Source organism: Pelobates fuscus, chromosome 7 (genome assembly GCF_036172605.1).
Source record: "Pelobates fuscus isolate aPelFus1 chromosome 7, aPelFus1.pri, whole genome shotgun sequence".
NCBI classification, from domain to species: Eukaryota; Metazoa; Chordata; class Amphibia; order Anura; family Pelobatidae; genus Pelobates; species Pelobates fuscus.
In genome coordinates, this window is record NC_086323.1 from 65726104 (window position 1) to 65798192 (window position 72089).

Below are 72089 nucleotides of genomic sequence, written 5' to 3' on the forward strand. Positions count from 1 at the left end.
GCAGTCATTAAATATTAATGTTGTACACAGATAAAGTGAGAAGTGAGCATCAGACAAAAAAAAACAGAAGAAACAAAAATCTATATTTAATGCAATATATAATTTATCCATCGTAATTACACAACGTAATTCCCAAAAATTGTATATCTCTGAAAGGCTAGGCATACAAAATAATTGTGTTTATTGTTGAAAAGAAATTAAAATGAGAAAATATACTGTATAGTACTGTATAATGTACCTTTCCCTTGTCAGTTACTGTTTTATTTACGTAGTTGTACAAAAATGTATTTAAGAAACAATCAGAGGGCTAATTCTTAATTCTGCTCAGTTAATAACACCTCCCACTGCCTACTGCCATATGACTACACTCTGTTATTAGCTGTGGACTCACTGCCTGTATACTAATATCAGCAACAGTATTGCTATCAGCATCCTGACATGGGACTACAACGCATCTTAAAGGAAAAGTTCAAATAAATAATGGACTAAATACAGTTGAACGATGTGTATTAACAGGGAGTGATTGCACAGTAAATAAATGGACATTCCAAACACCATAACCAGTACTATTTATTGTTTATGTCAACTGCTGTATATTATCAACTGTTTGACAATATATGAAGATGGGAGGACCCAAACACTCTTGGTATCATAACCACTACCATGACCCATAGCTATTAAGGTGCTTAGAATGCACCTTGTACTGTCTGATATTCGTGAACATGAAATCATCAAGAAAAAGACTTATGCTTGTATTTAAAAAAAAAGAAAAGATAAATGAGAGTTACTTGTCTGACTCATGGTAGCAGAAGGTACTTAAATTTACAGGTCCAGCGTAATAATTTTCCTGGCATAAAGCCTTCAAAGTAGTGATAATATTAGATTCACAGGCCAGTTTATTTTATTTATATATTTATTACTGGTATTTATAAAGTGCCAAAAGATTCCGCAGTGCTGTACAATTAGTGAAGAACACATGATATACACAGACAAATACAAAAGGTAGAGAGGGCCCTGCCCGTAAGCTGAGATCTAGCCATTTAAGCTCTTTTCAGTTCTACATTAATCAAAGGAAAAGCCATCGTTACTTTGCCAACAGTGAGATTTCACACGCATCATCAATTTGAGATGCTTAATACCACTTTTTCCTCAGCACCCATTCTTGTCCATCCTGATCCTTCACGACTCTTACTTTTGGATGCTTCATAAATAGGTGTTGGTGCAGTCTTATCTCACTAAACCTTTTCACCTCTGTGGCTTTGTTTCTAGGAAGTTAACAGACAGAGAAAAACGATACGAGATAGGCAAATATAAAATTACTTGCCATTGTCTTACCTTTGAAGGAGTGAAGATATTTACTAGAGGGTCCACCAATTCCAGGTAACCAACCACATGGATCTCACTTACATCGGAGAGGCTAAAACACTTACCTCTTATCAAGCAAGATGGTCATTGTTCTTTTCACATTTCTACTATGTCTTGACATATAGACCTAGGACACAAAATATAAATGCCTTGTCATGGCAACATGAACCTCTCAAACCTTTTAAATGTTATCCCATTCCCAAGATAGGATTATAAATTCTACCAATATTTTGTCTGATTTCCAATTAGAAATCTTTGAAGCACAGAGCCAAGCTCCTATTCAGAAACCATCTGACTGTTTGTTCTGGTGTATACATAATGGTGCATCACAAGGCAATATTGGTGGTCCTCTTTTAGAACAAATATGAGAGGATAAGTGTAGGCTTGTGATATTTGTGTGCAAGCAAAAACACCTAGAACATTTTGCCATGCAGGTTATTACAGTCATTGCCTATGCATGAATTGCTGTGGTCCAGTCTTTAAATTGATTTTATGGTTGACTTTCCTCCTTACAGTAGGTTCACTATTATCTTGATGATTGTTGATCAGTTTTTTAAAAGGGTCCATTCTGTCCATTAAAAAGCTTCTTATGTTACGCTCTTACTGGCTAATATGTTTGACAGGGAAATTTTTCACCTCCATGGTATAGTTTCAGATAGAGGTACCAAATCTGACTCCACATTTTGGAGACAGATTTGTTCCCAATTGGGTATTCAAATACATTTTTCTTTCTCCTATCATCCAAAAACTAACAAGACAGATGAAATGTCTAATCAATACATCAGCACAACTTGGCTGATCTACTCCCATAGGCTGAATTTGCTCATAGTAATGCCAGACATGACTCTATGGAGTATACCTTTTTTCATCAATTATGGCTTACATCCTGTGTTACCAACATAATTTTCCTCATTGGGAATGCCTGTTTTGCACAGTGGCCGATCCAGAGCCTGATCTCGGGAGGGGTGCTTGTAGATTATTTAAATAAATAATCCTGGCACAAAAACCACTACAGCTCAGTGTAGTAGTTATGGTGCCAGTAGTTCCAGGATCCCACCCCAGAGTAAGTAGTCATACTGGGGTCTGCTGGGATATAGGGCATAGGAACAGTGGTCTGTGTTAGGGGTGAAGTGTGTGTGAAAGGTGCAGTGTGTGTGTGTGTGTGTGTGTGAGTGCGTGAGGGCGGCAGTGTATGTCAGGATTGCAGTGTGTGTGTTAGGGGGTAGTGTATGTGTGTGAGGGTGGCAGTGTGTGTACGGGGGCAGTGTGTGTACGGGGGCAGTGTGTGTACGGGGGCAGTGTGTGTATAGGGGCAGTGTGTGTGTGTGTGTATGGGGGCAGTGTGTGTATGGGGGCAGTGTGTGTATGGGGCAGTGTGTGTATGGGGGCAGTGTATGTATGGGGCAGTGTATGTATGGGGCAGTTTTTGTGGGGCAGTGTGTGTATGTGGGGCAGTGTGTGTATGTGGGGCAGTGTGTGTGTATGGGGCAGTGTGTGTGTATGGGGGCAGTGTTTGTGGGGCAGTGTGTGTATGGGGGCAGTGTGTGTCTGGGGGCAGTGTGTGTATGGGGGCAGTGTGTGTATGGGGACAGTGTTTGTGGAGCAGTGTGTTTGTGGGGCAGTGTTTGTGGGGCAGTGTGTATGGGGGCAGTGTGTGTTTGTGGGGCAGTGTGTGTATGCGGAAGCAGGACTGGCACTTGGACAATCTTGGGGGGGGGGGCAATTGCCCTGTTGCCCCCCCTGGATCTGCCAATGGTTTTGCATAGAAAAACTGGAAGACCTAGATAAAACCTAGGAGCATGTTCAACACATCCTGGGCAGAAAAACTGCTGAACAGAAAGTCTTTGCTGGCAGACATAGAAAGGCTGCGCAAACTTACCAAAAATTAGATTGTGTTTGGTTTAGTATCCATTTGAACATACCCTCAATAAAACTAGCTTCCAAGTGTAAAAGACCATACAAAATTCTAAAACAATTGAATCCTATAAATTGTAATTTCCTCATTCCTCGCATATACCTTAGCCTTCCATGTCTCTCTAATAAAGCCCTTGGTTCACTGGGTATGGACCGGAAGAGCGGTCTTGGGTGAATACTAACGATGTCCACGCAACTCAATCGACCAAATCCTATCATTCTACGTTTCCTAATTGCCCAGGTTCTAATAGTCATTTTTTTTTTTTTTTTAAATTTTTTTTTAGCATTGGACTGTAATAGATCAAGAGCTTAGATTTTAGACTATTTTACTTGAATATGCTTCTAGTGGATGCGTGTTTGGACGTGACAAACAAATCCAAGAATGCTTGAAATGTGGGTAAGGCAACTCTGAAAAAGGAATGCAGAAAATAAATTATAAAAAAGTTCTTATGATCATTTGAATGTTTGCCTTTTTCTTTCTTTTGTGACGATCTAGTTTGCTATAGCTATACAAATAAGCTACAAAGAAATAGAGAGTAAAGAAATACATAACAGTAGAAAGTAGTTAAAAAATAAGAAGGTGGTTAATTTAAAGCAATTTATCTTTAACATTCCCTTTATCAAGAATAATAATGTAATAATAATAATAATAATAATAATAACAATAACAAAAAAAACAAGTATTGGAATTTAGAAGTAAAACTCATTACATGCCTGTAAATATGTTCTTATTTTCCTTCATTACATGAATTGCTGATGATCATATTAGGAAATAATTGCTTTTGTTAAATGTTTACCAGACACACAGAAAATGTAAGATACCATGCTGTAGTAGTTCTAGAGCCACACACAGTTTTGTATTTTATTTATTTTTTGGGGGTATAATTGAAGTTGTATTATTATTTTATTCTTAACAGATGGAAGAGGAAAGATTGATATTTATGAAAATGATAGATTAATTAAACTGTTTATTAATATGCTTGTGGGTAGTTTATGAATCAAGATGAGTTGCTGAAGCTGTTCCAATGGCATACATGCAACTGTTCATTTTAAGCAAAGCAGTGCGCCATCTGCTTCCACAGTGTGTAACACAAAAGTCAGCAGTGAAGTCTTGAAGGTCTGGCCAATCACAAAACTAATTAGCCCAATACAGATCATTTCAATCTGATACACAATTGGTTTCCTCTTTGTTCCTATCCAAAATAAATAAAATACAGTGGTTTGCCAACAGTTAAATGCAATACATGATTTTTAATTTTTTAACTTGAGAGAAAATGATTTAACTTGTTTTACTATCCATCAAAGCTTATCGACAACCTATTTGCTGTTATTAGGTCATTAATTTAATTAATTAGATATTATATTATGTATTTTATCAACCATTGTCTATATGCAGGCAATAATAATAATACCAACATATATACCAACATTAGTCAAATTAAATTATCGTATACAAGCAAACCATATACATGTTCTTGAACAAGGTTGTGATGCCTAGCCTGTATGGTTACCATAAAGAGGAAATGTAATAAACTGCACTTACATTGTAACAAATACATACTAAATGTCACAGAGGCACACTATGCCAAAAGGTGTTGTGACTTGGTTTTGGGGTAAACGGGTTATAAATCACTATTTGCCTGCACTAGACAAAAAATATCATTACAAAAAATGTCATTTTACACCACCAAAACTTAACTCTAATATCAAACGCTGCCACCAGCAAGGCAAGTGGATTAATCCTACGAACTGAATTTAGCACAAAATCAATGCATGTTGCAAAACACTAAGACATCGGTCTATTCAGGTTTGAGAATTTAGGTACTAGAGCCTAAAGGCAGAATTACACTATTTATATATTTTTATTTTATTTATTCTTTATTTTAGTAGTGCATTGTTAAGTTCACAGATAAGCATAAACATGTAATTGGAAAGCAGTACAAAGTGTCATAAGAGATAATGTTGTACATGTTGAGATTGCTGCACTTTTTTTTGTAGAGAAAGTAAAGAGTATACTGTCATAGGCTACGCACTGACTATGATTACAAGTGTCAATCTGGGTAAGAAAAGTAAAATGGGTAGTCAAAACAAATGTAGCAGTCAGTAGCTGCCACTAGATAATTCAAGGTAGGCTATAGCATATATTATGTGTGCTTAGAGTAGTGAAGGAACGTTAAATCAGGAAACATAACTATAAAAAACAGAGAATAAAGCAAAGCCTTACTGTAGATATAAATTGGGCTAGCTCCGCTGATGCCTTTAGAAGGAAGGGCACAGCTTCGATATGATTGGAGACCAGCCAGAGACTAACAAAACATGTTAAATACAATATAGAGTGCATTGGTGTGCTCACTGGCTCAGATGGGATATATTATCTGCTCAGCGAATAAAAATCATAGCTTAAAGAAAAATAATAGTGCCTTGTAGAGGTCAGCATTAAAATCAAAGAGAAACTAAACATTTGAAAAACTTGCCCATCTATAGGCAGAAAGCACCCAGGGCAGGGGCTATTAAAGGTGGGCTTGTGACTCATCCTATACCCTCAACCTGGTGGGGGCTTCCCCGATAGTCAGGGAGACCCAAGTCACACGTGTCTTTACCCTGTCCGCCCCAGGTCCCAGTGCAGTCCAGATTACTGTGCTTACAAGGCCCAGCACGATTTATCACCAGAGCTTGGTCCTGTGGCCATCCGTAGGGATACGTCTGTGCAGAATGGGCGTAGGGAGTGGGCAGAGTCCAGGGGATAATCCCAGTATGGGCCGTGTCCTGGGCTGACCATGTTTCTCGGCAAGACCCGTCTTTCCCATGGTGTTTTCAAGGCAGATTTAAGTTTTTTAGATATTGTCCTTTCCCTGTAGCCCTTTTGCCTAAATGACTCTGACTGTACTCAGGTGCTGATATCTGTCTTTTGTGTCAGAGCAAATGCGGTGATATCTGATTTCCTTGCTGTAGATAATACCTTGCTTGGTGTGATGGGGATGGAAGCTCAAATTGTGGAGGTAGCTGTACCGGTCTGTGGGTTTTCTTTACACAGATGAATGAAGAATACCATTTGTGACAGTTTTGTGCATTCCAAGAAACTCACACTATGATTTGAAAAGTTCATTTTAAGATTAATTGATGGGTGGAATTAATTGAATAATTTATGGAAGTCTTTAAGGCTTTCTTCTCCTTCTGTCCAAATTATAAAAATATAATTGATGTAACAATAATATGTATATGGTTTGTGGGACTGTGTACATAAAAATCTGTTCTCTAGGTCAGCCATGAAAAGATTAGCGAATTGGGGTAACATTTTTGTGCCCATCGCTGTCCCTTTGTAGGTAGTTATTGTTATTAAAACTAAAATAGTTGTGTGTGAGTATGTATTTTATAAGCTGGGCAATTATTGTGTGTTGGTTTGTGGGATAAGAGAAATGTAATGCAGACTTCAAAACCATCCTTATGTGGGATGTTACTGTATAAGTATTCCACACCCATTGTTACTAGCATAGTGTTTTCAGGTAGTTAATTTATCTGGTTAAGTTTATTGAGGAAGTCTGTAGTGTCCTGTATAAAGCTGTCAGTCTTAATAACTAGAGGCTTAAGAGTTATTAGTTATTAGGCCAGATGTTTTTTTCAGTGAGTGTTCCCATACCTGTTATAATGGGACGTCCTGGGTTTCCTGGCTTGTGGAATTTGGGCAGCATGTAGAAGGTTCCCATCTGAGGATTGGAAGGCATCAGATTTTCTAATTCTTGCTGTAGGTGTTTCGGAAATGATTTGATACGTTTTGCGAGTTTAGCTGTATATTCCTTGGTGGGGTCCTTGTCCAGTTTTTTGTAGTAGTTTACATCAGACAACTGTCTGTTCCCTTCTGTATTGTAGTTCTGGGTGTTCATGACACCCAGGGTGTTCCACCCTTGTCAACTGGCTTGATGATGATGTTTTTTTATCATTCATCATTTATCCAAGGCACTTCTCTCTATGGGTGAGAGGTTGTATGTGATTTTTTTCTCTTGTGTGGTAACAAGTGATGCAACTCTCAGGCGAAAACTTTCAATGTAGCTGTCCAATGTGATGTTACGCCCTGCTGTCGATGTAAATTCTTTGTTCTTTTTCCTACCATTATTATCCTGGTTGAGAGTGGTGTATTTTTTTGTCATGGAAGAATTCCTTAAAGGACCACTCTAGTGCCAGGAAAACATACTCGTTTTCCTGGCACTAGAGTGCCCTGAGCGTGCCCCCACCCTCAGGGACCCCCTCCCGCCCGGCTCTGGAAAGGGGAAAGGGGTTAAAACTTACCTTTTTCCAGCGGTGGGCGGAGAGCTCTCCTCCTCCGATCCTCCTCTTCTCCTCCCCGTTGGCTGAATGCGCACGCGCGGCAAGAGATGCGCGCGCATTCAGCCGGTCTCATAGGAAAGCATTCATAATGCTTTCCTATGGACGCTTGCGTGCTCTCACTGTGATTTTCACAGTGAGAATCACGCAAGCGCCTCTAGCGTCTGTCAGTGAGACAGCCACTAGAGGAAATAGGGGAAGGCTTAACCCATTCACAAACATAGCAGTTTCTCTGAAACTGCTATGTTTATGAAAAAATGGGTTAACCCTAGAAGGACCTGGCACCCAGACCACTTCATTAAGCTGAAGTGGTCTGGGTGCCTAGAGTGGTCCTTTAAGTCTCATTCTTCTGAAAAATTCTTCCATGTCTGAATATATTGGATGTGATCCAGTTTTATGCTTGGACAGAATGTTAGCCCCTTGGAAAAGACTAATAGGGCTAATCCAATCTACACATTCTAAAAGAAAAGTAAATGTTAGCTATATGATATTATACTGAAACCATAAAGTACATATTTTATATTTATAAAATATTTTACCAGGTGGGATACATTGAGATTTCTTTCATTTTCAAGCACATTAAACCATATCAAATTGCAATAATATTTTTTTTAAAATCAAACATAATATAAAACACAAGTATATTCTCTCTCTATGTTCAATGCATGGGCCATTAACATTATAAATTCATATAGTATAGATCACGGGTGTCAAACACAAGGCCCGCGGGCCGAATCCGGCCCGCCAGACCTCGTCATGTGGCCCGTGTAGCCGCCGCCGGCCGCCAGCCTTCACCCAGGGCCGGCGCGTCCATAAGGCGGCTCAGGCGGCCGCCTTAGGGCGCACCGGCCCGGGGGCGCAAATGTCCGGGTGACCGGCAGGAGGGAAGCGCACAGCTCCCCTCTCCTGCCGGTCACTTCTTGTAGCGTGGCTGAGCGCCAAGCTGCAGTGCCGCGGACTGTGTGGAGGGGGCGGGGATATGAACACATCATATCCCTGCTCTCTCTGTAGCACACAGCACGGCTGGCGCCCAGCAGGGGCGGAGCTACCGCTGGCCCCCTCACGTCAGCCTGGGAGGAAGTCCTCCCAAGAAGACAGCAGAGGGCAGAGAGGAGGGGGGCTGGGCAGGACCAGCTCCTCCAACTCCCAACTACCTCAGGCAGCACTCTGGATCCCAGCAGAGCCACCCTCCTGAACCTGTCTGTCTGTGTGTGTATGTCTCTCTGTGTGTATGTCTGTCTATGTGTATGTCTGTCTGTCAGTGTGTGTGTGTCTGTCAGTGTGTGTGTGTCTGTCAGTGTGTGTATGTCTGCCTGTCAGTGTGTGTATGTATGTCTGTCAGTGTGTGTGTGTGTGTGTGTGTGTATGTCTGTCAGTATGTGTGTGTGTCTGTCAGTGTGTGTATGTCTGTCAGTGTGTGTGTGTGTGTGTGTGTGTGTGTCTGTCAGTGTGTGTGTGTGTGTCTGTCAGTGTGTGTGTGTGTATGTCTGTCTGTCAGTGTGTGTGTGTGTATGTCTCTGTCAGTGTGTGTGTATATGTCTGTCTGTCAGTGTGTGTGTGTATGTCTCTGTCAGTGTGTGTGTGTATATGTCTGTCTGTCAGTGTGTGTGTATGTCTGTCAGTGTGTGTGTGTGTCTGACTGTCAGTGTGTGTGTATGTCTGTCAGTGTGTGTGTGTATGTCTGTCAGTGTGTGTGTATATGTCTGTCTGTCAGTGTGTGTGTGTATGTCTCTGTCAGTGTGTGTGTGTGTATATGTATGTCTGTCAGTGTGTGTGTGTGTGTGTATGTATCTGTCAGTGTGTGTGTGTGTGTGTGTGTATGTCTGTCAGTGTCTGTGTATGTCTGTCAGTGTGTGTGTGTATGTCTTTCAGTCTGTGTGTGTGTGTATGTCTGTCTGTCAGTGTGTGTGTATGTCTCTGTCAGTGTGTGTGTGTAATAATTTATGATAATAAAGAGTGGACACTTAGTCCTACAGATACAACCGGGCCTTTGAGGGTGACCAAACTGCTGATGCGGCCCCCGATGAATTTGAGTTTGACACCCCTGGTATAGATAAACATCTAACATATGCATGTAGCATAGCACAAAAATAATAGTATTAATTTAATAAATTATTACTATCTCCTTCTAAGAGTAAGGTACACACATTGCTATGATGGCACGTTTAATTTCTATGCTTTAGATATAGTAATGAACCCAAGGCACACCAAGGTTTGCACATAAAAAACTTTTATTCATGCATTGAAAGAAATACATCAAGTAACTTTGACAGAAAAAAGTGCATAAAATAGTGCGTAACCAATCAATAATACCATACTGTTTTACTCTACTGTTTTGTTTACCTTAATTGGTGGATTATGGAATAATATATTTACAGTTTGCAGTCTGCTGAAATCCATGCCATATATTGTTTTGTTTAGTATTATACACTGCTAGTGATGTCCCGAACTGTTCGCTGGCAAATAGTTCCTGGCGAACATTGCTTGTTCGCGTTCACCACGGATGGCGAACACATGCGCTGTTCGGTCCGCCCCCTATTCGTCATCATTGAGTAAACTTTGACCCAGGCCTGTACCTCACAGTCAGCAGACACATTCCAGCCATTCAGCAGCAGACCCTCCCTCCCAGACACTCCCACCTCCTGGACAGCATCCATTTTACATTCATTGTGAAGCTGCATTCTTAGTGAGAGTAGGGACAGTGTAGCTGCTGGTGATTTGATAGGGAAATTGATAGCTAGGCTAGTGTATTCAGTGTCCACTACAGTCCTGAAGGACTCATATGATCTCTGCTGTAAGGACAGCACCCCAAAAAGCCCTTTTTAGGGCTAGAACATCAGTCTGCTTTTTTTTTCTGTGTAATGTAATTGCAGTTGCCTGCCTGCCAGCCAGCCTGTGTGTCAGGCTCACAGCATATACTGTGCCCACTTGCCCAGTGCCACCACTCACTCACTGGTGTCACAATAGCTTGCATTTAAGAAAAAAAAAAGTTTTTTTAATGTAGTATAATAGCAGCCAGTTTCCTTCACTAGTGTGCGTTTCAGGGCCTGCCCAGTGCCACCACTCACTCACTGGTGTCACAATAGCTTGCATTTAACAAAAAAAAAACTTTTTGGACTGTAATATAATAGCAGTCAGTTTCCTTCACTAGTGTGCGTTTCAGGGCCTGCCAGGGCACAGTGTCACACCAGTGCAACTCATATCTGGTGTAACAGTAGTGTACATTTAAAAAAATAAAATAAAAAAATGACTGTAATAGATTGAATAGCAGTTAGTTGTCTGCCAGTGTGTGTGTCAGGCTCACAGCGTATACTGTGCCCACTTGCCCAGTGCCACCACTCACTCACTGGTGTCCCAATAGCTTGCATTTAAAAAAACTAAACTTTTTTGACTGTAATATAATAGCAGTCAGTTTCCTTCACTAGTGTGCGTTTCAGAGCCTGCCCAGTGCCACCACTCACTCACTGGTGTCCCAATAGCTTGCATTTAAAAAAAACTAAACTTTTTTGACTGTAATATAATAGCAGTCAGTTTTCTTCACTAGTGTGTGTTTCAGGGCCTGCCCAGAGCACCACTCACTCATATCTGGTGTCCCAATAGCTTGCATTTAATAAAAACGAAACTTTTTTGACTGTAATATAATAGCAGTCAGTTCCTTCACTAGTGTGCATTTCAGGGCCTGCCCAGTGCCACCACTCACTCACTGGTGTCACAATAGCTTGCATTTAACAAAAAAAAACCTTTTTGGACTGTAATATAATGGCAGTCAGTTTCCTTCACGAGTGTGCGTTTCAGGGCCTGCCAGGGCACAGTGTCACACCAGTGCAACTCATATCTGGTGTAACAGTAGTGTACATTTAAAAAAAATTATAATTTTGACTGTAACAGATTGAATAGCAGTTAGTTGTCTGCCAGCGTGTGTGTCAGGCTTGCAGCGTATACTGTGCCCACTTGCCCAGTGCCACCACTCATATCTGGTGTCACAATAGCTTGCATTTAACAAAAAAAGCTTTTTGGACTGTAATATAATAGCAGTCAGTTTCCTTCACTAGTGTGCGTTTCAGGGCCTGCCCAGTGCCACCACTCACTCATATCTGGTGTCCCAATAGCTTGCATTTAATAAAAAATAAAATTTTTGGACTGTAATATAATAGCAGTCAGTTTCCAGTGCCACTCATATCTGTTGTCACAGTAGCTTGCACGCATAGTACCACTAATCGAAAAAAAAATGACAGGCAGAGGCAGGCCACCCCGCAGGGGCCGTCGTGGTCGTGGTTCTGTGATTCCCTTTGGCCCTAGAATAATGCCCAGTGTTCAGAGGCCACGTACCCTGAACTTGAAAAGTTCTGAGTACATAGTTGACTGGCTAACACAGGACACCCAATCTTCTACAGCTTGCGCTCGGAACCTCGACACACCATCCTCCTCCAGCTTAGCTTCGGGCACCTCTCAAGTTACCACTCGCCCGCCTGCCGCCACCACCAACACTAGCACCACAGCCGCTTCACTTGGTATGTCAGAGGAGTTATTTACACATCAGTTGGAAGAAATGAGTGATGTGCAACCATTATTGCCAGAGGATGTAGATAACAGGGATATGTCTCAGTCAGGCAGCATTACACACGTACAGTGTGATGATGATGATGATGTTGTACCCACTGCTGCTTCCTTTGCTGAGTTGTCAGATAAAGTGAAGTGGTTGATGATGACGATGCGTCCGTGGATGTCACGTGGGTGCCCGCTAGAAGAGAAGAAGAACAAGGGGAAAGTTCAGATTGGGAGACAGAGAGGAGGAGGAGGAGATGAGTTGGAAGCAGGGGGAGGTCGTCACAAGGAGCTAGTGGCACAGTCAGACAGCATGCATCGGCACCCGGGATCAGCCAGACAGCACACCAATAAACGCATGCTGTTGCCACCACCAGAATGCCGTCATTGCAGAGCTCAGCAGTGTGGCATTTTTTTTGTGTGTCTTCCTCTGACAACAGCAATGCCATTTGCAACCTGTGCCAAAAGAAACTGAGTCGTGGGAGGTCCAACACCCACCTAGGTACAACTGCTTTGCGAAGGCACATGATCGCACATCACAAACTCCTATGGGATCAACACATGAGTACAAGCAGCACACAAACTCAAAGCCGCCATCCTCCTTCTGGTCCAGCATCTTCAGCCACGTTAACCACTGCTGTCCTCCTTGCCCCCTCTCAACCATCCGCCCCTCCGTCTCTCACCTTGAGCAGTTCCTGCTCATCTGCCCACAGTCAGGTGTCTGTCAAGGACATGTTTGAGCATAAGAAGCCAATGTCACAAAGTCACCCCCTTGCCCGGCGTCTGACAGCTGGCTTGACTGAACTCTTAGCCCACCAGCATTTACCATACAAGCTGGTGGAGTCTGAGGCGTTCAAAAAAATGGTAGCTATTGGGACACCGCAGTGGAAGGTATCCGGACGAAATTTCTTTGCACAAAAGGCAATCCCCAACCTGTACTCGATTGTGCAAAAGGAAGTAATGGCATGTCTGGCACACAGTGTTATGGCAAGGGTCCATCTGACCACTGATACCTGGTCTGCAAAGCATGGTCAGGGCAGGTATATCACCTACACTTCGCATTGGGTAAACCTGCTGACGACTGCCAAGCATGGATTGCGTGGCTCTGCAGAGGAGTTGGTGACACTGCCACGACTTGCAGGCAGGCCTGCTGCCACCTCCTCTACTCCTCCTACTCTATCCTCTTCCATAACCTCCTTGGCTGAGTCCTCTTCTGCTGCTGCGTCTTGTTCCACATCAACGGCACCCCCCCAGCTCCCCAGGTACTGTTCCACATCCCGGATATGGCAGTGTCACGCCGTCTTGGGATTGACTTGCCTGAAAGCAGAGAGTCACACCGGACCAGCACTCCTGTCCGCCCTGAACGCACAGGTGGATCAGTGGCTGACTCCGCACCAACTGGAGATCGGCAAAGTGGTTTGTGACAATGGAAGAAATTTGTTGGCAGCATTGCATTTGGGCAAGTTGACACATGTGCCGTGCATGGCACATGTGTGTAATCTGATCGTACAACGCTTTGTGCATAAGTACCCAGGCTTACAGGACGTCCTTAAGCAGGCCAGGAAGGTGCGTGGCCATTTCAGGCGTTCCTACACGGCCATGGCGCACTTTGCAGATATCCAGCGGCAAAACAACATGCCAGTGAGGCGCTTGATTTGCGACAGCCCGACACGTTGGAATTCAACACTCCTAATGTTCGACCGCCTGCTCCAACAAGAAAAAGCCGTTAACGAGTATTTGTATGACCGGGGTGCTAGGACAGCCTCTGCGGAGCTGGGAATTTTTTTGCCACGTTAGTGGATGCTCATGCGCAATGCCTGTAGGTTCATGCATCCTTTTGAGGAGGTGACAAACCTAGTCAGTCGCACCGAAGGCACCATCAGCGACATCATACCAATCAAAGGTTGCCTCTTTTTACAGAGGAGTGTGTATAACAAAAGTGCTCAAAAAAGTCAGAAAGTGATTTACAGGCAGCTCAATACACTGGTGTGGAAATATCCTCTATTCCACTGAATAAATTTAGTAGATATTGGTGCGGTGTAAGTGACAAGGACCTACACCTATAAGTGGAGCGCTCAAACACAGATAAATCTTACCAAAACGTAGTCTCATTCAATGGTAAAATATGGGGTACATGTCAAAGTAAAATACAGAAAATACAATATAGTGTAGATGGTACTGAAAAATGGCTTCACAGTGATTATAATGATATCGTGCTGAATATTACACTCACATTTCAAGGAGCCTGTATATAGAAAACACTGGCTCCGTATCAAGGCTTGTGTGCTGTTATGGTAGCACCACCCTCCTACTTCGGCTTGAAGAATTTCTCAGGAACACGAAAAAAAGGGAAGAAAGCAGACCAATGTGTAGACTTATGGTGATAAATGACACAGGTATGTGTTCAATAAATGGGGTGCTCACCTGGTCCTGAGCCTACGAATCCCGGCTCTAGGTGTGTAGGTTTTGTGCCAATTTGAATGGGGATGGCACTTCCCCTGTGAGGATTCCTTGGAGGCTCCAAAAAGGACTTGGATGAGGTTTTGAATGAAAATGGTGAATTTATTGGTTTAAAATAAACATAAAAACAAAGATGATAAAAGTCCTCAAATAAAAGTCCTTTAAAAATGGCCAATACGCGTTTCACTCTCAAATAGAGCTTCTTCAGTCAGCTGTAATGTTAGTCCTCTGAATCCTCCATTTTAAATGTCATCTGGGTCTTCCCCTTTAATGAGTTAAGTTCATTCTGCCTTATCAGCATCGCTTGCTGGACCTGCGGCAACGCTGGATGTGACTTTGAGGAGGAGGAGGAAGACCAACCACAACAGGCATCCCAGGGTGCTCGTTGTCACCTATCTGGTACCCGTGGTGTTGTACGTGGCTGGGGGGAAGAACATACCTTCAGAGAGATCACTGAGGACAAGGAACAGGACATAAGTAGCTCGGCATCCAACCTTGTGCAAATGGAGTCTTTCATGCTGTCGTGCCTGTTGAGGGACCCTTGTATAAAAAGGCTGAAGGAGAACGACCTGTACTGGGTGTCCACACTACTAGACCCCTGGTATAAGCAGAAAGTGCCTGAAATGTTACTGAATTACGGCAAGTCGGAAAGGATGCAGCAGTTCCAAAATCAATGAAAAAGGATGCTTTACACAGCGTATAAGGGTGATGTCACAGCACAACGGGAATCTAACAGGGGAAGAGGTGAAAGTAATCCTCCTCCTCCCACGACAACGCCGGCAAGGACAGGACGCTTTACAGACGTGTTGTTGATGGAGGACATGTGGAGCTTTTTAAGTCCTACGCATCGCCACAGCCCTTCGGGTTCCACCCTCAGAGAACGACTCGACCGACAGGTAGCAGACTACCTCGCCTTAACTGCAGATATCGACACTCTGAGGAGCGATGAACCCCTTGACTACTGGGTGTGCAGGCTTAACCTGTGGCTGAGCTATCCCAAATTGCGATAGAACTTCTGGCCTGCCCCGCGTCAAGTGTCCTGTCAGAAAGGACCTTCAGTGCAGCAGGAGGTATTGTCACTGAGAAGAGAAGTCGCCTAGGTCAAAAAAGTCTAGATTACCTCACCTTTATTAAGATGAATGAGGGATGGATTCCGAAGGGACTGACAGTGGGCGATACATTCGACTAAAAAAGGCCTGATGAGGGGGACTACTTAACACACCACTCCTATCTGGTGGCCCATTAGATTTCACGCGCAGTGCCCCAAATTTGAAGTAGGAGGACAGACCAAGCATCTTTTTCCATCTCCCGCTTCCTAAAATCGATGCCTAATATACACGTCCCCTGATAGGGGACGTAACAGGGATTAAACTGATAAGAATAGTACTACTTAACACACCACTCCTATCTGGTGGCACATTAGAGTGCACGCGCAGTGCCCCAAATTTGAAGTAGGAGGACCGACCAAGCATGTTTTTCTATCTCCCGTTTCCTAAAATCGATGCCTTATATACACGTCTCCTGATAGGGGACGTAACAGGGATTAAACTGTTAAGAATAGTACTACTTAACACACCACTCCTATCTGGTGGCACATTAGATTGCACGCGCAGTGCCCCAAATTTGAAGTAGGAGGACCAACCAAGCATGTTTTTCCATCTCCCGCTTCGTAAAATCGATGCCTTATATACACGTCCCCTGATAGGGGACGTAACAGGGATTAAACTGATAGGAATAGTACTACTTAACACACCACTTCTATCTGGTGGCACATTAGATTGCACGCGCAGTGCCCCAAATTTGAAGTAGGAGGACCGACCAAGCATGTTTTTCCATCTCCCGCTTCCTAAAACCGATGCCTTATATACACGTCCCCTGATAAGGGACGTAACAGGGATTAAACTGATAGGAATAGTACTACTTAACACATCACTCCTATCTGGTGGCACATTAGATTGCACGCGCAGTGCCCCAAATTTGAAGTAGGAGGACCGGCCAAGCATCTTTTTACATCTCCCGCTTCCTAAAACCGATGCCTTATATACACGTCCCCTGATAGGGGACGTAACAGGGATTAAACTGATAGGAATAGTACTACTTAACACACCTTATAATAACGCAGAGAGAGGCAACGCAGAGAGAGGAGTCTGAAGAGGAAGGTGGCTTTGAGGAGGTGGAAGTCCAAACACAGCAGGCGTCCCAGTGGACTTGTTGTCACCTTTCGGGGACCCTTGGTGTTGTACGTGGCTGGGTGGAGGAAGAGACCTTCAATGACATCAGTGAGGACAAGGAACGGGAGATGGCTAGCTTGGTATCCAACCTTGTGCAAATGGGGAGTTTGCAGTTGTGCAAATGGACTGTTTGCGTTTGTTTGCGAGGCGTTAAACCGGGAGTTTGGTCGGTCACTGTGAAGCGGGCATAACCCTTACACTACCTGATCGATACAACATCATACCTGATGTTTTAAAGCAGGTTATTCCAAACAATTTAGGAATGTTAGGTGATTTATGCCCTTTATGGATTAAAACCAGACTCTGCATCAACTATGTAATTTTCCATGGGAGTTTTGCCATGGATCCCCCTCCGGCATGCCACAGTCCAGGTGTTAGTCCCTTTGAAACAACTTTTCCATCCCTATTGTGGCCAGAAAGAGTCCCTGTGGGTTTAAAAATTCGCCTGCCCATTGAAGTCTATGGCGGTTCGCCCGGTTCGCCCGTTCGCGAACATTTGCGGAAGTTCGCGTTCACCGTTCGCGAACCGAAAATTTTATGTTCGCGACATCACTATACACTGCGTATTATGGATCCAATGAGGACAAATGTGTGATATTATGTGCACTTTGGATTGTTTTCAATTTTGGGTAATTTGAAGTCAGTACCTCTAGATTCATGTAAGAATATATCCAATATATTTGTATGCACATAATACTTTTATGATGTACTACAGGAGATGTAGGATAAACTGGCCAATAGATAGTATATACAATTAGCCGTTATGCATTAGAACCAATTTTCATTTGACTTATATCAAGTTTGGCCACTACGTTTTCCTGCAGTTTCTCTGTGATGCCGGAACACGTGATCATGTCTGCACGTAATTATGTAATTTGACGCATGTGCGTCATGACATCGCTGACACCCGGAAGTATCCTCCGGCATTATACAGAAGATCTTATACATCACTACATTAACGGAAAGTACCTCCCCATATCCAGCTGACAACACTTAGGTTTATTAGTTACCAGTGTATATAAGTGGGATCATAGATCAGTCATTGAGAGGTTCCCCAGAGGAAGACTTAAGAGCTCAAACGTTTTCATTTCTCCTGCTCTTGGTCAGTATACCTTTTTTATGGGTGTATGTCATTTGCACTTTATTACTATTGTGGTATTGGTATTATTGATTGGGTATGCACTATCTTATGCACTTTTTTCTGTTTTTTACTTGATGTATTTCTTCAATGCATGGATAAACGTTTTTTTATGTGCAAACCTTGGTGTGACTTGGGTTCATTACTATATCTATTGTGTATATATATCCGGTGTGGGAAGAGATTTTTTAAAGAGAACCCGGTACTTTTTATACCATATTAATTGTCACTCACTTTCAGTTAAGCTTTTGCTTATCATTTTAATTTCTATGCTTTACCATGAAACATCTAATCTGCAAGTGATTGGAATCTTTGCAAGCATTATTGGTAGTCAGTTGGTAAAAAAAAGAACTACATTTTCATTTTTTTCTACATAATAGCCATTACTAGCTACAGCTGTTAATTGTTAATGGTGACATCTTACGGCTGCTCTTCACCAACAAGGATGGAAACATAGCCTTCATACCTACATTACGAAAGGCTCAAATAAAAAGTAATATGTTTTCAAACAATAGATTATATAATGTAGGTTAAACTCCTGACCGTATGCCATGTACATTTATTGAATAGTTTTTGTGTTTGTTCTGAAATTTAGTTAATGCTTTAGGATAATGTCCATGGCCATGTACGTTGTAATTGTGTTTAGTATAAAAAAAACCTTTTAAAAGTTCAAGGATAATTTGATCAGGGGTCCTTCAGTTGCAAGACCATTGTCATGAGCTCCAAGGCAATTGACTGGCTCAGAACAACAACTTAGAGTTTGTCTCAGGGACAGACCTGCAAAATCAAGTGAAAGTGAAACTCAGTTTTAAGTTAAGGTTAGAACAGAAAAAATGTAAAGGATACTTACTATACAATACATTTATCATGCTTAGTGGAACTATAGTAATTATTTTAATTATATTTATATAGTGCAAAAAACAGGGCGCAAGAGAATACTGAGAACGGATAACAGCTAAATAGCCATCCCTTCGGTGGGTCCCCGCTTAGATCTCAAGCTGGTTTTAGTTCAACTTGTGCCATTACAAAAAGAACAAGGGCCATTTGTATATCAGACTAAATTCACCCAAAAGGGGGAACAGATCCAAAATGCAGTCCATCTGTGTACGAGAGATACAGCAACCCCAGACAATCATTTCATCAGTGGTATCATCAGTGAGGTACAGTTGATATCTCACTAGGCATGGTGAGCAGGTGGCCACGTCTGGATTACCATTTAACCCCTTGGTGTCCAGACCATTTTTCAATTTTCTTACCGTTAACGAACAGGGCTCTTTTTACATTTCTGCGGTGTTTGTGTTTAGCTGTAATTTTCTTCTTACTATTTGGGACATTTTTGAAGCGGGACAATGGAATTTTCCCCCATCAAACCATATATTTTCTTAAAGTAAACACCCCAGGGTATTTCAAATGGTGGTATTTTAACACTTTCCATGCACTCATTCTACCACCAGTCTTTGTCAATCTTTCGGGTAGTCATTTTTTGTGTTATTTTTCACACACATTGTATTTTAAAATTGTAGATTATGCTGTCTTTAGTGTACATATAATCTTAATTTTATTAATGACAGTAGGCAAATATTTCCCCACCCATTTTGTTTCCCATCCCTTCTTTCTATAGGGGGTTGACGTTCTGGAGAAAGTTTGTATCTATAATAAGGTTACGGTCTTGTTGTTTTAGGCTTGCATTTGTATTTCTTCTCTTAATTTGAAAGGTAGCCTTAATTATGAACATAGAGAGATGCTTATTCCTGTAAGGTTTACATGCCTTTTACTAGTCCATTTCCTAGATTAATTCCTTTTTTCAACTCTGTTCTCTCGTTTCACTTTAAAGTTCACTACAGACGCCGAGCTTGAAGCGGATTATGCGTCTGGTTTCCTTTCACCTTATGGTTATTGCCTGTTCCGTTCTGGACTCTTTGGTTGCCTATTTCGACTCTGTTCCTGTTTCGGATTATTTTGCAGCTTGAAAGAGGAAGTGACAACAGAGGAAGGAAGTTTTGTTGTTTCTGTGGTTTTTTTCTGATTGGTTAATCTGTTGCTAAGCAAACTTGTGCTGCTGTGGAGTTTAGTAAAGAGAGTTAAGCTAAATATTTGCCTCTTGTCCATAATAAAATTAAGCTTACATGTACACTAAAGCTAGTATAATCTACAATTCGGTTTATTCTCAGTCTGGTGCAGTACCTCACAGTGCCACTACCTGTCTGTGGTGCTATTTCAGGCTGCTGCACCCAGATTGAGATCTTTCTGTTTCCAGCTGGCCTTAGTTTCTAATTAACTTCTCCCTATTTAGTTGAGCCTCACCTTTTCTTGTTTCCCATTTTATTAATGTTTGTTGGTGGTCTGGTCCTTTTATCCTGAGTCTCTGAACTGGCTGTCCTGTATCCAGAGGCCTTGCCCTGCCTGTCTTGTCTCCAAGAGGCTTTGCTCTGCTTGTCCTGTCTCCAGATAGGCCTGTCCTGCCTTGCCTGTCCTGTTTTCCAGAGGCCCTCCTGCTACATTCAGTTACCTGTTGTGTTTGTATTTTATTTAATTGCCTTACTTTAATATCAATATACTTTTTTTTTCTGTCTTTGTGTGTATATTGGTTTCTTTGATCAAAGAGCCTGCCCTTCGGCGGGTCCCCGCTCAGATCTCAAGCTGGTTTTAGCTAATTTTGTGCCATTACAAAAAGAACCAGGGCTATTTGCCTAACAGACGGAAACCACCTAAAAGGGCAGAACAGATCCAAAATGTAGGCCGGCTCTCTCTGTATTTATTATATTTATTATTATTTGTCCCCAACTAATATTTGATCTGCAGATTGTCTCTCTGGAAACAATAAAAGCTTGAATAAGGATTACTTCAGGAGACCAACCATAGTGCTAAAGCTTTAGTTATTTGGAATGTAAAATAAAACTAGCAACATAAAACTGCCTTGATGGTTATAAATAGCACCTTGGTTTCATCTTCACTTTTGGACTTACAACCAACAGATCATTGTCATGTTTCAGCAAGAAGATTAATGCAAACACTGCCTTTTCCATCCTTAGTATTAATTGAAAATTTGTTTAATAATTGAATAGCTTACCTCATTGATAATAGTTAAATATCCCCACAGGGCTTATAATAATATAGAGCAGTTAGGTGATAAATATTGTTCATTACTTCTGGCAACATTTACAACTCTTTTCATGTATTCCACACATGTAATATGACTGTTCCCACTTAAAGTGCCTTAGTTACCGTTTAAGGTTTTTGCATACTTTGGCAAGACAGACAATGGTGTCTTTGCCACTTGCAGTCCGGTGGCCCGCCGAGGTGTTGGTGAAGGCAAGTTTTACATCCATGAAGCTATCCCTCATTGTCACAGCCATGACTATCTAGTTGGGCAATGCCCATCTGGTGTCTAGTTTAATTGATCACTTTAATTTGGTTCAAAGCAAATTTCAAAACTTAAAAGTCTTGGAGATAAATGGTCTATATAGGACTTTCAAAAATAATTTGCGGATTATCACAATTGGTTCCTTAATCCTCTCAGTATATGATATAGTGCTATAAGCATATTTCTCCTTTCTTCTCTTCCTCGTTGTAATTACTACAAACCTCGTGGAAATGGCAGCGTACAATATTGAAGAATTCCATTGCAAGCTTTACCTATGTCGGTTCAAGGAATTCGTTGTTGAGTGCAACATAAGTTGTATTACAAATCCTATAAGTGGTTATCACAGTTGTCTCTACTAAGTGTTCAATCATCTTCATGATTTTTCTTTGCTCTTGCTTTAAGAATACTAAAACAGATGTCTTGTCAAAAATCTTGGCCCCATGTTCTTGAATTTTCTCCATGCTTTGTGGTGTGAGACAATGATGGTAATATTTTGGCAAATGTATACAGCATCAAACTCGTTTATCATTTCTTCAAAAACCATGATGCCAATCCATCTGTGTTGGCAGCAACACAGAGAATATTTCTGTTTTTCCGATATTTGGCAACTTCCTGTGAAAAGATACACAATCCTCAAGAAATTTTCAATCTGACAAACACCAGCTCATTTGAGAAGTTGTAAAAATGAATTCCATAATTTATACAAACTCTACATAAATAGATCATTAATAATTAAAATATAAGATATGCAATAAAGGGTGGTCATTTTTCTGTTAAGAGTTTACAAATGACCATTATGATCATATGAGACACTTTTTTCTAAACTTTTTGATACTTTTCTTCGAGAAGTTAGCAAAGGGTATTCAAATATTACCGTAATCTGTTTGTGATACTCATTAAAGCAATACACAAGCAATTAGAAATACAAGATTGGCATTTGTTGGCTTTGCTATTTCTGTCATTTGCAGCTATGAAACAATATTAGAGCATAACTGTCTTTAAAAATGTTAATATAGCGCTATATTCCTTCATATTAATATACCATCTCTTATATATATTAACATTTTTTGGGGAAAAACCACTTGCCTACATTTCCTTCTTCCCCCTTTCTTTACAGTCATCTTTATGCACCTTGTATCAGACTGTCAGTTATCCCAACCAATGCTCAACATTTTGCAAATGACCACTGCTTTTTATTGCGTGGTCTTTCTGCCTGCTGAATTTTCAGGTGGGCAATTATTGAAATACAGGGAATGGATGCAAAATAGTGAGCATCGATTGGGATAACTGACCGTTTATCCACTGACGAAAAAATTATCAGTATATAATTTTAATGGTAAAAAATCAAGAAAAACACATGTCAAAAAAGTTATAAATTGATTTGCATGTGTGGCACTGCTACTGTTGTTTCCAATGTCTGTAGTTTCCGACATAATATCATCTTCTTCAAAGAAGGAAAAAAAAGACAATGACAAAAATGTCCAAAAAAAAAATAAGCCACCACCACGAAGTCTTAACAGTTGGTAAGGCATCTCACTTGACTAAAGCACCAGCTCAGTTGCCTATTCTGGTCTCCACTATAGCTATGATTGACAATCTCAGATTTTCTTTTTCTTTTTCTCAGCTCCCCAAAAAGAGTGCTATTGAACTGGGTAACAGGAACTCTTCAACAGCAATCAGTTTAAATGCATGTTCAAAGTCCCATAGGGGAAAAAGTACAATAAATAGTATTATTATTATTTATTACTGCAGTTGATGTATACAGACAAAAAGATTAATTAAAAAAATGTGTTACTCATTACGTGTTATAGTCAAACACTGAGGCTTTATCTGATGTGAATTGTAATTAAAATGATATAGAGCCAATCTTTTGGCTGACTGAGCATTATGGGACGTGCACCGTGCAGCAGATGGAGTGCCAGATTGTACCTGTCCCTGCTGATTTACGTTATCCTTGAATAGAAATATATGTGTATTGAACATATATAAATAAGATGACGTGCTTGTTCTTTAAAAAGTTGCCTGTCATTTACAAACAGCATAAGACACAATCCCATTAAAGTAGGAAACACAATTTAATCTATATATTGTTCTGGCCCAGGCACAAGTACATACATAGATATTAGCCCATTGCATTCCTGAATTGCTGTTGATGCATTACCGGTCCACCAGTATAAGTGTTCTCCTAATTTCAGTGATACTTTGTAGTACATTGTATCTTAGAACTTTGCCTCTATAGGCCAACAACACATAGATGTAGCCGAGGACCATAAATATTAAATACAGTTCCATAATTCCATAAATTAAGTTCCTAGTAAATTGAAATTACATTTTTTTAAGGTGGCAATGTTTCATTTTGGAATGACTGAAACATTTAAAGGGACACTCTACTCTCCAAATATAAATAAATAAAAATCACTGTAGGTAGGATAGAGATACTATAGAAAATAGTAACAGTTATCCAGGAGCTTACTAGTAGAATAGATAAAGTGCAGAACGTAAGGAAATGTAGTCAGAGCTTACAAGCTATAAAACGTCTATAAGTATATTCACATAAATGTATTAGAATTTTGACATTAGACATCCAGTGTAACTTTAGAGATAATTGTATGGCATAGGTATCCTGAACCCTAGTCAGAGAAAAAATCTAGGGTAGGATGTGAACTTTCTGCCCAGTATTATACTTTTATAAGGATAAAAGATACAATAACCAAATGGTTAAAAAGTGCTCAAAATGTATCCACTGTCATCAGTCAAAATAGATTACACATAGAAATCAAGAAAATCCAGTACGTCAAACTGGTTGCTATAAGCAATATAAAAATATATCGCTAGAGACAACTGAGAGTATAAAAATAGTTGTTTTATTACAAATTATTAAAATTAAAAAATGAAGTTAAAAATGGATCCACAATATTTGTAACAGTCAATTAAGGGTAAAATCGCAAAACAACCTTATGTATAGGTTTGGATGGATGCAGATGTTGTTCGTGATCCTGTTGCCCAGATTCTGATTGCCAGTGAGGACGGCGTGCGTGCCACAGTGCATTCCACCTCGAGCCTCATTTCAGGGGAACAGCACTGCTCGTACGATGGTATTGGTGATGCGTCTGGGATCCGAGGTGAGTATACCTTCTGCAGAGATACCCTGACTGGCTGGAGCTGTGTGGATGTTTCTTCAAACTGTCTGACGCGTTTCGTAGGGAATAGCCCTACTTCCTCAGAGATGTACTACACTGGATGTCTAATGTCAGAATTCTAAGACATGTATGTGAATATACTTAAAGACGTCTTATAGCTTGTAAGCTCTGACTATATCTCCTTAGGTTCTGCACTGTATCTATTCTACTAGTAAGCTCCTGGATAACTGTTACTACTTTCTATAGTATCTATACCCTATCTACACTGATTTAGAGGTTCTTCGTGAATCCCTATATTTTTCCAGTTACAGAGCTTTTGTCATATGGTCTGACTCCCTCTTCCTTCTGCATACTATATACGTAGTTAGCAGTTCTCTATTTCTAAATAAAAATCACTGTAGATATATCCCAAATGAAAAATTCCATGCATTTAATTATGCTTTTTTTTTTCTTTATTGGGTGTAAATCTAAAATCAGATAGCAAAATCTGCAGTTCCCTCCTTCTAACTCTGCCCAGACTTGTTGTAGCTGTCCAATCATAGACTTCCCAATGCAGCTCACTGAGAAGTCTTTGCAAGGCAGGTGCTATGGGCAATTGCTGTCTCTTGAGTTTAGCTCCACTGAGCTAAACAAACCAGGAAGTAACAGGAAGAGTTGTTTGCATGAAAGCTAAGAGGGTGTAACCATTTCAGTTTATAAAAGTGTGCATTTCTATTGAAGTCTTCACTTTTTGCAAAAAGAATAAGAGGACACACTCTTCACACATAAAGCTTTTGAGCAAGCTAAAGTGCTGTTATGGGTCTGAAGTGTGCCTTTAAGTAAAACCCAAAACAAATTTCAAATTAAAAAGAAACATTGCTGGAGATACTTTGGAATACAAACTTTTGTTTTATATACTGGCAAGCAAACAAAAGCATATCTCACTTCCTTTATATGTCTGGACTACACTCAGGGACATGTCATCCTAATAAGAACACTAGAGGATGTGACTTAGTTTAAAAGATAACAAATACAACATTTTAATTTAAATTATCTACTATAGTAATGTCCTTCAGACCTTTTAAAAAAACTATTAAAAAACATAAAAACCCAACCACACTTTTATACAGTGACATAAAACATGAGCAGTGGATACTATTCAGCTCCTTTTATATTATTTTTGTTTTACTTACACTAATTAATTTGCCCAAAGCATTTTAAAAAGAAAAAACACCTGCATTAGGGACACAGCAAATTCGTTAGAGAAATCAAGATGGCATCAGCAAGATATGGGGAAGTCCCATGGTATGAGTTACAGAAGTGCTGCCCTGGTTAGTATGTGTATGTCTAACATATGATGAAGTCTGGGAAACACTTGGTGTAGTTGCTGAGGGTGTGAAAAGCAGTGGTAGAATGGGTGCAATGTAGGACATCCCTCCAGTCCCTGGTTAGTATACAGGTCAGCTTCTCTACGCTATGGACCTGGTGGCTTATAGAGTCCAAATCCTTCCCACTAAAGAAGAAACAAAACGTGGGGCAGTCTTCTGTCTGTGTGGATGATCCAGTGGGGGTTTGCTTCTGTTGGCCCTCAGCCCAGATGGGCTTGTTGATGAAACTTGCGCTTGTGAGTGGTGAAGGCCCGAGGTAGGCCTACTCATCACCAGACTCTTGCTCTTCCAGTCTCCCTCCCGAGGCTAGGGCGACACAGCTGCTTGGCGTGCCTCCAGAGAAGCCTAGAAAATGTTGAATATTTAATCTAGGCTCTTTAGCGATTGCATGATGCTGTCATGGTCCTGTACCAAGAGGAAGCGATGCAGCTGCCATCTTGACAGAAGGAACAGAGTTCCAAAATGGAGCAGGTACAATATCCAAGAGCAAGGCTAGTGCATGTTACAAGCCAGTGGGGACTGGGATGACCCACTCAATTCCAAAGGTGGTGGAGAATGGGTCTGCATATTACGTATGTTTCCTCACAGTGTGTTGGATAGGTCTTGCATTTCCTTTTAATTAAGCATGTTGATTAAAAAGATTATATTAGTCTTTAATTCTTTTGAAAATGCCTTTTTATTAATTTAATTGGCAACATATCTTAGTCTGTATGTTGTGCTCTATGTCTGCCTGCCTAGTCTGTACATTTCCTCTCCAGTAAACATGGTGTTAAAATATAATCACATCTTTTATTTTGAGCTGGTGGTAATATGTTCTGTCTGCCTAGTTCAATTTTGTCTGTCTGAGACAGACGGTTGAATGTTTACTTCAAGTCCTATAGTTCACAGTTTTATTCCTTTTTGTCAGCATTTCAAATATTATTAGTTCATTTTGAGAATCATGTGTTAACTCAGATTTCATAATAACACTAGTAGGTGGTTCACAGAAAGGTCAGTTGAGCTTCCTAAATTTCATACATCTTCTATCGATTCATAAGTGGGCCGCAAAGCACATTATTAAAATATATATTTTTATGACAAGCAAATAATATTCAATGGTCTTTTCAAGCATTTTGTGTTGCTTTGTTTTCAACAGTGGTCACTGAAATGAAAACTAACCAGGCAATGATTAAGGAGAGCTGGTGGGTTTTGCAAAATAAATAATATTATTCCATATTTACTAAGCATGATTGATTGATCACTATTGAGCAAATTAAACTATTATAGATAGTTAAGATGGCACTTGTCTTAAACGTCGCACTAAGAAATACAACTAAGATGGCACTTCCCATCCCATTTGTAAAAAGGTATAAAAGATGGAGAAACGTGGCACTCCCTTGGAGAAATACCTACCTGTAATACGGACACGTGTTACTGGTCTTTGCTGTTTCCCAGTAGAGAGGGTGCAATGTATGATCATATAGTGTAACTAAACCCCCATTATTTTTTGTCTTGATTAGGTGTTTTTAATAAAACTAGTCAAATCTGTCAGCATCAAAGTATCAAAGTAGCTGTTTAGTTGATAAGTGAGTGCGCTGGATTTCTATTTTTACTATATATATATATATATATATATATATATATATATATATATATATATATATATATTATATACAGTTGCAAGAAAACGTACGTGAACCCTTTGGAATGATAGGGATTTCTGCACAAATTGGTCATAAAATGTGATCTGATCATCATCTAAGTCACAACAATAGACAAACAAAGTCTGCTTAAACTAATAACACACAAAGAATGAAATGTTGCCATGTTTTTATTGAACACACAATGTAAACATTCACAGTGCAGGTGGAAAAAGTATGTGAACCCTTGGATTTAATAACTGGTTGAACCTCCTTTGGCAGCAATAACTTCAACCAAACGTTTCCTGTAGATGCAGATCAGATGTGCACAACGGTCAGGAGTAATTCTTGACCATTCCTCTTTACAGAACTGTTTCAGTTCAGCAATATTCTTGGGATGTCTGGTGTGAATCGCTGTCTTGAGGTCATGCCACAGCATCTCAATCGGGTTGGGGTCAGGACTCTGACTGGGCAACTTCAGAAGGCGTATTTTCTTCTGTTTAAGCCATTCTGTTGTTGAATTACTTCTATGCTTTGGGTCATTGTCCTTTTGCAACACCCATCTTCTGTTGAGCTTTAGCTGGTAGACAGATGGCCTTAAGTTCTCCTGCAAAATGTCTTGATAAACTTGGGAATTAATTTTTCCTTCGATGATAGCAATCAATCCAGGCCCTGACGCAGCAAAGCAGCCCCAAACCATGATGCCCCCACCACCATACTTCACAGTTGGGATGAGGTTTTGATGTTGGTGTGCTGTGCCTCTTTTTCGCCACACATAGTGTTGTGTGTTTCTTCCAAACAACTAAACTTTGGTTTCATCTGTCCACATAATATTTTGCCAGTACTGCTGTGGAACATCCAGGTGCTCTTGTGCAAACTGTGAACGTGCAGCAATGTTTTGTTTGGACAGCAGTGGCTTCCTCTGTGGAATCCTCCCATGAAATCCATTCTTGTTTAGTGTTTTACGTATTGTAGATTACGTATTGCCAGTGAATTTGTAAGTCTTTAGCTGACACTCTAGGATTCTTCTTCACCTCACTGAGCAGTCTGCGCTGTGCTCTTACAGTCATCTTTACAGGACGGCCACTCCTAGGGAGAGTAGCAGCAGTGCTGAACTTTCTCCATTTATAGACAATTTGTCTTACTGTGGACTGATGAACAGCAAGGCTTTTGGAGATACTTTTATAACCCTTTCCAGCTTTATGCAAGTCAACAATTCTAAATTGTAGGTCTTCTGAGAGCTCTTCAATGCGAGGTATCATTCACATCAGGCAATGCTTCTTGTGAAAAGCAAACCCAGAACTGGTGTGTGTTTTTTATAGGGCAGGGCAGCTGTAACCAACACCTCCAATCTCACCTCCAGTTGGCTGACATCTCACTCCAATTAGCACTTGGAGATGTCATTAGTCTAGGGGTTCACATACTTTTTCCACCTGCACTGTGAATGTTTACATGGTGTGTTCAATAAAAACATGGCAACATTTCATTCTTTGTGTGTTATTAGTTTAAGCAGACTGTGTTGTCTATTGTTGTGACTTAGATGATGATCAGATCACATTTTATGACCAATTTGTACAGAAATCCATATCATTCCAAAGGGTTCACATACTTTTTCTTGCAACTGTATATATTAAAGAAATAATATGTATTTATTTTGTTGAAAAAACATCAATCATCTTTTTCCCATCAACTATAATATTTTCTTTTTTTTTTTTTGCATCATGAATATCTAATCAAATGAACATGTTAAGCCATTGCATTATTTATTTGCTCAGTTATATGTCGGACTCTTATTTGAGTGTCAGATGACTACACTCAGCCACTCAGCATGGCCCTGACTAGCTTAGTGTAGACACCAAACGTCTCCTGCAGGTAAGTTCTAAAACCATTTTATACCATATCCAGTACAGCTGAGTGTAGTAGTTATGGTGCTTGTTATTAAAAGAACTTGGTATTAAAAGATCAAAATGCACATAAACCAGTGAACAACTGGCAGTTATCAAGAGTAACACATTTACAACATATTCAGTAAGGAATTTGTAATTCATAAACAATATACCAATACAATGAATATAAATCTTTATAAATAAAGAAGAAAGTGATATCCCTCAGATTACACTCTACTATATCATTGAGAAACCACAATTTTCAATTGGAGAGCTAGCTTATTCATAATGTAGTATATTGGGGATGACATAATTTGACATGAAAAATTAGTGATTTGTCCAAGTGTATTTTTATTTCAATAAAGGAGAAAGCAGAGTAAGATGGGAGAGCAACCTCACTATTATGGTTTGTTTGCATGAATTGTTCTTTAAATTGAACCCCAAAGACATGTTTATCACTTTCCAAGATTCATAAGTAATTTCTCACATTGATGCCAGTAAATGTTGAAAAGTCCAACAGATGTTATGTTTCAAATAGTTCATACCTTGGAAAGCTTCACTCATATTCTTAATATTTGTGGTCTTTTCACCTTAAGCAAAGTGACATGAGGCTAGAAGAAATATAGAAATATAGTAATGTGTTATTCATGTCTAGACATTTTTCTAAATGTAAATTTCCTTACTATTAAAATAGTACCCTCAGGGTTATAGCAGAATGCTATCGTCCCATGCCCTTTAATTAGCTCTGTAGTGGGTATCCCATTGGAGTACTATAACTCATTAGTTTAATTGTAGTGGTCTTTTCTGACTCGGTCTAACATTAGGAATCCTTTGGCTCCCCTACATGGCAACCAGGGTGTTATAGCAAAATTGACTAACCAACCTCTTTAGACAGTACTTTGAAATGCTTTCCTGTGAATTATCATTATCTCAACAATCGACTTCTACCTGACACGGCACTATGTGAATAAACCCATGAATGTTTTTTTAAGGAAACATTTATATAAAATGTGTAAGCTATAAGGAGTGGAGAAGGGGGGAAATGCAGTAATGGAGAAAAACAGCTAAAAACAAATTCAAATGATGCCACCTTTCTCCAGGTGGGAAAAGAGTGGGAACTTCTCACAATTGGTTTTAAAACATTGACCACTATGTCCTGGGTCAGTTATCAAATTGTGCTACAGGAAACTGGATCACCACCTGATAGATGTCAGTTTTGTGGGTTGTGACTTCTATGTCCAGGTATTATATGAACTAAATAGGACTTGTTCCTTAGTTTAGCTGCATTGAAAGATTTTAGACTATATTCGAGTTGTTGCACATAAATATTCATACTGTTGTTGTCTGTTGTGTATTTAAATACAGAAAGTCGAACTTCCCCCCTCTCCTTAGCTAGTGGATAATGGAGCACAATTCATAAACAGTATTCCATCAGCAACATCTAAAATATCTTAACTTTCTAACATTTAATATAAGCATCATATATCGTTTTTTTCTGGCCCTACCATATATGTTTCCAGACATGTGCCACATGTGTAGTAAGGTTTAGAATAGATGCTCTTTTTGGATGCGTAGATCATTACTTTAACTTGATATGCCTATATATCATATATTTTTACATTACAATGGCAATTGTTATTTCACCCAAATAAAATAAATGTTAAAAAATAAACACATTTTTAAATGTTTCCCTAAAATACTGCTGATTTTAATAGACGGAGAACATCTTTCTATGCTTCTAAAAAATTACATATTAAAACAATTAAGCCTAGTGTAAATAGACTAATTTGTTTTTGTAATGGTATTAATATAATGATTTACATCATAAAATAAAGCATGATGAGTTTAATGCTTTAGAGGCATAACTAGGGGCAGTGTGTAGGAATCCTTAAAGGACCACTCTAGGAACCCAGACCACTTCAGCTTAATGAAGTGGTCTGGGTGCCAGGTCCAGCTAGGGTTAACCCATTTTTTTATAAACATAGCAGTTTCAGAGAAACTGCTATGTTTATAAATGGGTTAATCCAGCCCTCAAAGCCTCTAGTGGCTGTCTCATTGACAGCCGCTAGAGGCGCTTGCGTGATTCTCACTGTGAAAATCACAGTGAGAGCACGCAAGCGTCCATAGGAAAGCATTGATAATGCTTTCCTATGAGACCGGCTGAATGCGCGCGCAGCTCTTGCCGCGCGTGGGCATTCAGCCGAATGGGAGGATCGGAGGAGGATCGGAGGAGAAGAGCTCCCCGCCCGGCGCTGGAGAAAGGTAAGTTTTAACCCCTTTCCTCTCCCCAGAGTCCGGCGGGAGGGGGTCCCTGGCACTATAGTGGTCCTTTAAGCCATGTGCTTCTGGGAGTGACATAACAGGCCAGCCTGCTTAGGAATACAGAATAAAAACCAGATGTAGGAGGAATTCGCTCTCTTTACCTTACCTGACTGAACCTAAGATGTAGTACCAGCTCTGACTTAACCCTAGCCAAAGGGCTGGGGCCTTGTATGTAATATGAATCCATTGTAACATTTAGCAACTGTTATAGCCTTTTGTAAGGGATATGTTGTAGTTTTATATTGTATCATTATTGTAGTAAATTTACATTCTGCTAGCATTGTTTACTTGTTATTATAATTATATTAAATATACATTTAACATTACAATGTTTTGTGTATTTATTCAACCATAATACCACGAACTATAACAAATATTAATGTTACTTATTGCTTAATTAAAATATATTAATTAATATATTAATATTCGTATTTAAGTCACAGTCACAACAGTTTTCTATCCATACATCAAAGAATATCTTCCTCCTAAAAAAAATAATCTGAAAAGGAAGCTCAGAAAATGGGCCAACTTCCCAGCATTATCATCATAGTCATTGTGTCATATCAAAGATGGAGATCAGAAGGTGACGGAACACAATAGTGCAATCTAATGATATTATTTAGTTTGAAATGTTCTCTGTGAACAGAACCTTTGGAAAAGATTCAGCAAGGTGTGGCATTCGCAGGCAAAGGTTCATTTACTTTTCTTACAATAATTTCAGTGTACCAGTGGAACATTTAATTATCTTAATTAAAACATTGTTAAACTATATATTTGCTAGCTTGTCTTAATATACTGTAGTTAGTTTGATTTCTTAAATGGCCTTTAGAAATTCTGTCATCCATCCTACCTCCTTGTAAGCCATGTAAGCATTTTGTTCGCATTGCCAACGGTTTAGACATTAATGGCTGTGTGTTGAGTTATTTTGAGGGGACAGCAAATTTACACTGTCATACAGGCTGTACACTTACTACTTTACAATGTAGCAGAGTGTCATTTCTTCAGTGTTGTCACATGAAAAGATCTAATAATATATTTACAAAAATTTAAATATATTCATTCTCTGTTCTGCATCCCTTAGGATCCTCATACTACAGAGTAGTCGCATAATTTCCGCTATCAAATTACCTCAACATTCATGTCACATTTGTCACGCATGTTTGGTACATAGGAATGATGTCAACCAATAAAATCATACCTTAAAGTAGTTAGACCGCTCTCACCATCAGCCAGGTGCCCTATTGTGGTTCTCTTTAACCTGAGAATATGGTCCTAACATTATCCAATTTATTTATATTCATCTTGGCTTGTTTATTGGATTTTCCAACCTCTTCTCCAATCCTTGGCTTGTCTTATCATTTATTCTGTTTCTCTCCAATCCTTGACATTGGCTTGATCATTCTATCCTCACCAACTGCTGCAGGAACGGCCACTCTAAGAACTGGTAATACAGACTGTCTTGCTAAGCTCTTTGTTATTTAGTTGTTGTTTTTGGCTTTGAGTGTTTGAGTCCTTGAGTGCAGTGACACCATCAATACCACCTTCTCTCCTCTATCTATAAAAACATCCATTTGTTTTCAAGTTAAGCATCTACTATGCATGTAGATCGTCCTCCTCTTTTATCTTAATCAGCCCTTCCTTCAACTATCTGTTTTTCATTAACAACTTGTAACCTTTATGACCCATCTACTCCAGGCTTGCTTTCATTCTGAGCCATCCTTGTTATGCCTTAACATATTAAGAAGCAGGCAGATGGACAGGCAGACAGATAGATGGATATATGGATAGATAGATGGTACATAGATAGATTTTTTTATTATTATTATTTTTTTTTTGCACAGCAGAAATACATATTCATATTGATCTTTTTAAGAGATCTGAAAGGTGTTCTTTCACTTTGTTGTCTCTATTTCAAGGTTGAGTGCCATTTCATAGTTATTTTGATTCCGCTATTGTACTAGACAGCTGCACAGCTTGCAAACAATAAAGGTAATTGAAATAACAAGGTGTATTTGAATATGTTCTACTGAACATAGTCTTAGGCATTTCTTTGATTGCATACCAATTATTCTTAAGCAAAAAATTATCCGTATCACTTGTAGTATGGCAAAAAAATCTTTGCATCTCCAGCCATAACACAGAAGTTAATTTTCTTCACTAATTGTTTTGGAAGTTTTTAGAAACAATCACTCTATATTGTGTTGAAAGGATGGGGGATTATCTTAGCAACCGTTCTGAGAATTTAACATTTTACTGCATCATGAGCTCATTTACATGTTATTTACTTAGGTATATAAATTAAAAAAAGAGTTTTATCATAGACTTAATCTTTAGACTGCAACCCCATACCAAGTTTCCCTTAATTCTCATGATCATGAGAACTTGAACATTATTGCCGGCCTTTTTTGGGGGGGATGCTTCTATTTGAGTCAATAGAATTGCTGATGTTCTATTTTTACATTGAAATCTGCTTAAATAAACAAAAACAAAAAATAGTATTTAAAAATTTCAGATATCATGACTCCTGACATAGACATTTAAATATTCCTATTGCTGATGTTCTATTTTTACATTGAAATCTGCTTAAATAAACAAAAAAATTTGTATTTAAAGATATCAGATATCATGACTCCTGACATAGACATTTAAATATTCCTCTTCTGTACTCCTTAACATTGTACATCGTACAATAAACTGGTGCATGGCCAGATTAGGATATATACCAGAAATATGGATTCACAATTTATAAAGTGCTGTATTGGACATTTTTGGCACAGTGGTTTTGCAAGATTGAAGTGGGTATAGACAAGCCTTCAATTTGGAAATGATATCGAAGTGTGTTTGAAATTGCAATGCATGTCAGTATGACTTTGTTGAAACATCATATTTAGAAAATTAAACTCTCTCATTAGTTTACCAAATGTTTCTGTGGTTTGCTCATGCCAACTCATGATGGAGTTAATTTGTGTCAGATTGCCACTTTTGGGTGTCTTGATTACTGTTGACCCATTTGAAACAACTAAGTTAATACAGGCCCCCTGTGTTCTTTTGGATGTGTTGAAAAGGTCAGTGCCGATTTGGCTGCTTTGAAACTGGTTGAAGCAACTCAAGGTGGCCAAATAATATTCACAGCTTACATTAGATAATCTGAGCATTCTCTGCATGCTCACATTGTACAAATGCTGTATATGCTTTATGGGCTTTATGTTTATGGGTGGATGGAGAAGGGAGCTGATAGGAGCTGCAGGAGAGGTAAGTAAACGCTCTCTGCCAGCCCCCCTCCACTGAACAGCCATTCCCACTGGACCACCAGGGAGTGAGCTCTGACCCCGCGGCTCTCGCAAGACTTACACTGGGAGCTGACAGAGGAGCTGATCGGACCGGCACGGAGGAGAAGGGAGCTGACAGGAGCTGCAGGAGAGGTAAGTAAATGCTCTCTGCCAGCCCCCTCCTACACAGCCCCATTGTCTGTATTATGGCAATGTAAATTGTCATAATACAGACATTGACTCGAGTATAAGCCGAGTTGGGGTTTTTCAGCACAAAAAATGTGCCGAAAAACTCGACTTATACTCGAGTATATACGGTACTGTGCCTTGACAAAGCACTTGTAATATTTAAAAACTAAATAATATATATTTTTAAAGAGCTTCATCTCAGCTGTCATGGAGGTATATACCAGGTTACATATTAAGTTAGCAACTTATCAAGAGATTTTATTGTTTTGTATTTGTACCTATCTGTGAAACCTTTTTAAATATTCAGTATTTATTTCTGTATGTGTTTGTTGGTTGTGATCTTTAATTGACTCAAAGGCTGGTGACTATGTATATTGCCATCCATGGTATTGTCACAGGCAAGTGATAGAATGTTTTTCTTTTTCATAATGTTCTTTCTCCCTCAGAATTCCATTTCCTGTCAAACACTGACAGTGTCTTTCTGTGAAACATGTAGGCTGTAATTTTGATAACTGTGACTGTCTATCAATATACTCTTTCTACTCTTTGTTCTTGTAAATGTTTATCTGTGAAAAAATAATGATACATTTAGAAATAAAGGTTAAAGTGATTTAAGTTAACAAACCAGTGCAAAGAATGCCAAATGCAAATTAGATTACCGTGTTATTTTTATTTCCAGTTTTAGTGGATTCTAAATATAAAAAAAATGAAAGTGCAAACAAGTTCAAACTAAAAGAAATGTCATATCGATCTATCGATCTATCGATCTATCGATCTATCGATCTATCTGTCTAATATTAACACTTTGCGTGCAAGGCGCTACCAACAAGTCGTGGAACAAAAATGGTTGAAGCACATTACTTTCAATACATTCAGACTCATTAAGCTACAATTGACAAATTAAATGGTGGTTAGAGATACATTGTGCAGTAATTACAGCATTCATTCTCAACTTTATTTGGAACAATATGGCAAGTATTGACACATGAACGGCCAGGCTTGTCTTGTGACCTTGCAAGTCTACAGAGGTAAAAAGTAGAAGCATCATCAGATTATGTTCTTTATTAGATAGTGCAGAGTTTGACTGCAGTTATCGTGGTTATTCTGTCAGAATTAAATGATAAGTATGTATGGGGAAATGGGAGTTGGTGCTAGGAAAATCGTTAAATACCCCGCAATGGCTTAAAATATCTGACCTGACACAACACTGCGCGGTGTCTTGTAAAATCCAAGAATCTGCATGTATGTTGCTGACTCATTGGTACACGATACCCTCAAATGTTACACAGATCATTCCCACTATAGATGAGGGGTACTCGTGATGTGGTAACAAGGTGCGTATACTTCTCCATTTGTGGTGGGTATGTGATGAGATTCGCCTGTTCTGTTAAAAAATATATGCTATAATCCAACGATTTTCAGATAACCCGCCCTCCCATCTGCCCGGCTCCTCTCCTGCTACACTGTACTAAACCTCCATTTATAAAATCAGGATCTTAAAGGTTGCTAAAAGTTTAATACCTCTTTTCTGCGGAAAAGATGTACCCCCTCCCATCACTCTATGGTTCCAACAAATAAAGGATCTCCACTATATGGAGGACCTTATCTTCAAATTTAATGTCAAATCCCAGACATGCAGTTTGTAGGAAAAATAAATGGGATACAGCTGTATATTCTGAAATAAATATTAACAACACATTGTGTGATATTGCCACATAATCGTTAAAGTGACAATTCAATTGCACTTACTAGATTGGTAGTTGAAATTCACCTTAATGGTGCCTCCCCTGGTGGTGGTGGGGGGCTGTCCTGACCTCCTCATCTTCACTGATGTTTAATCCTGAAACCGAGAGAAGTTAGGAATCCAGTATTAAAAATGTATTTCAGCAACTAACAAATCATTTAAAATAGATACAAATATAAACAAAACATGTATATAGAGCACCCAGGTTCCACGTGTTTCATTCATTAAAGAACTTCCTCAGGGACCTTAAATATTAAAATACAATTAAGATAATATTAATACAGTTAAAAAAATCTTGGTTGTTGTGGTAACCAACTGGGAAGATTCCCCTGGGAAGCTGTTATCTATAAGCTTACTTGGTTTTATTTTTGGTTATATTCACAGAGTACTATTTCTATTAAAATGGTGTGAATTATTTTGTTATATAGACTCAGATCCCATACACACCTGCATATCTGGACCCAATGGATACTCACTAGGGTATCAGCCAGTTTCCAACCGCTCATACGATAGGTCGAATGACTTAACCTAACCACTTGAGGTGATGCGGCACTCCAACTTAGATATATGTGGTCCAAAGCTGTGGTGTTGACTGCTTGACCCGGGGTGGTGGGAATGGAGACACAGAGGGAGAACTTACCCCCTCCACCCAATGCCTCCCCCCCCCCCTTTTTTTTCTCTTTCCTCCTCTCTCCTACTACTTTGCAGGGAGGGAGCGCAAGGTTAGAACCTCATACACGGGAAGACACTCTATGGAACCTAATGACTTCCTCAAATTACAGGCTCTATTCTTAGACTGCACGAAATAGCAACACACAAGCCACATCCCACTGTCAAATTACCAATAGCTGGGAAAATAACTTGGAAAGATGATTTTTGCTTTGCCTTACTTTATTTATACCTTACACATTTGAAATGTTTTACTTTGCTTCCTATTTTTCATTTCTGATATGAGTTCTTGAAATCAGAGACCTGCGTGTCTCATTTTTCTATTTCTCTACTGATTAAAGGAGACCTGGGGGTCTCACTGTTTGACATGCTATACATGTATACCCATATGTAAAATGATTTAAAAAAAAAAAAACATTCACAAAAAAAATTACAAGTAGGGCTCACAATATATTTGTTCAAAGTCATGTGTTCTATTGTACCATTGTATCACTATTTTCCCCACTACCCACATGCGTCATGAAAAATGTGATTTCTAATATGAGACTGAAAGCTTACCTGAAAGCCAGTTTTTTTTAGAAGGATTTGATAAAAGTCAAAATTATAGTGCCACCATTGTTTCGGTTTAATGACAGCTTCTGCAGCTATAATCCATTCTCCACTATCTCTCATGTGTAACACACATTATATTCTACCCACAATATATTTAGTTTTTATTTATTTTTTTACCTTTTTTTTTTTTCCAGGTGAATGATGGATTGTTTGTAATCTTTTTGACACATTGAGGGTTATGTATAAAAGGTGTTGTGTTATGAAAAATGATAGAGTAATAGAGGTGGAGTTACCAGTACAATGTGCCTGTTTGGTTCACTGGTTTCCATGATGTCTGCTTCACTTATAGTACTGTAAAAAAAATATATATATAATTTTTATACATGACCCTCCATTGTTTGTACATGAAATTGTTAAACTACCAAAATCACAGAGTATATTTTTTCTATGGGTCATTGAATATAGTTTTTGAGATGCAACCCTTCTGCAATGTGGAACCATCAAGCATATTCTGTTGGTTATTCCACCGTTTAAACCACATTAAACCCCCTTGAGGAAGGTTGGATGCTGAAATGTTGGGTATTTGTGAGTTTCCAGCTCCTGGTTAGTATATTCTAGACATTTTTCATATTATGGATTTGCAGTGAGCACTTTAGTGCCTGGATATACGTGGCTGTATGCATGGTTCTTTTTTCTATATATATTAGCACTTTAGATAACTTTGTTATCAATAAAATATATTACTGCTGTAATACCAACATAGATAGTGTATTCAGCATGTTATATATCTCTTTCTTGCTCTTTGACAAATAAAAAGGAAATTGCTTTATATTAAACCCATACAGTGCACAGTGATAGAAAGGGTTACTGTTGTGTTCTATCCTTCCGTTAAACACCTGCATATGCCAGATCAATATCCGTTTGTTGGAGTGTCCTAGACCAGGAATAGGCAACCTTCGGCACTGCAGATGTTTTGGACTACACCTTCCATGATGCTTTGCCAGTATTATGGCCGTAAGAGCACTGCGGGAGATGTAGTCCACAACATCTGGAGTGCTGAAGGTTGAATACTCCTGTCCTAGACTATTGTCAAGATAGATTGGTTCAATGATGGTAGGTCTGATGGTAGGCAGCGTTTGCAGTCTAGTAAATCAGTTAGTTCCAACGTTATGCACCTGCATTTTTTGGGCACTTGTTTGCCTTTGGCAACCGTAGGATATAACTTGGAAAAACACAAGTAGTTGGTACTTGATCTATTTATACATCAGCTTTAATCAAAGCCAAAAATGTACCCCATTAATACAATTTTTTTTTCAAACTTCTGAAAGTAATACTATTAAGGAACAATGCTTACATGTTAACTTTCAGTGACAAAGAAACAAATCTAATTAGGTAGAAATATATAATTAAAGATGAATATGTTGTGTAATTTGGGACAGAATAAAATAGTTACATTTCTGCAAAAGACTGCTTAAAGTACAAAAAAACATAAAACAATATTAAATGTTGGGTATAATCTTGTGATTTCATTACACCATTTCAAAGCAATATTTATGCTTTGTAAGTATTGGTTAATCTCCTTTCTAATGCAGGAACGAGAATCACATTCACCACTTTTTCTCTTGAAACATCACAAAGGTTAAGTGCCGAGGTCTTGCAGCTGCAAAAACAGCATCATATGCACGGTAATAATAAATCAAGCACAATAAAACAGCTTTTACTTCAATTTTTCTAATACTATTTGTGCATATTGTAGAAAACTATTAATAAATGATCCCCAAGGGAATTAACTTAAAATGTCCAAATATGGCTTAAACATGATCGCTTTGATGTACAATAAGTTGAAATTGATTTATGTGCAATGATTTCATAGATTTGGTTTAACAAGCTATTAGAAAGTTAAAGGATATATATTATTGTGTATTAAATCTATTATTGTTTTTAAAAGTCCTTAAATATGTGCAAACGTCATGAAGCTTGTATTTTAACATTTATTGTTTCAGAACTCACAATTTTGTAACAGGCAGTGGGTTGTCATTCATGCTTGCCTGTGCAGTTTCTGGTTTAGGTCTAGCCAGATTCACCAGAAAGCCAATTGTGGTCCAGATTTGATTTCAATATTTTAGTTCAGAATGTTTCTTTAGATTATTGATGCAAGTCTTGTTGTTTGCTTTATTTAAACATAACAAATGTGGGCTTTAGTTACATGATCAAGTTTTTCTTAAACTCATCCAGTATGTTATTTTATTATATTTATTCATTATTCATTAATTAATCATTATACATGAATAACCCATTAGGTGCTTTGACAATAAGAAAAATGTAAACTTTGAAAGATAGCTAGCTATTTACCTATTTAGATAATTTCTAATAAACACAGGTTACTGGCTATGGGGGAGATAATGTATAATAAGCACAGGTTACTGGCTATGTGTCTGCTGACTGTGAGGTACAGGGTCAAAGTTTACTCAATGATGACGAATAGGGGGCGGACCGAACATCGCATATGTTCGCCATCCGTGGCGAACGCGAACACGCTATGTTTGCCGGGAACTATTCACTAGTAATAATAAACACAAGAACCTATTGTAAAACAAAAATACAAAACACAGTGTATTAAACATACAAAATAAGATTTATAAAGCACTGGATGCCAAAAGGTTCAGTCCATTTAAATGTATGTATCTGTTATCCATATGTTCAAGGGAAACAGCCGTTAGTAAAGGCACATGTTTTATTAACGTGTGTAAGGCTCTTTGTCTATTATAATTAAAGGATCCATCACTTTATCTATGCCTTTTTAGGTGTTAATGTAGGGCCATTAAAAATTGAAAATGTATGGCCATAGAGATCCTAGCAGAGCAGCAATGTGTTCTCCAATTAATAATACATAAACATTATGAGTATTAGTAGTGGTAGTAGTTGTGTTTACAAAGCAGTCACATATTCCACAGCACTGTTCAATATTTCTACTGGTCTTCTTAAATTTAATTATAGAATTTTCTGCAAACCCTTTTATCTAGGCCACTACTACTATTTATTGTTATGAAAAGGGTACACCACAAAATCACACCTAGATTAAGGCACTCTACAAAAAAAATGATATAGACAACACATTTGACAATGACAAACTATCCTATTTTAAAGTGCCTCTTTAGGCATAGTACAATTATTAGATGCCCCTGTTGATATTTATGTGGCATTTTATTGATAATGCATCACTGCACACTAGCCATTGACAGACTGATTTTAAGTCCATTAGCTGCCAAACATCAAATAAATGTTGTATGCCTACACAGCTTTTAGCCAGACTCTGCATGTCTCTGAGATGCAGCTATCCAATGTATGCATTTGTGCTTGTAAAAAAAAATATACTGCATATGTTTTATATTTCATTTGAATAATGCATTTATTTGAATTATACAGCAGCCAAAAAAACATATGCCCTTCACTTAAAAATGTGAAGGGTCACCATTGCATAGCATCCTTTTGCTTTTTTAATTTTTTTGTTTTATTTGCTTATGTTTGTCTGAGTATTCTCCACTTGCACGTCATAATGTCCATTAAACTCAGTGGCAGATCCAGACCGTGCATAAGGTAAATGCTCCCCCTGAGAAGTCAGTGAATTTATATCTGGCCAACAACAGGGGCTGAATGAATGCCTCAACAAACATCTGTAGCCATATTGTATATATGAATATGTGCATCTCAGTATAAATGTGTTTGTCGATGTATCTGTGAGTGAAGTTGTCTGCATCTAGGCATATGTAAGAGTTTGTGTGCATTGGTGTAGATGCAGGTGTTTGTTACTGTATCCATATTTGTAAGTGTGTATCTATATTTGTACAAATGTACGTGTCCATTTTCCAAAGATAAATTCTGACTCAATTCAGCAATGCACCTCCCGAATTTCGGCTCTGGGTCTGCCCCTGATTAAAGTACGCAACATTAAACATTAAAGGGTCTGTGCCATCAATGATGCAGACTCTGATCCTTCTATTAGCAGGTCATTAAGAAGTAAATCATTCTCCAGTGGTAGGCTAGGACCCTCTTTCAGTAATAAAATGTAGTATATACTGCAATGTCTTGAGTTCTGCTATTAAATAACTAATTCACGGTATATCATTTTGAGAGTTAACCTGAGAGGCCTTTCATGTTATATTAGCATCAACTGCTCTCTAATCTAAAACTTTTATAGGGAAATACTTTTAATAATAACATTTCATTTTGGCATCGAATCCTATAACCCAAATCTCACAGGGCTTGATTTTCACATATGATATCAGACAATCCATCCTAACTACAATAATTAGCAGTTGGAATCTATTATCTGTCATTTATATGTTTGAAGCATCAATCACATTCTATCTCATCAGCTGCCAGTTGGAAAGTAACTTAGTTGTTCAAAGCTATCAGGTAACAGAACAAATTCATTAACGTAAGATATTTCAGAATCTCATGAAACTGATTGCCCATTATACTGAAATGTTTAGTTATATTATGCAGCCATTATTTAGATACTAGATTTGGTAGGCTTATATTTTACTGGGGTTTTTTTTTTTTTTTTAGGAAGGAGGGTGTCATGGGCAGAGTTGCCATTTTTATGAATTTAACACTTACATATGGATTTTTGGACTTGTGGAAACGCTTAACTATTTTTTATTAATTCTATGGTATTGTTTCCTGCTGCTACAAATCTTATATATCAAGGGATAATGATATAAGAAAAATGTGTAGGCTGTACTTATAACATTAAGATCTCAATTTAATATTTTTGGAAAAACATTTAAAATAATTTTCTTAAAATATTAATCCTGGGTAGTGATCTACCGAACTGTCCGCCGGCGAACAGTTCCCGGCGAACTTAGCGTGTTCGCGTTCGCCGCGGCGGGCGGACACATGCGCAGTTCGATCCACCCCCTATTCGTCATCATTGGGCAAACTTTGACCCTGTGCCTCTCGGTCAGCAGACACATTCCAGTCAATCAGCAGCACTCCCTCCCTTCCACACCCTCCAACCTCCCTCCCAGCATCCATTTTCGATTCATTCTGAAGCTGCATGCTTAGTGAGAGGAGGGAAAGTTTAGCTGCTGCTGATTAGATAGGGAAATTGATAGCTAGGCTAGGGTATTCAGTTTCCACTACAATCCTGAGGGACTCATCTGATCTCTGCTGTAAGGACAGCACCCCAAAAAGCCCTTTTTAGGGCTATAACATCAGGCTGCTTTTTTTTTTTTTTTTTTTCCTGTGTAATGTAATTGCAGGTGCCTGCCTGCCAGCTTCTGTGTGAGGTTCACATTGGATACTGTGCCTACTTGCCCAGTGCCACCACTCATATCTGTTTTAACAATAGGTTAAGCTTTACATTTAAAATAAATATTTTTTTTTCACTGTAATAGAAGAGCAGTTGCCTGCCTGCCAGCTTCTGTGTGAGGTTCACATTGGATACTGTGCCCACTTGCCCAGTGCCACCACTCATATCTGTTTTAACAATTGGTTAAGCTTTAGATTTAAAATAAATAATTTGTTTTCACTGTAATAGAAGAGCAGTTGCCTGCCTGCCAGCTTCTGTGTGAGGTTCACATTGGATACTGTGCCTACTTGCCCAGTGCCACCACTCATATCTGTTTTAACAATTGGTTAAGCTTTAGATTTAAAATAAATAATTTGTTTTCACTGTAATAGAATAGCAGTTGCCTGCCTGCCAGCTTCTGTGTGAGGTTCACATTGGATACTGTGCCTACTTGCCCAGTGCCACCACTCATATCTGTTTTAACAATTGGTTAAGCTTTAGATTTAAAATAAATAATTTGTTTTCACTGTAATAGAAGAGCAGTTGCCTGCCTGCCAGCTTCTGTGTCAGGTTGGATGCCTTGCCCATTTGCACAGTCAGTGCCACCACTCATATCTGTTTTAACAATAGCTTAAGCTTTAGATTTTAAAGAAATCATTTTTTTTTCACTGTAATAGAAGAGCAGTTGCCTGCCTGCCAGCCTCTGTGTCAGGTTGGATGCCTTGCCCATTTGCACAGTCAGTGCCACCACTCATATCTGTTTTAACAATAGCTTAAGCTTTAGATTTTAAAGAAATCATTTTTTTCACTGTAATAGAAGAGCAGTTGCCTGCCTGCCAGCTTCTGTGTCAGGTTGGATGCCTTGCCCATTTGCACAGTCAGTGCCACCACTCATATCTGTTTTAACAATAGCTTAAGCTTTAGATTTTAAAGAAATCATTTTTTTTTCACTATAATAGAAGAGCAGTTGCCTGCCTGCCAGCTTCTGTGTCAGGTTGGATGCCTTGCCCATTTGCACAGTCAGTGCCACCACTCATATCTGTTTTAACAATTGGTTAAGCTTTAGATTTTAAATAAATAATTTGTTTTCACTGTAATAGAAGAGCAGTTGCCTGCCTGCCAGCTTCTGTGTGAGGTTCACATTGGATACTGTGCCTACTTGCCCAGTGCCACCACTCATATCTGTTTTAACAATAGCTTAAGCTTTAGATTTTAAAGAAATCATTTTTTTTCACTGTAATAGAAGAGCAGTTGCCTGCCTGCCAGCTTCTGTGTCAGGTTGGATGCCTTGCCCATTTGCACAGTCAGTGCCACCACTCATATCTGTTTTAACAATAGCTTAAGCTTTAGATTTTAAAGAAATCATTTTTTTTCACTGTAATAGAAGAGCAGTTGCCTGCCTGCCAGCTTCTGTGTCAGGTTGGATGCCTTGCCCATTTGCACAGTCAGTGCCACCACTCATATCTGTTTTAACAATAGCTTAAGCTTTAGATTTTAAAGAAATCATTTTTTTTCACTGTAATAGAAGATCAGTTAGTTGTCTGCAAGCGTCTGGGTGTCAGGCCTACTTCAGCGTGTGCTCTACAGACCTGTGCCAGCGTGCTTTGACAGTTGCCAATCATATCTGGTGTCTCTTTAGCGTGCTTTTACAAAGAAAAAAGGTTTCCAGTGTAAGCTTATAGCAGCCAGTCAGTGTCCTTCAAGCGGCTCTGTCAGTCCTTCCTTCAGCGTGTGCTCTGCAGAACTGTTCCAGTGCACATTGCCAATCATATCTGGTGTCTCTATAGCGTGCTTTTAAAACCAAAATTTATTTTTCACTGTTATAGATTGAATAGCAGTTACTTGTCTTCAAGCGGGTGTGTCAGTCCTTCCTTCAGCGTGTGCTCTGCAGAACTGTTCCAGTGCACATTGCCAATCATATCTGGTGTCTCTATAGCGTACTTTTAAAACCAACATTTATTTTTCACTGTTATAGATTGAATAGCAGTTACTTGTCTTCAAGCGGGTGTGTCAGTCCTTCCTTCAGCGTGTGCTCTGCAGAACTGTTCCAGTGCACATTGCCAATCATATCTGGTGTCTCTATAGCGTGCTTTTAAAACCAAAATTTATTTTTCACTGTTATAGATTGAATAGCAGTTACTTGTCTTCAAGCGGGTGTGTCAGTCCTTCCTTCAGCGTGTGCTCTGCAGAACTGTTCCAGTGCACATTGCCAATCATATCTGGTGTCTCTATAGCGTGCTTTTAAAACCAAAATTTATTTTTCACTGTTATAGATTGAATAGCAGTTACTTGTCTTCAAGCGGGGGTGTCAGTCCTTCCTTCAGCGTGTGCTCTGCAGAACTGTTCCAGTGCACATTGCCAATCATATCTGGTGTCTCTATAGCGTGCTTTTAAAACCAAAATTTATTTTTCACTGTTATAGATTGAATAGCAGTTACTTGTCTTCAAGCGGGTGTGTCAGGCCTACAGTGTGTGCTCTGCAGAACTGTTACAGTTCACATTGCCAATCATATCTGGTCTCACAGTAGCTTGCACGCATAGTACCACTAATCCCCAAAAAAATGACAGGCAGAGGCAGGCCACCCCGCAGGGGCCGTTGTGGTCGTGGTGCTGTGATTCCCTTTTGCCCTAGAATAATGCCCAGTTTTCAGAAGCCACGTACCCTGAACTTGAAAAGTTCTGAGGACATAGTTGACTGGCTAACACAGGACACCCAATCTTGTGCAGCCTCCGCTCGGAACCTTGACGCACCATCCTCCTCCAGCTTAGCTTCAGGCACCTCTCAAGATACCACTCACCCGCCTGCCGCCACCACCAAAACTAGCACCACAGCCGCTTTACTTGGTATGTCAGAGGAGTTATTCACACACCCGTTTGAAGAAATGAGTGATGCGCAACCATTATTGCTAGAGGATGTAGATAACAGGGATATGTCTCAGGCAGGCAGCATTAAACACATGGAGGTACGGTGTGATGATGATGATGTTGTACCCGCTGCTGCTTCCTTTTGTGAGTTGTCAGATACAAGCAAAGCGGTTGATGATGACGATGCGTCCATGGATGTCACGTGGGTGCCCGCTCGGCAAGAAGAAGAACAGGGCAAAAGTTCAGATGGGGAGACAGAGAGGAGGAGGAGACGAGTTGGAAGCAGGGGGGGGGTCGTCGCAAGGAGCTAGTGGCACAGTCAGACAGCATGCATCGGCACCCGGGGTCAGCCCGACAGCACGCCAATCAACGCATGCTGTGTCCACCACCAGAATGCCGTCATTGCAGAGCTCAGCAGTGTGGCATTTTTTTTGTGTTTCTGCCTCTGACAACAGCGATGCCATTTGCAACCTGTGCCAAAAGAAACTGAGTCGTGGGAGGTCCAACACCCACCTAGGTACAACTGCTTTGCGTAGGCACATGATCTCACATCACAAACGCCTATGGGATCAACACATGAGTACAAGCAGCACGCCTACTCTAAGCCGCCATCCTCCTCCTGGTCCAGCATCTTCAGCCACGTCAACCACTGCTGTCCTTCTTGCCCCCTCTCAACCATCCGCCACTCCGTCTCCTGCCTTGAGCAGTTCCCGCTCATCTGCCCACAGTCATGTGTCTGTCAAGGACATGTTTGAGCGTAAGAAGCCAATGTCACCAAGTCACCCCCTTGCCCAGCGTCTGACAGCTGGCTTGTCCGAACTATTAGCCCGCCAGCTTTTACCATACAATTTGGTTGAGTCTGAGGCGTTCAAAAAATTTGTAGCTATTGGGACACCGCAGTGGAAGGTACCCGGCCGGAATTTCTTTTCACAAAAGGCAATCCCCAACTTGTACTCGATTGTGCAAAAGGAAGTCATGGCATGTCTGGCACACAGTGTTGGTGCAAGGGTCCATCTGACCACTGATACCTGGTCTGCAAAGCATGGTCAGGGCAGGTATATCACCTACACTACGCATTGGGCAAACCTGCTGACGGCTGACAAGCAAGGAATGCGTGGCATTGCAGAGGAGTTGGTGACACCGCCACGAATTGCAGGCAGTCCTGCTCCCACCTCCTCTACTCCTCCTACTCCATCCTCTTCCATAACCTCCTCGGCTGAGTCCTCTTGTGCCGCTGCTTCTTGCTCCACATCAACGGCACCCCCCCAGCTCCCCAGGTACTATTCCACATCCCGGATACGGCAGTGTCACGCCGTCTTGGGTTTGACTTGCTTGAAAGCAGAGAGTCACACCAGACAAGCACTCCTGTCCGCCCTGAACGCACAGGTGGAAAAGTGGCTGACTCCGCAGCAACTGGATATCGGCAAAGTGGTGTGTGACAACGGCAAAAATTTGATAGCGGCATTGAAGTTGGGCAAGTTGACACATGGGCCGTGCATGGCACATGTGTGTAATCTGATCGTACAACGCTTTGTGCATAAGTACACAGGCTTACAGGACGTCCTGAAGAAGGCCAGGAAGGTGTGTGGCCATTTCAGGCGTTCCTACACGGCCATGGCTCACTTTGCCGATATCCAGCGGCGAATCAACATGCCAGTGAGGCGCTTGATTTGCGACAGCCCTACACGTTGGAATTCAACACTCCTAATGTTCGACCGCCTGCTCCAACAAGAAAAAGCTGTTAATGAATATTTGTATGACCGGGGTGCTAGGACAGCCTCTGGGGAGCTGGGAATTTTTTTGCCACGTTACTGGATGCTCATGCGCAATGCCTGTAGGCTCATGCGTCCTTTTGAGGAGGTGACAAACCTAGTCAGTCGCAACGAAGGCACCATCAGCGACATCATACCATTTGTTTTCTTCCTGGAGCGTGCCCTGCGAAGAGTGCTGGATCAGGCCGTAGATGAGCGTGAAGAGGAAGAGTTGTGGTCACCATCACCACCAGAAACAGCCTTATCAGCATCGCTTGCTGGACCTGCGGCAACGCTGGAAGAGGATTGTGAGGAAGAGGAGTCAGAGGAGGAATGTGGCTTTGAGGAGAAGGAGGAAGACCAACCACAACAGGTATCCCAGGGTGCTCGTTGTCACCTATCTGGTACCCGTGGTGTTGTACGTGGCTGGGGGGAAGAACATACCTTCATTGAGATCACTGAGGAGGAGGAACGGGAAATGAGTAGCTCCTCATCCAACCTTGTGCAAATGGGGTCTTTCATGCTGTCCTGCCTGTTGAGGGACCCTCGTATAAAAAGGCTGAAGGAGAACGACCTGTACTGGGTGTCCATGCTACTAGACCCCCGGTATAAGCAGAAAGTGGCGGAAATGTTACCGAATTACAACAAGTCGGAAAGGATGCAGCATTTGCAAAATAAATTAAAAAGTATGCTTTACACAGCGTATACGGGTGATGTCACAGCACAACGGGAATCTAACAGGGGGAGAGATGGAAGTCATCCTCCTCCTCCCACGACCACGCCGGCAAGGACAGGACGCTTTAAAGACGTGTTGTTAATGGAGGACATGCGGACCTTTTTAAGTCCTATGCATCGCCACAGTCCTTCGGGATCCACCCTTAGAGAGCGACTCGACCGACAGGTAGCAGACTACCTCGCCTTAACTGCAGATATCGACACTCTGAGGAGCGATGAACCCCTTGACTACTGGGTGTGCAGGCTTGACCTGTGGCCTGAGCTATCCCAATTTGCGATAGAACTTCTGGCCTGCCCCGCTTCAAGTGTCCTGTCAGAAAGGACCTTCAGTGCAGCAGGAGGTATTGTCACTGAGAAGAGAAGTCGCCTAGGTCAAAAAAGTCTAGATTACCTCACCTTTATTAAGATGAATGAGGGATGGATCCCGAAGGGACTGACACTGGGCGATACATTCGATTAAAAAAGGCCTGATGAGATGAGCTGCCTTGGGCTAAAAATGGTCCACACGCTGCTGTATTTTAGCTCTGAATGACGTTTGACTTGCGTGACTTATCCGCCACCAACTAGGGTTCAAGCCGCCATGTTTTAGGGCACTTTCTGCCTGTGAAACAAACATCAATTTTTCTGGCCGCTGCTACAGCAGCGGCTGCAACAATACCAAATTTTTCAGGCATGTGTACATGCCTAATTTTTAGGCCCACTGGTGCAGCACTGTGGCTTCAAAAACCAAACCAAAAAAAAAATCCTCCAAGATGGCACCAATATACCAGTGGTCTAAGCATCTTCCCACCTTGGCCTAAAAAGGGGAGGTGATTCAACAATTAAAAATCTCTGCCATTTACACGTCCACTGATAGTAGACGCGGAAGGTATTAAACTGATATGAACAATACTCCACTCCTATCAGTAGGTCCGTCCCATTGTGATTTATGCCCCCCACCCACCGCGCAGGGATGGGGGCCGGGGGGAAGGAAAGTAGGCCCCCCCATTGTGATTTATGGCCCCCACCCACCGCGCAGGGGTGGGGGCCGAGGGGGGGAGGACAGTAGGTCCCCCCATTGTGATTTATGGCCCCCACCCACCGCGCAGGGGTTGGGGAGGACAGTAGCTCCCCCCAGTGTGTATCATGGGCTTTGAGGACAGGTGTCAATCCATACCTGCCAAGTGACCCTATGTAGGGGTAACAGTCCCTATTCTGCTCTGTGTCAGTGTGTATCATGGTCTCTGTGGACGGTGAACAGTCTCTATTCTGCTCTGTGTCAGTGTGTATCAGGGGTTTTGAGGACAGGTGTCAATCCATATCTGCCAAGTGACCCTATGTAGGAGGAACAGTCCCTATTCTGCTCTGTGTCAGTGTGTATCAGGGGCTTTGAGGACAGGTGTCAATCCATACCTGCCAAGTGACCCTATGTAGGGGGGACAGTCTCTATTCTGCTCTGTGTCAGTGTGTATCATGGTCTCTGTGGACGGGGAACAGTCTCTATTCTGCTCTGTGTCAGTGTGTATCATGGTCTCTGTGGACGGTGAACAGTCTCTATTCTGCTCTGTGTCAGTGTGTATCATGGTCTCTGTGGACAGGGAACAGTCTCTATTCTGCTCTGTGTCAGTGTGTATCAGGGGTTTTGAGGACAGGTGTCAATCCATATCTGCCAAGTGACCCTATGTAGGGGGAACAGTCCCTATTCTGCTCTGTGTCAGTGTGTATCATGGTCTCTGTGGACAGGGAACAGTCTCTATTCTGCTCTGTGTCAGTGTGTATCAGGGGTTTTGAGGAGAGGTGTCAATCCATATCTGCCAAGTGACCCTATGTAGGAGGAACAGTCCCTATTCTGCTCTGTGTCAGTGTGTATCAGGGGCTTTGAGGACAGGTGTCAATCCATACCTGCCAAGTGACCCTATGTAGGGGGGACAGTCTCTATTCTGCTCTGTGTCAGTGTGTATCATGGTCTCTGTGGACGGGGAACAGTCTCTATTCTGCTCTGTGTCAGTGTGTATCATGGTCTCTGTGGACGGTGAACAGTCTCTATTCTGCTCTGTGTCAGTGTGTATCATGGCCTCTGTGGACAGGGAACAGTCTCTATTCTGCTCTGTGTCAGTGTGTATCAGGGGTTTTGAGGACAGGTGTCAATCCATATCTGCCAAGTGACCCTATGTAGGGGGAACAGTCCCTATTCTGCTCTGTGTCAGTGTGTATCATGGTCTCTGTGGACAGGGAACAGTCTCTATTCTGCTCTGTGTCAGTGTGTATCAGGGGTTTTGAGGACAGGTGTCAATCCATATCTGCCAAGTGACCCTATGTAGGAGGAACAGTCCCTATTCTGCTCTGTGTCAGTGTGTATCAGGGGCTTTGAGGACAGGTGTCAATCCATACCTGCCAAGTGACCCTATGTAGGGGGGACAGTCTCTATTCTGCTCTGTATCAGTGTGTATCATGGTCTCTGTGGACGGGGAACAGTCTCTATTCTGCTCTGTGTCAGTGTGTATCATGGTCTCTGTGGACGGTGAACAGTCTCTATTCTGCTCTGTGTCAGTGTGTATCATGGTCTCTGTGGACAGGGAACAGTCTCTATTCTGCTCTGTGTCAGTGTGTATCAGGGGTTTTGAGGACAGGTGTCAATCAATATCTGCCAAGTGACCCTATGTAGGGGGAAAAGTCCCTATTCTGCTCTGTGTCAGTGTGTATCAGTGGTTTTGAGGACAGGTGTCAATCCATATCTGCCAAGTGACCCTATGTAGGGGGAACAGTCACTATTCTGCTCTGTGTCAGTGTGTATCATGGTCTCTGTGGACGGTGAACAGTCTCTATTCTGCTCTGTGTCAGTGTGTATCATGGTCTCTGTGGACAGGGAACAGTCTCTATTCTGCTCTGTGTCAGTGTGTATCAGGGGTTTTGAGGACAGGTGTCAATCCATATCTGCCAAGTGACCCTATGTAGGGGGAACAGTCCCTATTCTGCTCTGTGTCAGTGTGTATCAGGGGTTTTGAGGACAGGTGTCAATCCATATCTGCCAAGTGAACCTATGTAGGGGGAACAGTCCCTATTCTGCTCTGTGTCAGTGTGTATCAGGTGTTTTGAGGACAGGTGTCAATCCATATCTGCCAAGTGACCCTATGTATGGGGAACAGTCCCTATTCTGCTCTGTGTCAGTGTGTATCATGGTCTCTGTGGACGGTGAACAGTCTCTATTCTGCTCTGTGTCAGTGTGTATCATGGTCTCTGTGGACTGTGAACAGTCTCTATTCTGCTCTGTGTCAGTGTGTATCATGGTCTCTGTGGACAGGGAACAGTCTCTATTCTGCTCTGTGTCAGTGTGTATCATGGTCTCTGTGGACGGTGAACAGTCTCTATTCTGCTCTGTGTCAGTGTGTATCATGGTCTCTGTGGACAGGGAACAGTCTCTATTCTGCTCTGTGTCAGTGTGTATCAGGGGTTTTGAGGACAGGTGTCAATCAATATCTGCCAAGTGACCCTATGTAGGGGGAAAAGTCCCTATTCTGCTCTGTGTCAGTGTGTATCAGGGGTTTTGAGGACAGGTGTCAATCCATATCTGCCAAGTGACCCTATGTAGGGGGAACAGTCACTATTCTGCTCTGTGTCAGTGTGTATCATGGTCTCTGTGGACGGTGAACAGTCTCTATTCTGCTCTGTGTCAGTGTGTATCATGGTCTCTGTGGACAGGGAACAGTCTCTATTCTGCTCTGTGTCAGTGTGTATCAGGGGTTTTGAGGACAGGTGTCAATCCATATCTGCCAAGTGACCCTATGTAGGGGGAACAGTCCCTATTCTGCTCTGTGTCAGTGTGTATCAGGGGTTTTGAGGACAGGTGTCAATCCATATCTGCCAAGTGAACCTATGTAGGGGGAACAGTCCCTATTCTGCTCTGTGTCAGTGTGTATCAGGTGTTTTGAGGACAGGTGTCAATCCATATCTGCCAAGTGACCCTATTTATGGGGAACAGTCCCTATTCTGCTCTGTGTCAGTGTGTATCATGGTCTCTGTGGACGGTGAACAGTCTCTATTCTGCTCTGTGTCAGTGTGTATCATGGTCTCTGTGGACTGTGAACAGTCTCTATTCTGCTCTGTGTCAGTGTGTATCATGGTCTCTGTGGACAGGGAACAGTCTCTATTTTGCTCTGTGTCAGTGTGTATCAGGGGTTTTGAGGACAGGTGTCAATCCATATCTGCCAAGTGACCCTATGTAGGGGGAACAGTCCCTATTCTGCTCTGTGGCAGTGTGTATCAGGGCAGGGCTTTGAGGACAGGTGTCAATGTTAGGTGATTTCTGCCCTTTATGGATTAAAAGCAGACTCTGCATCAACTGTGCAATTTTCCATGGGAGTTTTGCCATGGATCCCCCTCCGGCATGCCACAGTCCAGGTGTTAGTCCCCTTGAAACAACTTTTCCATCACTTTTGTGGCCAGAAAGAGTCCCTGTTGGTTTTAAAATTCGCCTGCCCATTGAAGTCAATGGCGGTTCGCGCGGTTCGCCGGTTCGCGAACATTTGCGGAAGTTCGCGTTCGCCGTTCGCGAACCGAAAATTTCGGGTTCGCGACAACACTAATCCTGGGAGATGGACATGTTTTTATGGCAGAACGGTTTATATTTACATACTTACTTTAAAAAGTTTTCCCATGTATGTAACTTCAGTATGACTGTTACAACATGGACCATATTGTATTATGATACAATGCAATGGAAGCATGAGCACTTCAAAAATCCCCCCCAAAAAACAAAAACTAAAGAGATCACTGTGGTTTTCCACATTTTAATGGTACGGTTATAGAGGAGGCTTCTCCTGAGGGAACTTTTTATTCTATGCCACAGGGTTTGAGACATCTATGGACTAACTAAAACACTATGGGGCAGATAACCTTGTATGGTTCACAGTGCCAGAGCATTCCAGGAATGATTCAGAATAATGACATATCAACATATATGACAATACAACATAAGTTTGACAAATCAATTCATTTTGTTAGCAGATGTATATCATTTTATTTTATTAAGATTATGTTTTGCCAGTTTACATGTGTTCTGTGTCTTTTTAGCATAAGAGCTGTGGTCAATGGTCAATGCTGCAATAGCCTAGAGTAAGATCTACAATTTAAGAAAGATCTTTAAAGTGTGTAAATGAGAAAGTAAACTCTGGGGGGCGTGGCCTGAAGTCCGACCAGCATGGACGTGTAAGTCCCGAGCTCCGAGCCACCAAGCCACCATTAGCCGTCTATAACCCGCTAGCCTGCCTAAATGAGACACACAAAAAGGCAGGAGACTCAGCATACCCCCAGGGCAGCACCGCTGGCACCGCCATCGGGACCGATGGACGGATTCCTGCAAACCCCGCTGGGAATGAGCCGCGAGGCGCACGGATCCAAGATGGCGCCCATCTCTCCAGCTTCCTCCTGCTCGGAGCACGACCAGCCTACTCTGGCCGATATTGGGGCAGAGATCAGGAGACTGGCGGCTAATATGGTCACCAAGTCCGACCTGCAGTCCCTGACATCCGCCCTCACGGCCTCCCTCACATCCGCGGTCACGGCACTGCGCACAGACATAGAGGCACAAGGCGGCCGCATCCAGGCCTTGGAAACCCAGGCCCTAGAATCACAGCACCAAGCATCTGCTGCAGACACAGCCCTAACAAGGCAGGGCAACATGCTGCTGGCCCTGCGCAGACAAGTTTAGGACCTGGATAACCGGTCCTGCCGCTCAAACAATCGGGTAAGGGGGGTGCCTGAGGGTGAGGGGACGGAAAATGTGGAGGAGCTGCTCACTGCGCTCTTCCTCCAAATCCTGGGGACAGACGCACCGCCAGTTATTCGCTTTGAGTGGGCACATAGGGCCTTGAGACCCAGGATTAGGGATGGGGACCCCAGAGACATTATCTGCTGCTTACACTCATTTCCCCTTAAAGAACGCATAATGCAACGGGCCAGGACCTGGCCCACGTGGCGTTATCAAGAGGTGGAGGTTTCCCTGTACAACGACCTCTCCCCTACCACGTTGGAAGCTAGACGTGCTCTCAGACCTATCACTACAGCACTGAGGGAACGCAATATCCCATACAAATGGGGCTTCCCATTTAGCATCCAAGTGAGACACCATAACGAATGGGTCGCTGCACGCTGGCTGGACGAAATACCACGCTTTCTTCAAAGGCTGGACCTCCCGCTCATAGTGGTCCCGGACTGGATACTGGAACCGCTGGACCGAGAACCCAGACCCCAGAGACAACCGCGAACCCCACGGAGGGGCCCCAGAGAGAACCGAATACATGATGCGCCTCCACACCCATCCAACCCAGAGAAATAGCCATGCCCCGATGACACCGGACTCAGCTCTACTACACTGCCTGAGAACCGGTTGCACGAGATGGTATGTACACACGCAGTAGCCCACGGCTATTCTCCACAGCTCACAACCCCCTGATTCACAGCAAACGCTCCGCGGGGTGTTTGGGGTGCGCACACACCCTGCGACCGCCACAGTTTGGGTGGGGTCCGGGAGGGACGTAACATGTTCTTGACCACAGGGGATGGAACTGAGGGTCACTGGTTTGAAAGGCCTGACTGGCCAAGCTAACTCCCATTCTATACCCACCATTCCACAGACCATGGCCCACAGGGGTGGCACCACCACAGGACTCTTTTGGGAGGGGGGGAGGCTTGTTATAGCCACATGGGGAGCCCTACGAGGCTGAAGAATCATGGGCCGGCTCATTTGGCTCGCCTGCTACCATGTCTCCACCATGCCAGCACAAGAGTCTAATCCGGGGATGCACACCCGTACCGGCAGAGACATCTCAGGCTGGAGAACTCGTACCAACAGGTTCAGGGGGGGAAGGTGAACAGTGGGTAGACAAAGCATTGTGGGCTTGTGAGGGGAACGGTGGGAGGGCGAAACGTACAAGAATGTATAAGATTGCATGGGCGATATCATGGAGCCAGCGGGGCACAAATAACCAAGATTCAAGACCAGCGGCTCTGAGTTGAGAGGGTGGGGGAGGATACGGGAGAGATGGGGGGAATTTAGAACCCCTTTGGATAGTTGCCTGGCAAAGCTAGACCGTAGATACTGGGGGAGTAGCTAGAGGTTAACGTGGGCGATACCACCCCATACCCCTCAGGCCTAGATGTGGTTACAAAACAGGTACACTGGGGTGGGATAGGGGGAGTTACAGAAGTAGAACAGGAGGTAAGGGGAACGTGAAGGGGTCTCAATGCTACACTTACTGTATATATGTCCTAATCTGTGATTCAGGTGGGGAGGAAATGTACTGCAATGTGTGATATGCATTTTGTATAGTTCACCATGACACTAGCCATGCCAGCTCCCCCACTGAGATGGATGGTGGTGATCCCGCCTCTCCCCAGACCCAGCTCTACACCCCATAGACCGCACGACATGCACGGCTCACTGGGGCACCACCCCGCCCACGTTCCCGACCCCGGACCTAGACTCGACACGATATAGCTTTTGACCCCGGCCGCCACTCCCCGACCGAGACCGAACACGACACCCCCGGCCGCTACTTTGCTTGGTTACACTACGTTAGCTAAACTTCCCGATTAACAACTCTCGATTCCCTGATCGTACATTAGCCCACATCGTCTTGAGGTCATCCGCACCCCATTGCCCCAGGGGAGGAGGATGAATAGGGGATATAACAGGGTGGGACCCACGCCTCCGCACCCACACAATATCCCCAAGATAGGCTGCAAATAACGACAATACTGATCGCCGCTGGTGACCTTAGATAGGGCCCATTACTAACACTAACACGGGCAAAATACATTCAAATGCTCCCATGGTGGTGGCTGTTGGGTAATCTCGGACTTATATACCTAAAACGACAACTAGAAAACACATCCTAATTTGGTGATAAAACAAGGACACGACCACTAATCCCCGACAAGTTTGCGTGAACAAACCCGAACCACGGGGAGTCGATAGTTGGAGGTCGTTGGATACTCTCTGACAGGCCCGACTGCCGGCTGCTGGTCACGCGAACCAGCCCTCCCAGGAGGGACTTCTGACACCTACCTCTAGGTGCCATAACCGTCTCACTCTGGGGATGGAAAATTCACCTTCACCTTCACACCCCCGCCTGAGCAGTTGTGGAGACAGGGGTCTCTCCCTACTTCACCTCAAACCCTTATCTATCCCCTGCCTCATCCTCCCTACGACTCTGACCCAGCCCCCCCAGCCCTCCCACGATTACCCCCCCCCATTGCCATAGTGCCCGTGGAGCTCCTGCGGGGACGGGGTACAACTTGGTAGCAGACTTCGCCTGGAAGTGCAAACAAACCATCAAAGGCCATAGTGAACCGCTCACGCCCACCACAAATGGCCTACGAACCTGATCCTTTACGCGTCACAACCATGAACTGCAGAGGCCTAAATATCCCGGAGCGCAGATCACAACTCCTTTGGGAACTATCCTCTAGACGCATATCAATTGCTTTCCTACAGGAAACACATTTTAAGGAAAGACATGCCCCACTGCTGAAAAGCAAACACTATCCCAATGTGGCCCATAGCAACCACCCCACCGCACGTAGGGCAGGAGTGGCGGTCCTCCTTCATGCTAAACTACAGTTCCAGGAAGCGGAACGGATGTTTGACCCTAACGGCAGATACCTGTTCCTCAAGGGAGATATACAGAATCATAGGTATACATTCGCGACGATCTATGTGCCAAACAACAACCAATCACACTACATCTGTAAAACACTCTCCAGACTCTCCTCATTCACGGAGGGCACGTTGATCATTGGTGGAGACCTCAATGTACCCCTTATCCCCCTAAAAGATTAGTCCACGGGACACAGTAGCATCTCCCAAGGAGCCCTCCGAAGTATACAGAAATCGCTTAAGAACCTTAGTGTCAGGATCGGGTCAGGGATCCAACACGCAGAGTACAAAGAGTAGCAGATACGTATACCGGTCCTTAGAATGGCCGGACTAACGTATAACTACAATAGAATGGTCAGAGACAAGCCGAGGTCGAGGGAACGAGAGGACAGGTAAGCGAGAGACAAGCCGGGTCAAGGATAACAGAAAGGCAGGAGAGTAAACAACAAAGCCGGGTCAGAACCAAAAGACAAGTGAATAATAAAGCACTGTGTGACTAGGCGGACTAGAACCACGACAGGGCAATGAGTGAATGAGAGAGCCACTGTTAAGTATCCTGGCTAGGGAGAGAAGACACGCCTCCGGCGAGTCCTGATTCGTCTCCCGAGATTTGAGTGGCAGGACGTTCCGGGTTGGCGTCATGACGTCTACCTCCGGTCCTCCTGTTATAAAAGGAAGTGACTCCCTCGCGGCCGGCGTTAGCAAGACCGAGTGAACCGCGGGAGGAGACATGCCGTCCGGACGGATAAACTTCTAAGTCTCTACCCCTCTCAAAGGTAGAGACTTCAGGTACCCTGACAGTACCCCCCCCCTCAGATACGCCCACCGGGCGGAAGGAGCCGGGGCGAGATGGAAAGCGGGAGTGAAATGCCCTGCGAAGACGAGGAGCATGAACATCCTCTTGTGGTACCCAACTCCTCTCCTCAGGACCATATCCCTTCCAGTCAACTAAATATTGTACCCGGCCCCGGGAGACACGAGAATCAATAATGGAGTTAACCTCATATTCCTCCTGACCCTCCACCTGAACAGGGCGCGGAGGAGCGATTGTGGAGGAGAATCTGTTACAGATTAGAGGTTTCAGCAAGGACACGTGAAAGGAGTTCGGGATGCGTAAATTAGCTGGGAGAGCCAGACGATATGCCACTGGGTTAATTCGAGTCAAGATCCTGTAGGGACCAATATAACGAGGAGCGAATTTCATGGAAGGAACTTTAAGACGAATATTCCTAGTACACAACCACACTCTATCGCCTGGAACAAAATTCGGAGCCGCCCTTCTACGTTTGTCAGCATGTCTCTTAACCAGTACAGAATTGTGTAGAAGAATCTGTCGAGTCTGATCCCACAACTTCCTCAAATTGGCCACATGGACATCAACCGACGGCACTCCTTGGGAAGGAGAAACCGGGGGAAGAATAGATGGATGAAAGCCATAGTTCATGAAGAAGGGGCTTGAATGCGTAGAGTCACAAACGAGATTGTTGTGCGCAAACTCCGCCCAAGGAATCAAACCGACCCAATCGTCCTGGTGTTCGGAAACAAAACAACGTAAGTATTGCTCAATCTTCTGGTTGGTTCGTTCAGCAGCTCCGTTAGACTGAGGATGATAGGCGGACGAAAAATTCAATTTGATGCCTAATTGAGAACAGAAGGACCTCCAAAAACGTGAAACAAATTGGGAGCCTCTATCAGAAGTGATCTCCGAAGGAATCCCATGCAAGCGAAAAATCTCTTTAGCAAAGACCTCCGCCAATTCCGGGGAAGTCGGGAGTTTAGGCAAGGGTACGAAATGTGCCATCTTGGTAAACCTATCGACTACGGTGAGAATAACAGTGTGCTTTTTAGAAACAGGCAGATCCACAATAAAGTCCATTGCCACACAGGACCAAGGTTTGTCAGGTATTTCCAGAGGTTGTAGAAGGCCACAAGGAAGCGAATGTGGTAGTTTAGTTTTAGTACAGACCACACAAACCCCGATAAAATCCTTAATATCCTTCCGTAACGACGGCCACCAGAAATCCTTGGAGATCAAAGAATACGTCTTGCGAACACCCGGATGACCCGCCACCTTACTCTCGTGAAGACACTGTAAGAGCTCCAATTGGAGTTCAGGAGGGACGAAAAGTCTGGAAGCCGGAGTCAGTCTAGGTGCCAGATGCTGCAAGTTCCTTATCTGATCAAGTAGCGGAGAATGAACTTTGAGAGTAGTGTAAGCGATAATGTTACACTTGGGGACTATAGAGGACAAAACCGGCTCAGATACAGCAGCAGGTTCATATTGGCGAGATAAGGCGTCGGCCTTAGAATTCTTAGAACCTGGCCTATATGTGAGTACGTAGTTGAAGTGAGTGAGAAATATGGACCAACGAACCTGTCTAGATGATAGTCGTTTAGCCTCTCCAATATAGGATAAGTTTTTATGATCTGTCAAAATAGTAACAGGATGCAAAGTACCCTCCAATAAATGTCTCCACTCCTTCAAGGCCATTATAACCGCTAGTAGCTCCCTGTCACCGATGTCATATCTGCTTTCAGTACCTGACAATTTTTTGGAAAAGTAACCACAAGGATGTAATGGTTTATCTACACCCAACCTTTGGGACAGAACAGCACCTATACCTGTCTCAGAAGCGTCAACCTCGAGTAGGAAAGGTAGAGTAGTATCAGGGTGAACTAAAATTGGTGCGGAAGCAAACAGCTCCTTGAGTGTCTTAAAAGCCAGAAGTGCTTCAGTAGACCAATTCTTAGTCTCAGCCCCTTGTTTGGTCATATTGGTGATGGGAGCAATGATAGAGGAGTATCCCTTAATGAAACGTCTGTAGTAATTAGAGAAACCAATGAATCTCTGGATAGCCTTGAGACCCTTAGGTAAAGGCCACTCTAATATGGATTGGAGCTTCTCCGGGTCCATTTCAAACCCCTCCCCAGAAATCACATATCCAAGAAAGGTAGTTTGGGATTGGTCAAAGCTGCATTTCTCTAGTTTGCAGTATAAGCCATGCTGAAGAAGTTTGTGTAAAACCCTTCTGACTTGTCTGTGGTGAGTCTCAATATCCCTGGAATGTATAAGTATATCATCAAGGTATACAATCACACAGTCATCTTGAAACTCCCTAAGAACCTCATTAATAAGGTCCTGAAATACCGCCGGGGCATTGCAGAGACCAAAAGGCATTACAGTATACTCATAGTGCCCATATCGAGTATTGAATGCAGTTTTCCACTCGTAACCGTCGTGGATTCTCACCAGATTATAAGCACCTCTAAGGTCTAACTTAGTGAAAATTTTAGAACTTTTTAATCGATCAAAAAGCTCGGTGATCACGGGAATCGGATATACATTTCTGATGGTTATCTTATTAAGGCCTCGGTAGTCAATGCAAGGTCTTAAAGAACCATCCTTCTTTTTAACGAAAAAGAATCCAGCCCCAGCAGGAGAGGAGGATCTTCTAATGAACCCCTTGTCTAGGTTTTCACGAATATACTCTTCTAGAACTAAGTTTTCATTCGTAGACAAAGGGTAGACATGACCCCTGGGGGGCATGGTACCAGAAAGTAAATTAATTTTGCAATCAAAAGGCCTATGTGGTGGTAAGGTATCAGCCTTTCTTTTGTCAAATACTGCCTTTAAATCTTGATACAAGGACGGTATCTGTATTTTGGTAGAGTCGGTAGCGTTATTAAGTGAGTTGACACTACAAAGAGGTGACACTTTCTTTAAACAATTCTCTTGACAATTCTGACCCCACGAAACTATTTCCCCTGATCTCCAATCTATAACAGGGTTATGTCTCTTAAGCCAGGAGTATCCCAGGACTATGGGAACAGAAGGAGATGAAATGAGTAGTAAGGATATTTCCTCCTTGTGTAGAATACCAGCAGTTAAGTAAAGAGGTGAGGTTTCCCGGAAAATCACAGGCTCAACTAAAGGTCTACCATCAATGGCTTCAACAGCCAAGGGTGTCTTCCTTAACTGGGATGGGATAGTGTGTTTGGTGAGAAACTTTTGGTCGATAAAACTCTCAGCAGCGCCGGAGTCTATCAATGCCATAGTCTCTAAGGTTCCCTTCTCCCAAGTTAAAGAGACCGGTAATAGGAGTCTATGTTCTTTGTAGTTATGAGTAGAGGACAAAATCGAAACACCCAAGGTCTGTCCTCTAGAGAAACTTAGGTGCGAGCGTTTCCCGGACGGCTGGGACAGCTCAAACGTACATGACCTCTGACCCCACAATACATACACAGTCCCTCTCTTCTCCTGAACTGTCTCTCCTCCTCTGAGAGACGAGTAAGGCCTAACTGCATAGGTTCTGAAACCTGTGGATCTTTGGTTTCAGAAATTTGAAATGATGGTGCTAGTCTAGAGGAAGATTTAGCGGTTCTATCTCGAGTATTCTGTCTCTCCCTTAGACGTTCGTCAATACGAGAGATAAAGGAAATTAAGTCCTCCAGGTTCTCGGGAAGCTCTCTTGTCGCTACCTCATCAAGTATTACATCAGATAATCCATTTAAGAATACGTCTATATAGGCCTGTTCATTCCATTTTACCTCTGACGCCAAAGACCTGAACTCTAGTGCATAATCCACAAGTGTTTGGTTGTCTTGTCTAAGGCGCAACAGTAATCTGGCTGCATTGGCCTTCCTGCCAGGAGGGTCAAAAGTTCTTTTAAAAGCAGCTACAAAGGAATTATAGTTATAGACTAATGGATTATCATTCTCCCACAACGGATTAGCCCATCTCAGAGCTTTCTCAATGAGTAAGGTAATAATAAATCCCACCTTTGCCCTATCAGTAGGGTATGAACGGGGCTGTAGCTCGAAATGAATACTGATCTGGTTCAAAAAGCCACGACACCTCTCAGGAGAACCAGCATAACGTACAGGTGGAGTAACTCGGGAAGAAGCACCTACAGTAGCTACCTCTAACCCCGAACCCACAGAAGAAGCAGACGTATTACGCATCTCCTCAGGTGGATTAATAGGGCGAGACAGCAGCGCCTGTAGTGCTAGAGCCATCTGATCCATCCTATGATCCATGGCGTCAAGCCTAGGATCAGGAGAACCAAGCTGACAATTTGTACCTGCAGGATCCATGGCCCTGTCGTAATGTCAGGATCGGGTCAGGGATCCAACACGCAGAGTACAAAGAGTAGCAGATACGTATACCGGTCCTTAGAATGGCCGGACTAACGTATAACTACAATAGAATGGTCAGAGACAAGCCGAGGTCGAGGGAACGAGAGGACAGGTAAGCGAGAGACAAGCCGGGTCAAGGATAACAGAAAGGCAGGAGAGTAAACAACAAAGCCGGGTCAGAACCAAAAGACAAGTGAATAATAAAGCACTGTGTGACTAGGCGGACTAGAACCACGACAGGGCAATGAGTGAATGAGAGAGCCACTGTTAAGTATCCTGGCTAGGGAGAGAAGACACGCCTCCGGCGAGTCCTGATTCGTCTCCCGAGATTTGAGTGGCAGGACGTTCCGGGTTGGCGTCATGACGTCTACCTCCGGTCCTCCTGTTATAAAAGGAAGTGACTCCCTCGCGGCCGGCGTTAGCAAGACCGAGTGAACCGCGGGAGGAGACATGCCGTCCGGACGGATAAACTTCTAAGTCTCTACCCCTCTCAAAGGTAGAGACTTCAGGTACCCTGACACTTAGGCTGGTGGACTGTTGGTGCGCAATGCACCCGGCGGACAGGGAATACACCCACTACTCTGTGATACATACGCGATACGCGAGGATTGATTATATTTTCCTCCAACAGGAGTTCCTTGACACCATCCAAAAAGCAGAAATTGGATCGGCAAGCTGGTCGGACCATGGATCTGTGACCCTACAAATGGACTCCGCTAGGGTGCGCCCATCCACTTGGACATGGAGACTCCAGGACTCTCTACTCTTAGACCCAGCGGTGAAGGAACGGGTCACCGAGGAACTCACTTCCTATTTCACATTGAACACCACAGACGAACTTTCCGCGACCACGAAATGGGAAGCCCACAAAAGTGTGCTCAGAGGTACGCTGCTACACTTATCTTCTAAGAAGAAAAGGGAATCCCGGAGACATATGACGGAACTATTACCACGCATAAATGTCCTCGAACTGCAACACAAACGCTTCCACCTCAAAGAGACATATAAGGAATTACTGGAACCTTAAGATCACTCCATGCCCACATGACAACTCGATACTATAGCTCCCTACAGCGCTCGAAGGCCTTCTTTTACCAACACGCCAACAAAGGAGGGAGGCAGCTGGCCAGAATGCTTAGAGGCCCCCAGAGCATGACCCAGGTCTGTGGCGGAACCCACCTCGCCACTGGACATTGGAGGGGCCTGGCTGCCTGCCTCCTACCTGCAGACTATGGCCCCTGGACAATTGGTACGTTTGGACTATATTTGGGCATGTTGTATTCTGTATTGCTGCTGCTGGCCCTTTTAGGATCATCCATGGACATATTGGGACTTTTGGGAATACTGTCCCTTTAAGACTGTGGAGCATATTACAGTATACTGCCTTTAATATTATGTATGTATTTATGTGTTCGGTTAACCTGGGCTATGTATGCAGCATTCATCTGATTGTTGGGTAGAATCACTCCATTCATTATATTGAGTGAAACTACCGAACAGCCAGACCACCCAGGAATAAGTGTGCCTCCAATTACCGTTTGCAACAATGTTGCAAACAGGTAATTGGCCATCAGTGCAGTGTGGTCTTTGTCCTCTGGGTGGCCGCCATTCGGGAAACGAACACGTGGCGGCGGCCATCTTAACCTCCTGAACAGCGGTGTTTTGCCGTCGAGTGTCTGGAACTAAAATCGGACACTCGACTAGGCAAACACCGCTGAGACCTCCAGACTTCCAGTATTTCGTGTGGAAACTACCGAACGGCCCGCCGTTCGGTAGAATGAACCCCACGAACTAGGGGATTCATTCGGATCCTCCTTAGGCTCCATAACCCAGGCAATTCATATGTTTTTATTCCCTTGTCTGTGACCGACCGTAGGGCCAAAATGCATGGAACTGTTTTCGGATACTTTACCCATGCGGTCGGTCAAATCTTTTCCTGCCCCTAACTCCCGAACCCCTGGTCCGATCTGCGTGATTTTTGAGTATGTTGCTCACCCAGATCAGGGCTATCCTGTTTTAGAGGTGTATCATATGTATTTGGGGTACATCCAGGAATTGGGGAAAAATGTGTACTGTATAATTGTGTTAAGTGTTAATCTAAGGGGAGGAGATGGGTGGGAGGTAACATCTATGCTATTGGATATTTTACACCTCCCCTGTGGGCAGTCTTATATGTGTAAGATGGAAATAAAAGCCAGGCTGGATGTGCCAGTCGAGAGTTCCTGTTTTTACCCTCAAAGTGAAGTGTCGTCTCATTATTGGGGGAAGGATTTATTGCATGCTGTTCCAGTTGACTGCTAGGAGTGTAAGCCTATTCGTATGGTTCCTATTCAATGGTCTGCAGCATTCCTATGCTTGAGAGGATTCATATGCTTCTCCGATACGGTGATTGTGGTGTCTGCCAGAGTGCTTGGAGTCCTCAGGAAACGCTAGGAGCATCCTTTAACGGAGGTACCCAGTCGGGGTGCCAGGTGATCCGTTACAAGGTCCATAAGCTACGGACATCGGATAGCACGATCACACAATTCCCGGATAAAATAGCGTCCGAGTTTCGCTCGTTCTACACCTCGTTATATAACATCCCGGGACCGACATTCCCGGAGGAGATGGCAATCAGACGGGACAGAATAAGGAGCTACATCGAATCACACGTGGGGACACGATTGCAGTAAGGGGAATCAGAGATACTGGATACACCAATCACGGAAGCGGAAGTAGCGGGAGCAATCAAGACCACCAAAACGGGCCGTGCACCAGGCCCTGATGGCTTTACCTTGGACTACTATAAGAAATTCCGAACCATATTGCTCCCGAAACTCACCAACGCGTTCAACGCTTTGGTAGACGGTGCCCAGTTCCTAGTGGCAACTATAACAGTCCTCCCGAAACGGAAGGATCCTGAACTATGCAGCAGCTATAGACCAATCTCACTGCTGAATGTGGATGTGAAGCTTTTCACCAAAATCCTATCCACCAGAATTGGGAGAATACTCCCGAGACTGGTCCACCCAGACCAGATGGGGTTCATCCCTGGAAGGGAGGCAAGGGACAGCACCCTTAGAGTACAATCCATCCATCACCTGGCGAAGAGGTCAACTGATAAGCTCCTACTATTGTCAACGGACGCGGAAAAAGCATTCGACCAGGTTGACTGGACATTCCTTGTAGCCACGCTCCGGGAAATGGGCTTCGGGGAGAACATGATGAAATGGATTGATGCGCTATACCGATGCCCCAATGCGAAGGTGAGAGTGAACGGAGCGCTTCCCAATTCCTTCCCGATCCACAATGGGACAAGACAGGGGTGTCCACTCTCCCCCATGCTCTTTGCCCTGGCCCTCGAACTGTTCCTAGAAGCGGTGCACAACTCAGATGAAATCACGGGCTTCAAAAGCGGTAATACAACACACAAAGTGGCGGCATACGCGGATGACCTTCTATTCTTTATCACGGACCCGGAGGCAACAATGCCCAACCTGGTCACTATGATCACGAACTATGGAGAGGTCTCAGGATTCACACTGAACATGAATAAATGTGAAGTACTCAACATCACCGTTCCGGCAGCCCAAGCAAACGCATTGAAAAACCAGTTCCCATTCCGATGGTGCGCAAACCATATGCAATACCTAGGTGTAGCAATAACCAGAGACCTGGGTGACATGTACCGAACAAACTTCTTACCACTGCTGCAACGAATACAACATGATCTGAAAACATGGACATACCCACACATATCGTGGTTCGGCCGGATTGCTATTATATCTATATCAGACGGTCCCGCAAGCCCTACCGACGGCATATTTTGCATCACTCTGATCCGCGATGGTGAAGTCCGTTTGGAATGGGAAACAGGCAAGGCTCCGACAGGAAGTTCTATGCTTACCTCGAGCATGGGGGGCCTGGTGCTCCCTGACCTCCACAAATATCACCATGCAACAGTACTACAACGTGTACTGGAGTGGCATACCCAACCGGCACACAAACAATGGATCGAACTAGACAAAAACCATATAGGCCCCTCTTTTCTGACATCAGTGTGGAACTCGAAGAGGATGCCACGGGTGATTCTGGAACCGACCTCTACTGTTGCGCAGACACTGAAAGCATGGGATACTATCAGGAGAGCCCCTCACGTGTCTCAAACACCAAGCCCGATGATTCATATACAACACAATCCTCAGAAAGGAGGTGGGCTGCCACAGACGGCATGGTCCTTCCTAGGAGAGGGGGAATCATTCCCCATACATGGGGTATTAAACAACACGGGCATGACCCCCCTGAGGGAACTACTGGAAGGCAACCAACCCACCAGCCTACAAACCTTCTGTTATATGCAACTCAGATCTTACTATCGGACACTCCCGGGCAAGGAAAACCTTCATAGGGACTTAACCTGGTTCGAAACACTCTGCGACCACAAGACTACCCTAGATAAGGCGATATCCCTTTTGTATCAACACATGCTAGTGGGGCACCTCACCAACAACGACCAATTCCGCAGGCACTGGGAATGCATGCTGGGTACATCCTTCACTGCGTCCCAATGGGATAAGATCCTCATATTGCACCACAAATGCTCATCGAGTTCCCAATATCAAGAAATAAACTATAAACTCCTCTCATTCTGGTACAGAACACCTGATAGTCTACACATGGTCTTCCCGAATATACCTGACACATGCTGGAGATGTAGGGATGAGCGAGGTACGCCACTACACATATGGTGGGACTGCCCACTCATTAAGCCATACTGGGATGAAGTACTACAGAAAATAGGGGAAATCTTAGGGACGGAAGGAAATCTCAATGCAGAGGCGGTCCTCCTACACTCCACACCAGACCCCATAGGGGCATATAGGAAAAACATTCGTAGACACCTACTGAACGCAGCCAAAGCACTGATTCCACTATACTGGAAACAGACGAATATCCCAACGATAAGGCAATGGATGGAGCGTGTGGAAGAGATATATAGAGCAGAATCAATGCAGGCCACACTTATGGGCCTCGAGGACAAAAATGTGGAGAGATGGCGCCCATGGCTACTCTACATAGCTGACCGAAGCACAGACAGGAATGACCGTCTGCAGCTCCAAGGAACCCCGCGCCCCCCCATGGATGGGGACTGAAATCTGATACGATACATGCGATACCAAGGGCACGGGCAAGTTCTCCAACAATGACTCCTGTACTATCTGAATAACAGATGCAGCCCACCTCAACCCGAGATTGCTAACGACTGTGTCACACACCTACACTCACACATCAGACTGGAAGCAAACACCTATATCATGACATCACACAACACGAACAAGAAACACTCATGAACAGCAAATGACCACTAAAACCGGACCAATAGCCCTCACTATCCCACCAGGGAAGAGGCCCAGAGGCGACAAAGAAATGTTAAAAGAGACCAATAGGCAGACACAACGTACAACCTACAAATATATCTCTCCTCAAGCCGCAAATCGGTCACCCATATGACTACTCTAACGAGTTAAACATGATTAAACAACATATCTGTATAAAACGTACCATTGTTCACATGTTCACAAATTCTTCGCTGGGACCTGCGCGTCCGTTACATTATGTTTGCTTGTTAAATCTATACTTACATGCTACTGTACATCGATCAGGGCAAGCCCTGAAATGTTTATGTCTGAATAAAGCCATTTTGAAACGAGAAAGTAAACTCTTGGTGTCAATTAGTATGTGACATATTAAAAATGATAGCAATGTGTAGAATGCAAATGCTTGCAAGGCAAACAGGACAAGTGACATACGTAAAGTAACATAATCCACATACCTTAATGTGATAATGCATATCCAACATGCCCATAGAGTCACATTATAATGCCATAAACAATTCAGAATGTTTAGAACATTAGTGAATCCCTTTGTCTGAAAAGCATTCTAGAAACTACTTAAATTCGACCTGGACCTTTTCTCTTCAGTCCCTCGATTAAGTCAATAACTCCTTATGTTGCCATGTTATTGACTGATTGAGTTATTAAAATTACACTCCAGACCCCCAAAGCACTTTAGTTTGCTGAAAAACGTTATGTGTGAAAAGTGTGCCTTCTGTTTTTCATTTTTCAAAAAATGCAGATTTCAATAAACATTTGCACTTTTATAAATTAACATCGTTACTCCCCCTAGCTTTCAAGTAGACAACAAGTCCTGTTACATCCTGGTTTGATTAGCTTAGTTGAGCTAAACTCAAGATAAAATAAATTAGGTCCAGTCACTCAGTATTGCTACAGGAATGCAGGTTTATTGTAACAAAAACTGCAAAATTGTGGCCTACACAGAGGCCTTTATCAAGCTATCACCTCAGTGTCACAATACCCTATTTAAAAGGTGTCAGCTATAACTAACGTTAAACATAATATGTGCAAAATTCATAAATTAAATAAAACCTCATCAGCCACTTACCTGTATCCTGGCTCTGCCCAGCTGCTCTCCCGCCGACATCAGCCGACGGGGGAGACCGAATGCGCATGCGCACCAATGTGTTTTGTCTTCTCCCTTGCTATCCTAAACTCTGTGTGTTGGGGTATTACACCATGACCATATGTGTCTGAGAGGTAAATTGTTATATCTTCATAGCTGGACAACAGGCAAAACGTTTAAAGGGATAGCTTTATGTAGTGGATCTGGAGTAAAGAGACTGATCTGCAGGCTGAGCAGTGTAAGTGCTGCTTTTCTGAGAAAAGGCCATATTTACATTGCTGCCTAACACCACCTGTATTGGCTGTCACTCAGACAGTGACTATAGAGGCTTCCTGATTGTTGTCCTGCAAAGATTGCAAAACTAACTTTGGGCATCACGAAATGCTACCTACAAATATGCATTGAGTCAATATACCTCTATGATGAGATGCAGAATGACACAGCGCGGTGATCAATATTGATGATCTCAGCTAGTGGAGGAGTGGTGGCAATGCCAAGACTGGTGCCCAGGGAAAAATAAGATGAGTAAAACACTTTTTTATAGCTTCTGGAAGGAAAGGGGGGAATGTGGTGGTGGGTATATCTAACAAGATACTATAACCCTCTAGCATTAACAATACATGTTTGTATTCCTAACATTTGAGTGTTCCTTTAACTAAGCTATTTGATCATTTAATCTAAAGCCAACAGCTTTGTATCCAGTAGAGAGACTGTTGTTTTTTGTAATAGGACTTATTCCGCTAGCAGAATCACATTTTTGAAAAAAGAGATTCTGTGCCTGGGACTAAAACACTGTCTCTTGATTAAGCTTTCTGAATGAAGGATTTTCCCTATTATGTATTTTCTGGATCACAGAGGAGCTATTTTTTAAGGAATAAGGCATAAGGGACACCTTACAAATGTGTTTAAAATTAGCCAAAGTGAAATGTTGCATAGATGTTGTTAGAGTTAATTGGTAGAATTATTTTTTGTGATAGCTTATTTTGGTGTTTGGTTTTTCCAAAGTGTGTTATATGCAAAAATAAATATTCAGTTTGTTCACTTCTTGTATCGGTCTGCATTATTTTGTTGGTCAGTTACTTGCTGTTGTATATCTCAATTACATCCTTGTAGTAACTATAATAATGATTACATTCTAAGTTCTTAGAAAACAATTCTAAGTTTCAGAGCATAGTTGAAATAACCTTCACAGTATCTTGGAATTTGAATTTGCCAAGTAAATTTTGCCTCAATGGTACTTGCTACCAACTCACCTTGTGAAAATAAGAAAAGCCTATTTTATTGGACTACATGGTCAATCAACAAACTTATTCACTAGATGGGGAATTTATAGGAATTAACAAGAGGTTTAATGTTTTAACCCAAAATAGCCAACATAGAGTGGAGATCTTTTGTGTCCTCTTTTGATGGATTGCTGCCTCATTTGTACAACATTTTTTATGCAAATTTGTGAGTGTGCATAGTTTTTTTGACTCAACCTAGAACCCTTTTGTATTGCAACTGTTAGAAATGTTGATGCTGCGTAATTTATTACTACTACAGCCTGTAATTTCCATGCAAGGTTGCAAGCTGGTGACATCATAGACCTAGTTCTGCTTTGGCTCATTACCAGTTTGTGGTCCGCACTGTGCGGTTTATTATGACCCAAGTTTGAAGTAACCTGTGTTCCAGTATCCTGGGGAATTCTTTGGTCAGTTTATGGCAATAAATAAAACAAAATAATTTTGTAACCACATTCCATTGTCTTCTTACATTCGACAACTTCCAATATATAAACTATGAACTACCGAAATCATTACTTAGTACTAGGGAACCTTTTATGATCCTTTTCTAGCTGGTGTTGTGGAAGTTATCAATGGTAATAAGATCAAGGAAGGCATATTGCATTCTGTTCACTATATGTTTGTTTAATAATGCTATTTTAAAGGGACACTATAGGGAGCCAGATCACTTCAGCTCATTCCTTTAACCCTGATAAGGTAATTATTGCAGTTTTTGATCAACTACAATAATTACCTGCTAGGGTTAACTCCTCCAATAGTGGCTGTCTACCAGACAGTCACTAGAGGGGCGTCCAGGCTGTTTGGCGACTTTTGGTCACCAAACTGGTGCTGGACGTTTTCACACCATGCGTGGGGATGTCCAGCATCGCCCACAACCCCACAGGAAAGTATTGAATAATGCTTTCCTATCGGGAAATCCTAAAGCGAGTGTGGCCATGTGCATTAGCTCTCCCCTGCAGGCTAATGTCAGCGGGGGAGGAGAGAAGGCAGACCTGAGCCAGTGCTGAGGGACATCAACGCTTGACTCAGGCAAGTGACAGAAGTTGTTTTTACCCCTTTTTCACCATGGGTGGGGATGGTGGGGGGGGGGGAGGGGAGGCTTGACAAATAGAAAAGCTATAGTACCAGGAAAACAAGTTTATTTTCCTGACACTATAGTTCCCTTTCAAGAAACCAAAAGTCCTGGTTCCTTTCATAAAACAAATTACACATAGTCAAGAACATAATTAGCCCTAACTCAAGTTTCAAAAAATGTTTCAGCTCACTTGTGCCATTGCAGAGAGAACGTATACTTATTTGCATATCAGACTAATCCCATATAAAAAGGCAGTGTAGATTGTAAATGCCAGCAAGTTCCCTCTCACAAGACTGACAGCAAGCCCGACCTATTGTTTTAGTTTTCACTTGGACTTATTAGAGTGGTGTATTTTATGATAATCTAGGCACATTGAGCAAAGGGGTCCATATGCAAACTGTCCTTTTAACTTAGGGAAACCCGACGCAAATGTTCACCTGCCAAAAAACAAAAGACAGAAGGAACGCTTGCAAGTTTCCTCTGGACAAAAGCTACAGTAACCCTGACCATCTGGGCTGGAAGCACTTGGCTAATAATACACAGGCTGGGCACAATAGGTTCTCTGGTTAATAAAAAGTTCCTGAGTAGGGTTACATAGTGTCGGGGACTATAACAATGAACATGTGGCTGTGAATTATATGGAAAGGCACAGTGGGTTATCTGACAAATTGAGTAGTCAAGAGCCAGGCTGCACAATGTAGGGGGTGGGGGAGCATGTGGCTACTCAGTGTAAGACATGGCACGCTTGCTGGGCACAGTAGGT